The sequence below is a fragment of the Rhinatrema bivittatum genome, chromosome 1 (genome assembly GCF_901001135.1).
Source record: "Rhinatrema bivittatum chromosome 1, aRhiBiv1.1, whole genome shotgun sequence".
NCBI lineage: Eukaryota > Metazoa > Chordata > Amphibia > Gymnophiona > Rhinatrematidae > Rhinatrema > Rhinatrema bivittatum.
In genome coordinates, this window is record NC_042615.1 from 277,094,548 (window position 1) to 277,154,395 (window position 59,848).

A 59,848-nucleotide genomic window follows, 5' to 3' on the forward strand; every position below is an offset into this window, starting at 1 on the left:
ACTGAATGATTCATTGTCAGCTGTAGTAAATACAACTAAAGTAAAGGTAGAAGAACAAATGAAGGAAGTTGCTACTTTGAAAGAGGAGGTGGGAAAAATAACATCGAAAATTAAGTTACTTGAAAATATTGACTCTGCTCATATAAGAGATAGTCTCTCAGTACATAGAGAGTTAGAAAATATAGAGAATCTAATGCGTTATAAAAATCTGCGAGTGATTAATTTCCCGCAGACTAGACTTTTGTAACCCATTGAAATGTTTAAAAAATATTTAATGGAGATTATGCAATATGAGGAGAAGGAGATACCAGCAGTTTCAAAAATCTTTTATTTTTCTAAGAAATTGAGAGAAAGGGAAGAGGGAAACTCTATATCTTCAAGTGTGGGAGTCTCGACCTTTTTGGAAGAGTCCATAGATATTATTCAAAAGAGAGCCACTTTATTTGTTTCTTTTCAGTTAGAAGCTGATAAAGAAAAGGACAAAGAACTAAATTTCTGTGGTCAGAGGATTTTGATTTTTCCTGATGTCTCACGAGCCACACAGGCAAAAAGGAGACATTTCCTCACCTTGAAGGTTAAATTAATCGCTTTAGGAGCAACTTTCTTTTTAAAATATCCTTGTTTATGTTTAGTAACCTTTCAAGGTAACAAGTATAGTTTCTCAGATCCATCACAGTTGGAGACATTTTTGTTGGATAAAAGTGTAACAAGAGGTAGTTCTGATGATCAACAGTAATTCCATATTTTCTCTCTCCTTCAAAAAATGTTAAAGTTTATTTGATAATTATGAAAAGCTTCCCCAAATTATAGGTTGTGTAAAAGAGATGTTGATGATTATGGTAATTTATGTTATGTAATTACATCTGTATTACCTTCAGATATTTTTGTTTGATAATTTTAAATGAAAATTCAATAAAGAAAATAAAAAATAAAAAAAAATTATGCAGTTGAGAATTTGCAATTTACAAATGAAAAAATGTTTCAGATTTCTAATTCTTATTATTTACCTAGTAAGAAAAAAGGTGATAAATAGAGAGGAGGGGGTCTTTTGATGTTCTGACTCCTATTGATAGCCCAAATATTTCTTCTTTTTTAGAAGCTGAAGAAATACGAACTAGGGCTACTCTTGTGGTCACGTTCATATTAGAATCAGATAATTTATTTTTTCATCAATTCTTTAAATTTAAGGAGTTAAGTTTTGTGGTCAGAAGATCCAGATATGTCTGGATGTTTCGAGGGAAACCCAAATGAGAAAAAGTCTGGTGTGCTAGGTATAGCAGCAACCTTTTATTTGAAATTTCCCTGTAAATGTATTATTTCATTTCAGAATAAGTTCATTTTTCTAAACCCTGCAGATCGAGAGGTTTCTTAATGACAAGAGGAACCCAGATTGAAGATTGTGGTATGGGTGTCCCGGTAATTTTCTGATAATTCTCTGATATTCTTAGATAGATGTTTCCTGAGCATTCCCCCTGGATGTGGGCTAGTGTATGATTATTAATATTATTATTACTATTATTTTCCTTTGTTTGCTAGATGATACTTTACCTGTCATTACTGATATATGTAATGATGTGAAAAGTTTAATAAAGTGTAAATAAAAAAAAATAAGCAAGTAAATTTAGAACAATCCAGGAACATATGACATTTGAAGTTAAAATGGTCAAACAGTTTGGAACTCTTAAAAGGACTTAACAGAAAGTTGGGTTTATGAACTCACTCCTAGAAATAATTGTACTGCCTCTTTGCCACTATCTTAATCACTCTAATACATCCACACACACTTCCCTTCCTTCTATTATTGTAATGTACTTTACTATTCACTTGCATTTTCTGGCAATGTCATCTTTTGCTTTGACCTGCTCATTCTATTTGGGACTTGAGGAAGGGAGAGTAAACTCTAGAAAGCTGGTCAAGAAATCTATTAAGTTAGCCCATTAAAAAGGTATCACTGTATATAATTGTTTATTAACCTTTATTTCTGTGAGTACATACAATAATCAAATCTGAAAACTATAGCTAACAAAGTTGTTGAAGATAGTATATAAAAGTGAATGTTATGTTATATCATGCCTTTCTCATCCAGAGCCCTAAGGTGGTTTACAACAAGAATACAAGAACCATAACAATAACATATTTAAAAATACATCAGCATAACAAATTTAACATCCCACCCTTAACCCAAAAACTCATCCACCCTCTACTCTCACTAAGGGCTGGACAAGACCACATTACACCAAGTTTCATACCCAGTAACAAAGGCTCTACCGAAACTCAGAATAAAAAATGACCCAAGGAGGTTTAACACAAGAATGTAACAAGAATAAAATATCTAAAAAAACACAAACAAAATAATGTAATCATATCTTACCAGTAATCCAATAGCCCATCCATCCCTACTTTCACTAAGGAATAGTTAGGATTACAACTCACCCAAATTACATATAGAGTAGGACAGATCTAAAGAAGAGACCTAAGTGGTCTCAAAAGCTCAAATAAACATATTTAGATCATTTTTATGTTGGTTTTATAGAAGGTATCACAACATGCAAAGAAACCAGTAGGATAGAGAGGCATGCTTGGCAAATTATTCATTAAAACTTTAAGTACTGAAGTGTTATAATTATTTTACTTAACTGTAGAACTCTACTACTTGCATTTTACTTCCTAATCAGCATGTTATTTGCCATTTAATAAGTTGTGGCCATTTTTATATAGAACCCTTAACTCAAAGCAATCCAGCTTGTAACCTGATTCCAGATAAAATATCTGGTTTTTTCTTTTACCTCAGTGACTTCTTTCATTTGAGCCTCACCTGAATTCAATTTTGGCTTTTTGTTTGCGACACTGGATATTATTATAGCCTTCTCTCTTACTGCCAATAGTGACTGGATCCTTGCCATGTAGCCTGGTTTGGCCTCCTCCTTCTCAGATTCAATAAGAAGGTCGATGTAGTCTGGAGTGGAGAGCGGGTTTGGTCGCAGGGCAATTTCTTCCAGCCGCTGAACACACACTGATAGCTCATTTATGAGCTCGAGCACCTTTAGTTCAACTCCTGAGAGTTCTAATTTAAGCTGCAGAAAGACCTGCGTAGCTGTCAAGACTTCACCGTAAGCCTTCTCATAATTCTCTTTCAGTTCTTTATATGTTCCCTTTACTACTATAATTTCATAAATCCACCTGTATTTTTGATTGAAATGAACACTCCAGACACAATGAGCTGGACAAATTCGACAGTTCTTTTGGTTATCCATGGCCCAACAATTAAACTTCTGATTATCATCAGGAATTCCACAAGGATAGTGGCAAGTAAAGTGACACTTCTGGCAGTTGGTTATGAAGTTGGTCACTAGTTCTTGTTTTGCCACAGTTTTTGGCACCTCATACTCAAAATCTTTATTTGCTTTCACCTTATCCTTGTTCTGTTCTAGAACTGCAGTTATTTGTCTGATTTCTTCTTGTTTTGATAATCCAGCTTTGATTTGGGGCTGCAGTCCCTCCACTAGGGCTTCAAGTAGCCTACGCTCTTCAAGGACTTCTTTAGTTAGCCATAAGCTCTTGGTTTGCAGCTTATTCAATGCAATAAAGAACTTCTTTAGATTTTTTGTCCCCATCTTCCAGAACATTTCTTCAAAGTTCTCATCTTCTTCTTCTTCACTGTTTAAGGGATTGTCAACAACGTTGTGTGCAAATAAGGCAGAATTATTAAATTTGAAATGAACCGGGGAGCCAGTTTTATCCTTGGAACAAGGAATCTGGGAAGCAGTTATGGCTTCTAACAATGGGGGTTTCTGCCCATCTGCAAAAGTAACAAGTATCAGTATATTGTCAGCAATATCATTTCCAAAAATGGAGAGAATAGAGTCAAATATATATTTCTGTGTATAGGTCAGGCGAGCCAGGGATGATTGCGCTACAAAACACACAGCATCAATGTGATCAATACCATTAGGTATGGAAAAGAATCTCCTAATCTCCTCAATAAGTAATCTGTCTTGGTCTATCCCCCTGGTGTCTCCAAATCCTGGAGTGTCTATAATGGTTAGGCCATAAGGTACTTGGAAGCCCTCTTGGTAGGGGAGTTGATATGCGATAACTGAAGTAGTCTGGCTTTCTGCTTGGCTTCGGTTGGTTTGTTCATCTATCAGTTTAAATCGAAATTTGTCTTCCCATGTCACTCCCAGGATGTAGTTGATCATTCCATTGATGAGGGTGGTTTTGCCTGATCCGGTAGCTCCAAGAACCATGATTACTTTATCATTGTTTGTTTTTTTTTTTTTTTTTACAGTCCCAAAGGTATGTTTCTCACATGAACCTGTGTTAACTAACTTTTCTATCTTTAGCTGAAGTTTATGAATTGAAGGGTTATTCTTTTCCTTTTCTATATGAAAACATCTCTTCAGGAAATCTTCAGCCATCTTGGGCATACTTTCTGTAGACACATTGAGGAAGAATATACATTACTATGAGTATAATAGAGTGCAAAAATAATAAAAATACAATTTTATTATATACAGCATGTTACACACAGATAATGGAGAAATTACTTACTTGATAATTTCGTTTTTCTTAGTGTAGACAGATGGACTCAGGACCAATGGGGTATAGTGTACTCCTGATAGCAGCTGGAGACGAATCAGATTTCAATTTGACGTCTGCCCCTAGTACATATACCCCTGCAGGAAGTGCAGCTCTTCAGTATTCTCCTCAAAAAGCATTGTGGATATGTGTGATTGACTAATTCGGTTAACTTGAATAATTTCATAACTGGGTTAAACTTATAACTTGGATAACTTGATTAACTTGATCTGGTCGAATTGGCTGTAGCTGAAGACCGCCAGTGCCTTCAACCGGAAAGCATCGACACTCGGCAGGGTGGGTGTCCTAAGTGAAGGAAGCATGGCTTACCCTTGAATCATTCGAAAATTCCATGAGTAACGGCAGCCAAGGGTGGGATGCTGAGTCCATCTGTCTACACTAAGGAAAACGAAATTATCAGGTAAGTAATTTCTCCATTTCCTAGCATGTAGCAGATGGACTCAGGACCAAAGGGATGTATAAAAGCTACTCCCGAACTGGGTGGGAGGCTGCCCGTGACCCACTTAGAATAGTCCTTGCAAATGCCGTGTCCTCCCTAGCCTGAACATCCAGGCGGTAGACCCTGGAGAAGGTGTGGATGGAGGACCATGTCGCCGCCCTGTAAATCTCGGCGGGTGACAACATTCTGGTTTCTGCCCATGACACTGGCTGGGCTCTAGAAGAATGGGCCTTGACTTGTAGAGGCGGCGATTTGCCTGCTTCTACGCAGGCCGCCTTGATGGCTTTTTTGATCCTGCGGGCTATGGTTGCCCGCGAGGCTGCTTCCCTTTGCCTCTTCCCGCTGTAAAGAACGAATAGGTGGTCCGTTTTTCGTACGGGTTCTGACACTTCCAGGTATCTGGATAGACGTCTGTTGATGTTGAGGTGACGTAGACTTCGAGCTTCTTCCGAATTCTTAAACTCGTCCGGCGATGGTAGCGAGATGGTTTGGTTGAGATGGAAGTGTGACACCACTTTGGGAAGGAACCGTGCATAGCTGGATGGTTCCTGGGGTGAGTCTGAGGAATGGCACACGGCAGACAGTGCTTGTAGTTCTGAAATGCGGCGGGCTGAATAAACTGCCAGCAGGAATGCTGTCTTCAAAATCAATAGTCGGAGAGACAGTCCGCGGAGGGGCCTGAAAGAGGATCCTGCTAGAATGTCCAGGACCAGGTTGAGGTTCCAAGAGGTACCGGCCACTTTAGGGGTGGGCGGATGTGTGACTCCCCTCAGGAAGCGTGAAACGTCCGGGTGAGAGGCTATGCTGTCGCTCTCTCTCTTGGTGCCGTAGCATGACAATGCGGTCACCTGTACCTTGATGGAGTTGAGGGACAATCCCTTCTGTAGTCCGTTTTGTAGGAATTCCAATATCGCGGGAATTTTGACTGAGCGTGATATGATGTCGTGGTCTTCGCACCAGGTTTCGAATACTCTCCAAATCCTTACGGCCAGGCCGTAAGAGAGAATCGAGCTGGGTCCACGTGGAGGATCGGCCCTTGTTGGAGCAGATCTGTGTGTGGAGGCAGCGGCAGGGGTGGGTCTCTGTCAGTAGTCTCCTCATGTCTGCGTACCACGGTCTTCTTGGCCAGTCCGGGGCCACCAGAAATACTAGTCCTCTGTGTAGCTGTATCTTGTGAATGATTGCGCCCAATAGGGGCCATGGCGGGAAGGCATATAAGAGTCCTCTGTGGCCAAGTCATCGATCCCTTGGGACTGAGGTTCCCGTCTGCGGCTGAAGTACCTGGGTAATTGGGCATTGGACCAGTTTGCCAGGAGGTCCATGTCTGGTGTTTCCCACGGCTCACTATCATTTGGAAAGCTGCGATCGACAGCTTCCATTCTCCTGGGTCTAGCCTTTCCCTGCTGAGGTAGGCCACCATGATGTTGTCGGCAGAGATCTCCTGGAGATTTACTTCCACCCACGACATTAGGGGGTCTATTTCCAGAGACACCTGTTGGCTTGTTTCCCCCCTGACGGTTGATGTAGGCCACTATTGTGGCGTTGTCTGACATTACTCTGACCGCTTTGTCTCTGAGTCAGTGACTGAACCGTAGGCAGGCTAGTCGGACTGCCTGTGCTTCTAGGCGGCTGATGTTCCATCCTGATTCTTCTGTGTTCCACTGTCCTTGGGCGGTTAGCTCCTCATCCTCGTAGACTGGCATCCGTGGTGAGCAAGATCCAGGTCGGTGAGGATAGCCTTGTTCCCTGGCTTAAGTGGCCGTCTTGTAGCCACCAGCGTAGTTGGGTCCGAACTCTGCCGAGGAGCTGAAGACGTACGGTGTAGTTCTGGGACAGTGGATTCCAGCGCGATAGAAGTGAGTGCTGTAGGGGTCTCATGTGAGCTTGTGCCCATGGCATTACTTCCAGTGTGGATGCCATCAGACCGAGGACTTGCAGGTAATCCCATGCTGTGGGGCAAGGTTTGCTCAGCAGGATTTGTAACAGGTTCCTCAGTTTTGATCTCCTTGTGGGAGTCAGGCTGACTGTCTTCTTTGGTGTAGAGTCAGATTCTTAGGTACTCCAGAGACTGTGAGGGCTGTAGACAATTCTTGTTTGTGTTGACCACCCATCCAAGGCTCTCCAGTAGAGTTTTGACTCTGTTGGTTGCCTGGTGACTTTCCTCTGGGGATTTTGCCCTGATTAGCCAATCGTCTAGGTAAGGGTGTAAGAGAATTCCTTCCTTCCTCAGTGTTGTCGCCAACACCACTATGATCTTGGTGAATGTCCGGGGTGCTGTGGCTAACCCAAAAGGTAGTGCCCGGAACTGGTAGTGACGGTCCATGATTTTGAAGCGTAGGAAGTGCTGATGTTCCTGATGGATCGGGATGCGTAGATAGGCTTCCGAAAGATCCACGGATGTGAGCAACTTTCCCGGTTGTATCGTCTTTATTACAGAGCACAGGGTTTCCATGCGGAAGCGGGGAATCCTCAGGTGGCGATTGACCGACTTGAGGTCCAGAATGGGCCTGAACGTCCCCTCTTTCATGGGAACGATAAAAATGGAATAATGCCCAGTATTTATTTCTTGTGGAGGTACTGGGGTTATGGCCTCGAGGGCCAGTAGCCTGGTCAGTGTAGCTTCCACTGCCACCCTCTTGGAGAGGTCGTGGCAGGGGGATTCCACGAACTTGTCCGGAGGGGTTCGTAGGAAATCCAGTACCCCTCTCGAATGATGGTGAGGACCCATCTGTGGTAGACAAGGGCTAGTCTGCTCCCTATGGCTTCTTCCCTTGGACGGGTCGGCTGAATCTCATTGTGGGGTGCGGCTGGGGCCTGGACCTGAGCTGGTTCCCCTTTTGTTGTGTTTGTTCCAAAAGGGCTGGTTCCTGCCTGAAGGGCGGGGTGCTTGATAATTATTTCTGTATGGATTGAAGGCACTGTGAACCTCTGCCCCTTGAGGGTCGGGGGAAGGGTCGCTGGTTTCTCTTGCTTTTGTCCTCCGGTAGCCGCAGTAGTGGGGACTCGCCCCATTTGTCAGCCAGTTTCTCTAGTTCAGGGGTCCCCAACCACCGGTCCGCGGACCGGGACCGGGCCGTTGGGGATTTTTGCCGGTCCGCAGCGCCGCCGCCAAGCACCGACAGTGTGTCGCGTGCTCCCGGTCTCTCCTGCTGCTCTTCCTTCCCCGCTGCCGTTGCCGCCGGGCTATCAGCGCGTTCAAGCCCAGTGGGAACGGCAGCGGGGCTAGAGGAAACTGTGGCACTCGTGGCTGGGCCTTTTCTTCTTCCCGCGCCCCCCCCCCCCCGTGACCCGGAACAGGAAGTGATGCGCGGTGCGCGGGAAGAAGAAAGAGCAGTGCCGCGTGAAAGTAGCAGCGGCGGCTGCAGCATCGGCCCCCGAGCAATTGAAGCAGCTGGTAATCGAGAAAGGAGTCAGCAGCATGAGCCTCCCGCGGCCGATGGGATGCTTCTTTCTTAGCCTGCGGGGGCTGCTGCAGCTCCCATTTGTGCTCCGGGGGAGGGGAGAGGAAGTGAGTGAGAGAGAGAGAAGCAGCCAGCCAGCCTGTGTGTGATTGACTGGTCAGAGAGTTGATGTGTGTGTGTGTATGTGAGAGACAATGAAAGTGATTGCTCAGGGAGATGACTGATGTGTATGTGAGAGTGTGAGACATTAGTCAGGGAGGTGACTGATGTGTGTGTGAGAGAGAGAGAAAAAGCATGGAAGTGAGAAGTCTGGGTATGTGGGAAAGCATGGGCGTAAGAAGCCTGGTGTTGGGGGGAGGGGGTGAAAGAAAGCATGGGAGTGAGAAACCTGGGTGAGTGTGCATGCATGAGAGAGAGAGACTGGTTGGTAAGGTGACGGGGTGTGTGAGAGAAAAAGACTGGTGTGTGTGAATGTGAGAGAATGCGATTCAGGGAATGAGAAGCCTGTGCACGTGGAGAGTGAGCATGGAAATGAGAGAGACTGGTGTGTGTGTAACAGAGAGAAAGTGATTATGGGAATGAGAAGCCTGTGCATGTGAAGAGAGTGAGCATGGGAGTGAGAAACCTGGGTGTGTGTGAGACACAGCATGTGAGGGAGAAGCCTGTATATGTAAGACAGAACATGGAAGTGGGAAGCCTGTGTGTGTATGCATGAGAGAGATCAGGTGACTGGTGTGTGTGTGTGTGTGAGAAACAAAGTGATTATGGGAATGAGAAACCTGTGCATGTGAAGAGTGAACATGGGAGTGAGAAACCTGGGTGTGTGTGAGACACAGCATGGGAGTGAGAAGCCTGTATATCTGAAAGAGAACATGGGAGTGAGAGACTGATGTGTGTGTGTGTGTGTGAGAGAGAGAGAAAGAAAGTGATTATGGGAATGAGAAGCCTGTGCATGTGGAGAGAACAAGCATGGGAGTGAGAGACTGGTGTGTGTGTGAGAGAGAGACAGAGAAAGTGATTATGAGAGTGAGAAGCCCATATATGTAAGTAGAACACGGGAGTGGGAAGCCTGTGTGTGTGTGTATGGCATGAGAGAAACTGTTCAGGAAGGTGACTAGTGTGCGTGTGCCAAAGACTGGAGATGATTGGTGTGTGAGAGACAGAAACTGGTCATGGGGGCATGACTGGTATGGTGTGTGTGTGAGAGACATGGGCACTAAGGAAGAGGACCATGAGTATAGAGCTTAGCTTCTACTGCTGCTTCTGGTGTGTGCCACGGCCTGCAGGGAAGGGGAGAAGGAGAGCTGCTGGAGGAGGTAAGTAAAGTGGCTTTTTTAAGTTTATTTTTCTTGACTGCCATTTTAATTGTGTGATGTCTGCTTTTTTGAAATATTTTATTGGTGTTTGGAGAATGTTTAATAGTTTTTATGAGTTTTTAATTGTTGGATGTTATTCTGTTCATAGCTGTTTTGAAACATTTATTCTGCTTATTGGTATAGTTTTACAATTATTTCTCTGTGGGGATCTATACCTGCTTGCTAGTTCTGTTTTCCTAATAAGAGGTGTATTGGTTTTTAGGGCCTGATTTAATATTTGTAGTGTTGCCTTTTCATAGATAGGGTTGCTCCTGTTTGAGTGTATTCCATAATACAGGTGTAACTGTGTGCGGATTAGTTTGTGCATTACTACAGATCCTGGGAGTATGTTAGGTCGGGTTCTGTGTCTGTTACCGAGATGAAATATTTTGTTAGCATGTAAGTGTTTGTATCGGTCTTATTTGTTGTGTTTTCTCAAGAGGACATGCATTGGTGGTAAACTGCTGTCTTTTCATAAGTAGGGCTATTGAGCCTGGAAGTAGGAGTTTGAGTTGCTGTTACTGAGATGTCACCAGAACCAGAATATCTTTTTTGTAGGGTGAGTTGTATGGGGAATGTCATAATTCTGCTTTACATCCATTATTGTGGGTCAGGGGGGTTCCCGTGGATACAAACTGTACTTTTACATCTAGCCCCGTGATGATCATGGGTCAGTGTGCCATGCATGTGAGAACCTATGGTGAGTTGAGTCACATTCACATTATAAATGTCATAATTAAATGATAAGTGTGCACTAAAATCCAACCCCCTCCATAACCCCGCCCCCATATGACCAAAGCCCCGCCCCGCCGGGCCATGGAAAAATGGTCTTGCTTGAAGCCGGTCCCTGATGCAAAAAAGGTTGGGGACCACTGCTCTAGTTCACTGCCGAGCAGGGGAATGTCATAATTCTGCTTTACATCCATTATTGTGGGTCAGGGGGGTTCCCGTGGATACAAACTGTACTTTTACATCTAGCCCCGTGATGATCATGGGTCAGTGTGCCATGCATGTGAGAACCTATGGTGAGTTGAGTCACATTCACATTATAAATGTCATAATTAAATGATAAGTGTGCACTAAAATCCAACCCCCCTCCATAACCCCGCCCCCATAGGACCAAAGCCCCGCCCCGCCGGGCCATGGAAAAATGGTCTTGCTTGAAGCCGGTCCCTGATGCAAAAAAGGTTGGGGACCACTGCTCTAGTTCACTGCCGAGCAGGAGGGATCCCTTGAAGGGCATCTTTGTGAGTCTCGATTTGGAAGATGCGTCAGCCGACCAGCTTCGGAGCCAGAGTTGTCTCCTGGCTGCCACAGCTGACGACACTCCTCTAGCTGTGGTGCGTACTAGGTCGGAAGCAGCGTCCGCGAGGAATGATACTGCTGGTTCCATGGCTTCCCCAGGGGTGTTGCTCCTGGTCTGTGATAGGCAGGCAAGTGTCACAACAGTGCAGCAGGCTGCTATTTGTAGGGACATAGCGGCGACGTCAAAGGACTGTTTAAGGATGGATTACAGACATCTGTCTTGCGCATCTTTGAGTGCTGCACCTCCCTCCACTGGGATAGTAGTGCACTTCGAGACCGTGTAGACCATCGCATCCACTTTCGGGCATGTCAGCAGGTCTTTGGCTGCCGGGTCCAGAAGGTACATGGCTGCCATAGCCCATCCCCCTTTGAATGTGGACTCTGGAGCACTCCATTCCAGGTCAATTAGCTGTTGAACAGCTTGTAACAGAGGGAAATGGCGGGAAGTCTGGCAGAGTACCTCTAGCAGAGGGTTTGTCTTAGGTTCCCCCGAGGCACTTGGGTCCGGTATCGCAAGTTCCTTCAGGCTGCTGGTGACCAGGTCTGGAAGCTCGTCCTTGGTGAAGAAGCGTCTCATGGTCCGGTGAGGCTCTGTCCCCGGGAGTTCCCCTTCCTCCAGGGGCTCTGATTCCTCATCCGAAATGTCCGTGTCTCCGTAAGTGGGGCTTCCGGATGGTGGATTCACTACCCTGGGCCTAGCTGGGCCCGGAGCGTAGCGGTCCTCTGGTAAGGGCTGTGGACATATTACCGGAGGCTCCGTTTGCATGTGAATGAAGGTGTGTAGGCCTTTGAAAAATTCCACTTAGGAGATAGACACTGGGTCCAAGCTAAGAGGCGCTGTGTCCCTGGGGGGCCCCGTTTGAGGGGGATCCCGTTGGGATTTGCTAGGTCCGGGGTACTTATTGAGGAACTAGCACTCAGGCCCGGGTGGGGCTGGCCCTAGGCTTGATCCCCCAGGGCCTCCTCGCACTGGATACACAGGGCGTTGGCCTCATCGTGTTGTGCGGCTCTGATGTGGCATAAGAAAGAACATAAGAAAATGCCATACTGGGTCAGACCAAGGGTCCATCAAGCCCAGCATCCTGTTTCCAACAGTGGCCAATTCAGGCCATAAGAACTTGGCAAGTACCCAAAAACTAAGTCTATTCCATGTAACCATTGCTAATGACAGTGGCTATTCTCTAAGTGAACTTAATAGCAGGTAATGGACTTCTCCTCCAAGAACTTATCCAATCCTTTTTTAAACACAGCTATACTAACTGCACTAACCACATCCTCTGGCAACAATTGTGCGTTGAGTAAAAAAGAACTTTCTCCGAGGCCCTCAGCTAGTGTTCTTTTTCTGGTGGTGCCATCGATATAGACACGTAAAATGTCTTGTGCGTCGGATATGCGCATGTGGACGGATGAGCGTGCAGATGTGCGCGCCAAGTCGCAGTTATGCACCTGGCCTAGTAAGCGCGAGTTGTGCGCGTAACTTGTGCGTGCAGCACTTGAGCGTATACGTGGTGCGCACAAGTAATGTTGTGCGCACGACTCGCCCTATGCGGACGGATCGAGACGGCGGTCAGGGCGGCGAACAGGGCCAAAATGGCGACAGCGACCACGCGGGCAATATGGCGACCACCTCAGAGGGTTCCCACGTGGGAGAGCCCTTGGCTTTAACAGGGGTCGAGCCCTGCTAGGGCGGATCAACCCGGAGACACTGGTCCCGGCTGGTGACCTGTGCGACTCCTCGAGCTTCGGAGACCGGAGTCTTTAAAACAAGATTTCTACCTTACCTGGTCTTCGGCGCTTCCCGGATTCGTTCTGGGCGGTCTCCGGCTGCGGGGGGAGAGGGCAAATACCTTCACCGCCGCGCTCGTGGATGCACCCGCTGCCTCTCAGCTGCGCCTGAGATCGGGGGCTAGGTCCCCGCCGATGGACGGCCGCCGGACTGAGGCTCACCTCCGAGGGACCACAGAAATCACCTCGGGAATTCTCAACTGGGGATGGACCCAATGGTGTCACCGCAGGAGAGCGGGGCTCGTCGTTGAGGTAAATTTTCTTCTTAATTTGGGTTTTCTCCGTTAAATTCTGCTCTAACGCTGGAGAGCATGCAGATAGTCCCTAACTGCTATGGAGACGGAAAATACTGAAGAGCTGCACTTCCTGCAGGGGTATATGTACTAGGGGCTGACGTCAGATTGAAATCTGATCCGTCTCCAACTACTATCAGGAGTACACTATACCCCAATTGTCCTGAGTCCATCTGCTTCACGCTAGGAAAATTACTTTATAAATCCATATGGTATGTAAACACTACATCTTGATACTACTAGATGTGTCCGCAGCATTTGACACAGTTAACCATAACATACTATTAAAAAGACTGGAAGAAATTGGATTACAAATGAAAACAATTAAATGGTTCACATCCTATCAGGTACAGATAAATAAAATTATATCAGACAAGATCGACCTAAAAACAGGAGTCCCCCAGGGATCGGCACTCTCAGCAACTCTATAACATTTACATGCTCCCCCTCTGCCACCTACTGGCAGGGCTAGGTGTCATACACTTCATATATGCTGACGACATTCAACTAATTCTACCAGCTGAAGAATCAATTGAGAAACACTGAATTTGGCAATGTTGTACCTTGACATAATAAAACTATTAAACCAATTGGAACTAGTAATTAACATAGAAAAAATAGAATTCATACACCTTCAACGAAAAAACATTGTAAGAATTCAAAATCCCATCAAACTTAAAATGATAAATCAGTGGAGTTAACTGATAAGGCTAGAAACCTAGGAGTAATTATAGACACAGAACTCAGCCTTAAGCAACACATATCAGTAGAAGTAAGAGAAGGCTACGGCAAACTAATGGTCCTTAGAAAACTAAAACCCTTATTAACTCAAGAACACTTTCGTACATTACTACAAGCACTAATATTTGCTAGCACGGACTACTGTAACACACTTTTTCTTGGATTATCATATACCAAATCAGGCCACTGCAAATACTACAAAACTCAGCTGCCAGAATACTTACTGGGAAAGGCAGAAGAGATCATATCACCCCAAACACTGGCGGATTTACATTGGCTCCCAATAGAACAAAGAGTGCAATTCAAAACACTATGCACAATACATAAACTAATAAATGACGAAAATACCGACTGGCTAAACACCGCACTACGATTGCATGTCCCTCAAAGGAATCTCAGGTCCGCCAATAAAGCACTGCTAACCATACCCTCAGTCAAAACAGCAAAGTTAACCATTATTATGGAACACATTAGCACTTGAGCCAAGACTAATGAAAGATTTAAAACTCTTCAAAAAAAGCTTAAAAATTTGGCTCTTCAGGGGGGCGCTGTTCGCCGCGCCGGGAAATGGCTGCTCGAGTCTGAGGCTCCTCACCACCTATAATAGACACTTTAAATATATACAGAACAGAAATCTATAAGTGGTGTTTTCATCGCAGCAACAGACTGAGCAAGTGCTGCGGAGCTTTTTCGCCCATAAAAAAGATCAGATCGCGTCGAGACGAAGTAACTAGTAGGGAGGGAAGCTTACATCTTTCAGTTCTCCCGCCCGTCATCTTGCTGCGAGTGCGGTGGCTAGATTACAGACGCAGGCCAGCTATGGCGGCATGCCTGACTGAGCGCTTTAAGTAAAAACACTACCAGGTAAAACAGGGAACAAGCACGATTTTAACCGGCAGGTAAAAACAAAAAACTTACTCAAACTCCCATTCACGCTGTGTAAAGAACCGCTGTTTGAGCAGGCTGAGTAGTGCTGAAACCCTCCCCCTCCTGCTCCACGCTGGAATCGATCGTTAACAGTGCCGGGAGATACGTCTTCAAAGCGGTCCTTTGATTTACAATTGACTCCTCTAAATCTACTATTCTTAGACAGCGTTCCCCCCTGGGGGTGAGGTCGGGTGGGGTTGGAGAGGGAGAACTGGATTTCGGCCGCCATAGCCATGTGGCTTGGGGGATGGTGAGGAGAGCGGCAAGAGGAAACCAGCTTTGAATCTGTCTTCAGAGGTAAATTGTTGTGGAAAATAAAAGATCCAAAATCACCTTGACGAAATTACTGTTCCATACTTACTGTTGCAGAGGCATACATTGTGGGAAGAACAGGTGATTTGGTGTTGGAGCACCGCTCTCTCCTTACTCCCCCCCTCCCTTTCAGTGCTGCAACGCAATTGCATGCAAAAAGCCCAAAAGTTAATTAAATAAAATAGTCTATAGTTCCATCAGCACTGAGAGGCTCCATAGTTTTTGTGAGAGCTAAGTGGACAACGGGGCTGGAGAGGAACAGGAGGGAGAACCAATTAACGGTTGCCGCAGCCACGGGAGCTGGCGGCCTGAGCAGGGGAAATTCAGGAGCCAGTCAGTCCTGCCTCCATTGCCATTTAAAGGTGGCTATCGTCGTAAGGTGGAATCTGTAGCAGTCCCAGTTGAGCACCAGTCACTGACACACTGCACTCAGATTGCTTTTATGGGACAGAAGAGCCAGCATAAGAGATTACCCGTTATCCATAATAAGAGCTATCTAAACATAATTGAGGAGGGGAGTGACAGCGAGGAGCAGCCAGGCGGCGCAACCAGAGAGCTCCTAATCACCATGAGCTTCTAAAGGCAGACAGACAATGGGGGGGGACGGGACGCTAGTGGACATCGCTGCAGGATGATCGCTTGAACTTCAGTTTGTATCTGTCTCCCCCCCCCCCATTGTAAGGTTCATTAGATCACTTCCAGACAACTTGCAGATCTACCAACTTTTAATCAACAACTTCTACAGCCATTTTGGGGCCAGGATGACCGCACGTCGAAAAGTGGCAGACTTAAAGCAATTTGCTTTTAGCAAATTAGCGGACGAAAACTTGTCCGAGGCGGCGATGCCCCCGACTACCTCTCAAGGACTGCGGAATACTGGAGGTGATGCAGGTGATGTGAGAACAGAGGGTCCGGAGGCTACCTTGGGCGACACAGAACCGGACTTCCCCACGCGAGACGAAATGTGGGGATGGTTTATTGAACTCCGGTCGGATCTGCGAACTCACAAAGCAGAAATTCTAGCATGCATTGAGAATATGAAGCAGGATCTTGCTGCCCTGGGTTCTCGTGTGGATGAATTGGATGGAAGAGCAGATGGGCACAGTGTACAGATGGATACCCTTTCAGCACAAACAAAGCAGTTCACGACGGACTTGGAAACTTTGGGGGACAAAGTCGAAGATCTCGAAAACCGATCCCACAGATCCAACATACGCATTAGGGGGGGTACCAGAGGAGGAGCAATACACAGACAGTATGCAGACGGCGAAGGCGATTTGCCGAGATCTTTGGGACTGCTTCGGGAACCCCTCAGAAAAATGCGACCACGACTTCCAGGTGGACCTGGAAAGGGCACATCGAGCGCTAGGGCCCAAACGCAACAACCAGCCCAGGGACATCATCATTAAATTTCTTCACTATAAACAAAAAGAAGATATCACTAAGTTGGCTCGGGCTCATCCCCAATGGCAATGGCACATTGCTGTCTACAACAACTTGGCGCCCTCGACGTTGCAAAAGAGGTTTCTGCTGCGCGAGGCGACATCAGTCCTACGGTGTGCAGAAATTCGCTACAGATGGGCCTTTCCGTTTGCTCTGATTTTTCAACATCAAGGTACCACTTACCGGATGAAATCACTAGCGGAGGCGGCAAAATGCTTCACACAAGCTGGTATCAGTTTCAATTTTACTCCAGCTCCTAGGCCGGCACCCCCTGCAGCTACGGATGGAGACCTACGATGGAGGCGACAGGGGTCGGCTTCGCAGACAACCAGTTGGCTCCGGGAACCTTATTATAGATAAGGGCTGAGAGTGAAGGATTTCTACATGCTTTAATCCAGAAAACAGGAGACAGTATTGGGCAATGTGGAGTTTACTCCACGGTCTGAACTTAACAGTTTGCTTTGTAAAATGTTGTTCCACATTTGATGGTTGTCATGCGTCAAAGTCTTATTAGTATTCATGGTAAGCAAGTAGAAAGCACTGAACCAAATTTTTAGATACATCAGCTTGGCGGGTGGGCGTTTGAGGAGGGAGGAGAGACGGAGGTTGGGATGGCGGCGGTGTTCCGCAGGTATCCCCCCAGGGGGTAGATTCGCAGAAGATGGTGCGCGAATCCTTACTTATCATGGCGGCTAAGGCAGTGGAGCCAGTATATACGGTAAACTATTACAATTCAGGAAGATTTAGACTGTTACTCTTTAATGCTACTGCGGTTATGATACATTACCACTCTCGAACTATTAACCAAGGTCCATTTGAGTATATGCAGGAATTTTCCCTTATGTCTAAAGCGATGCTATCTTTATATATTGATAATGGTAAAGATAGTCTCTCTCAATGTTAAAGGCCTCAATACCCATAGAAAGCGCTTCCTTCTCCAAAAAGAGTTGATGCATCAAAAAGCAGATATCGCATTCATTCAGGAAACCCACCTGAAACGCAAACATGAGCATTTATTACCGTGCAGAGAATTCCCCTATGTATTTTTGGCTGCCAGAGGGAAAGAGGCTAAATATTCAGGGACAGGGATCTTGATTACAAAGCATTTGGTATTTGAATATATATCTCAAGTTACTGATCCAAATGGGAGATATTTTATCTTAATGTTGAGATTACTTACCTGATAATCTCATTTTCCTTAGTGTAGACAGATGGACTCAGAACAAATGGGTATAGTATGCTCGTGCTAGCAGTTGGAGACGAATCTGACGTCAGTACGGGGGCGTATATAGCCCCACAGGAAGCGCAGCGACTCAGTAATCTTCCTTGCAAAAGCTGTTTATGGATGTGTGTACTAACGCTCAGTGAAAAGTGAAAACAGGATTCCCCTGACCGATTGACAGTGGCTGGAGACTGCCAGCATTCCCAACCGGAAGGCGTTGACACCTGGTAGAGTGTACGCTCTTATGTAACCAAAGGCATGGCTTACCTGGAATCGGTGAAACTCATGCACACAGGCAGCGGGGCGGGATGCTGAGTCCATCTGTCTACACTAAGGAAAAGAAGATTACCAGGTAAGTAATCTAAACATTTCCTGGCGTGTAGCCAGATGGACTCAGTACGAATGGGATGTACAAAAGCTTTACTTCCCACCTGGGCAGGAGGCTGCCTGAGGACCATGCAAAACCGCCCTCGCAAAAGCTGAGTCCTCCCTGGCCTGGACATCCAGATGGTAGAACCTGGAAAAGGTATGGAGGGAGGACCATGTCGCTGCTTTACAGATGTCTGCCGGAGACAGCATCCTTGATTCAGCCCAAGACACTGCTTGGGCTCTGGTAGAATGAGCCTTGAGCTGTAGAGGCGGAGCCTTCCCGGCCTCCACGTAGGTGGCTCTGACGACTTTTTTTTTTAATCCAGCGGGCGATGGTGGGCCGCGAGGCCGCTTCACCTAGCTTCTCCCCGCTGTACAGGACGAACAGATGGTCCGTCTGTCGTAGGTCTTGTGTAAGTTCCAAATATCTGGGCAGCAATCTGCCAATATCGAGATGGCGGAAGAAACGCCCTTCTTCAGACCCACCGTGGTAGGCAAGGATATGGTTTGAGAAACTGTGAAACCACCTTTAGGCAAAAAGGAGGGAACCGTACGAAGATGGATAGCCTCTGGAGTGATCCGGAGAAAGGGATCACGGCAGGACAGTGCCTGCAACCCTGAGATGCGGCGTGCCGAACACACCGCCAGCAAGAACACCATCTTCAAGATTAAAGAACGGAGAGACAGGCCCCGAAGGGGTCTGAAGGTGGATCCCGCGAGGAAATCCAAAACAAGGTTGAGGTTCCACAAAGGCACAGGCCACTTCAGTGGCGGACGAATATGCTTGACACCTTGCAGGAAACTAGAAACATCTGGGTGCTTGGCGATGGTCTTGCCATCCCTCCTGGGACCATAGCACTACAGCGCAACCACCTGAACTTTGAGGGAGCTGAGGGACAGACCCTTCTGAAGTCCATCCTGCAGGAAATCCAACACAATAGGGATTGCGGTGGCATTTGGATTGGTGCCGCGAGTGTCGCACCATGCTTCAAATACTGTCCAGATCCGGATGTATGTGAGGGATGTGGAAAACTTGCGAACTCGGAGGAGGGTATTAATCACGGGCTCCGAGTAACCCCTCTTCTTCAATCGAGCCCTCTCAAGGGCCATACCATAAGAGAGAATTGAGCTGGATCCTCGTGGAGGATGGGACCTTGACTTAGAAGGTCCCGGAGAGGAGGCAGGGGAAGAGGCTCCCCTGCCAGTAGTCTTCTCATGTCTGCGTACTAGGGTCTTCTTGGCCAGTCTGGCGCAACTAGAAGAACTAGGCCCCGGTGTTTCTGAATCTTGTGGATGATGGTGCCCAGCAGCGGCCACGGAGAAAAAGGCGTATAGCAGAGTCCCTGGAGGCCACGGCTGGACCAGGGCATCGATTCCGTGTGAGAACGGGTCGTGCTTGTGGCTGAAGTATCTGGGTACTTGAGCATTGGACTTGTCTGCCAGTAGATCCATAGCCGGAATCCCCCAATGATCCACGATCATCTGGAAGGCTGTGAGTGAGAGCTGCCACTCTCCCGGATTTAGGCTTTCTCTGCTGAGGAAGTCTGCCGTGATGTTGTCCCTTCCGGCAATGTGGACGGCGGAGATGTCCCGAAGATTCGCCTCCGCCCAAGTCATCAGAGGGGCGACCTCCAGAGATACCTGACGGCTTCTGGTTCCGCCCTGACGGTTGATGTATGCCACCGTGGTGGCGTTGTCGGACATCATTCTGACAGCTCTGTTCTTCAGTCTGTGAGCAAATCGAAGGCACGCCAAGCAGACTGCCCGGACCTCCAGGCGATGGATGTTCCACGTGGACTCCGCCCTGTTCCACCGCCCTTGCGCGGTGAGCACTTCGCAATGTGCTGCCCAGCCGCTCAGGCTGGCATCAGAGGTGAGCAAGGTCCACGTGGGCGAGGACATCTTCGACCCCCTGCTCAGGTGGGCGGACTGCAACCCCCACCTCAGCTGGGTCCGAACTCCGGCCGGCAGAGGAAGGTGCGTGGAAAAGTCCCGTCGACGGGGGCTCCAGCGAGAGAGCAGGGAATGCTGTAGAGGTCTCATATGGGCCCGCGCCCAAGGCACCACTTCCAGGGTGGATGCCATGAGACCCAGAACCTGCATGTAATCCCAGGTTATGGGCCGACTGGCTCCCATCAGATACTGGAGACGCTGCCGAAGCTTCAACTGTCTCTTGGTCGTAAGACGGACCGTGTCCGCCCGGGTGTCGAACAGCACTCCCAGATACTCTATGGACTGGGAGGGCTGTAAGCAGCTCTTGCTGAGGGTGATTACCCAGCCCAAGCTTTCCAGAAGGGCGATCACTCTGTCGGATGTTCGAAGGCTCTCCTCTCGCGATGTCGCCCTGAGCAGCCAGTCGTCTAGGTAGGGAAGGACCAGAATTCCTTCCCGCCTGAGTGCCGCCGCTACCACTACTACCACCGTGATCGAAGGGCAGAGCCCGAAACTGGAAGTGGCGGCCCCAGAACCTTGAAGCAGAGGTAGCGCTGATGATCCGGATGGATCGGGATGTGCAGGTATGCCTCCGACAGGTCTAATGCCCTAAGGAATTCTCCGGGCTGGACTGCGGCCTTGACGGAGCGCAGAGTTTCCATGCGAAACCGCGGTATATGCCAGTATCGATTGACGGACTTGAGGTCCAGGACAGGTCGAAAGGTACCCCCTTTCTTGGGTACCATGAAAGAAATGGAATAATGTCCAGAATCCACTTCCCAGGCAGGTACTGGGATGATGGCGCTCAAGGACCTGTAATATCCAATTCCGCCAGGCACTGAGACACCAAGTCGGAGAGATCCTCTTTAGGGAAGAACCGTCTCATGGTTCTATATGGCTCAGTCCCTGGAGGAAGGTCCCCCTCGTCCGGGAGCTCGGATTCGTCCCGTGAGACCTCCTGGTCCGACTGAGCCGGACTGTCCATCGGCGGGAAGTCCTGCTCGCGATAAGGGCGATAGGGCCCAGGAACCAGATCAGCAGGAGCCACCACCGCAGCAGCAGGTGCAGCAGTCGCCGCAGGCGCAGCCCCACCGGAACCACAGGAACAGCAGGAACCGCCGGGCCAGGACGGGAAGCGGTTAGCAGCTGTACGAAGGCATGAATCCCCTCAAGAGAGCCACCCAGGAAATGGAAGCAGCCTCTAATCGCCGGGGTATAAGCTTCCCCGGGATTCCAGATTGGTCGAGACTGCCCCCTAACTCCGGGGTAGCCCCTGGGGAACTGTCCACAAACCGTGGCTGGTCCTGACCTGAGGGTCGCACGGCCACCTCACATTGGGCACATAGCGAGTCTGGCTCATCACTACGAGCGGCCCGAAGCTGGCATGCAGAGCAGAGGTCAAGGGCTGTAATGCCTGAAGCAGGCGGCGCCGTCGCCGAAGACTCCGCTGTGTCCTGATCCATCGAGCAATATGCGCTGAATGCGACAGACGCCCAATAATAGGATGCGGCAGCAACCGGCGCTTAATACAACAGGCGCTCAATAATAATATGCGGCAGCAACCGGCGCTTAATACAACAGGCGCTCAATAATAATATGCGGCAGCAAGAGGCGCTTAATACAACAGGCGCACAATAAGCAAAATATGCGGCAGCAGGAAGTGCATAACACATCAGGCGCATAATAAGAATATGCGGCAGCAATAGGCGCTTAATACAACAGGCGCTCAATAATAAGAATATGCGGCCGCACTAGGTGCGGAATACAAGAGGCGCTCAAGAAAAAGAATATGCGGCAGCAAATATGCGCGAAGTACAACAGACGCACAATATGTTCTCAGCAATAGGCGGCCATGAACACAGCTCCATTATATGCAATATGCAGCTAGCAAGACACGCCTTGTAGTGTACCATAGGCCCTCATCTATAAGCAGTGAGCGATACACGCTCAATGTCATTCAATAGGCACTTAGTAATATGCGGTCAGCAACACACGCTTAATGGCATTGAATAGGCCCTTAGTAATATGCAATTAGCAACATACGCTTAATGGCATTCCATAGGCTCTCAATAATAGGCAGTTAGCAACACCCGCTGAATAACATTCAACAGGCTGACAGTAATATGCGAGTAGCAAGACACGCATAATGGACATCAATACGCACCCAAGAATATGTGGTAAGGAACATACGCACAATGGCATTCAATAGGCAGTTAGCAATATGCAAGCAGCAATATACGCTCAATAGCTCTCAATAGGCAGTCAGCAATATACGCTCAATAGCTGTTAATAGGCATTCAGCAATATGCAATCAGCAATATACGCTCAGTAGCTTTTAATAGGCAGTCAGCAATATGCAATCAGCAATATACGCTCAATAGCGTTCAACAGGCAACAGGCTTTCAGCACTAAGCGGTTAGCAATACATGATTAATTTGCATTCAAGAGGCCTTCAGCAATAAGCGGGCAGCACTATGTGCTCAATTGACATGCAAGAGGCCTTCAGGTCAGCAATATACGCCCAATTCGCCTGCCATAGGCTGCCGGCAAAAAGCGGCATCAATTGGTATGCAATAGGCTGGCAGCAATAAGCGGTCAGTGGCATTCAATAGGCGCTCAACAAGTCACCGAAACAAAGCCAAGGAGGAAGAAAGCCGCGCCTATTACGGGCGCGAAGTACCTGAACAAGGCCCAAGATGGCGTCCTCCACGGCGTGCCACGCCGCTGATCCTCTGTGCTTCGGAGACCCGTAGGAAGAGCGGTACACCTCACCAGCATCGGCGCTTCTGGTCTGGAACTCAAACGGTCTCCGGCTGCGGGGGAAGTGATCACCTCGCCACCGCTATTGAGGATATGCACCCGCTACCTCGTCCACGCCGGGACCGAGGTCCTCGTAGGCTACACCCGAACGTCGTCCGGGGGCTATGTCACTGCCGCGCTTCGGCAGGACCGAGGACTTCCACCGCCGGGGGAGCACGGCAAGCTCCCCCGGGAGCTCACTGGGGGAGGAACGTTTGGGTATCTACCGCAGGAGCGCGGGGCTCTAAGCCGAATAGGCAGGAAAAACAAAGTAGAATCTGAAACGATAAGAAAGAGAAAAAATCAAAGTAGTCTTGGAAAGCACGCTCAACTAGCGTGCAGGCACTCCAAACTGCTTTGGAGACGGAAATTACTGAGTCGCTGCGCTTCCTGTGGGGCTATATACGCCCCCGTACTGACGTAAGATCCGTCTCCAACTGCTAGCACGCGGATACTATCCCATTCGTACTGAGTCCATCTGGCTACACGCCAGGAAATAGGCGCTTAATGCAACAGGCGCTCAATAATAATATGCGGCAGCAATAGGCGCTTAATACAACAGGCGCTCTATAATAATATGCGGCAGCAATAGGCGCTCAATAATAATATGCGGCAGCAATAGGCGCTGAATACAACAGGCGCTCAACGTGTGTACCGCAACAGGCGGCCCAGACACCAGCGCAATGGTATGCAATAAGCACACAGCAATATGCAGGTAACAATAGACCCTCAATGGCCTTCAATAGGTATTCAGCAAGAAGCGGTTGGTCATATACGCTCAATTTGCATTCAATAGGTATTCAGTAATAAGCGCTCAGCAATATGCTCTCAATGTGCATTCAATAAGCTTTCAGCAATAAGCGGTCAGCAATATGCTCTCAATGTGCAGTCAATAAGCTTTCAGCAATAAGCAGTCAGCAATATGCTCTCAATGTGCATGTAATAGGCTTTCAGCAATAGGCGGTCAGCAATATATATTCAATTTGTATGCAATAGGCTTCCCGCAAGAAGCGGGCGACAACATATGCTCAATGTGCAGGCAATAGGCTTTCATCCATAAGCGGTCAGCAAGATACGCTCAATGTGCATTCAATAAGCATTTAGCAATAGGCGGCCAGCAATATGCGCTCAACAATACCCCGAAACCAAGCCAAGGAGGAGGGAAGCCGCGCCTATTACGGGCACGGAGTACCTGAGCAAGGCCCCACAATGGCGTCCTCCACGGCGTGCCACGCCACCGATCCTCTGTGCTTCGGAGATCCGTAGGAAGAGAGGTACACCTTACCAGCTTCGGCGCTTCCCGGCTGGAACACAAGCGGTCTCCGGCTGCGGGGGAAGGGATCACCTCACCACTGCAATTGAGGATATGCACCCGCTACCTCGTCCACGCCGGGAGCGAGGGCCTCGTAGGCTACACCCGAACGTCGTCCGGGGGCTATGTCACTGCCGCGCGTCGGCAGGACCGAGGACTTTCACCGCCGGGGGAGCACGGTAATCACCTCGGGAGCTCGCTGCGGGAGGAACCCTTGGGTATCTACCGCAGGAGCGCGGGGCTCTAAGTCGAAATAGACAGGAAACACAAAGTAGAATCTAGAATGATAAAAGAGAAAAAATTAAAGTAGTCTTGGAAAGCACGCTCAACTAGCGTGCAGGCACTCCAAACTGCTTTGGAGACGGAAATTACTGAATAGCTGCGCTTCCTGTGGGGATATATACGCCCCCGTGCTGACGTCAGATCCGTCTCCAACTGCTAGCACGCGGATACTATCCCATTTGTTCTGAGTCCATCTGGCTACACGCCAAGAAATCTTTTTTTCTTTAAAGGAGCATCATCACAAAGAAAACCCCAATGCAAAAAGGGTGTACCTAACTGCTCCTGGCCAACAGCAGAAGAAAAGTCCTTAGAGAAACTGAAGGAGCCAGGACCCCTGGCTTTCAGTCCCTCCGGAAGTTACAGGCTGAGAGATCAGCGATTACCAACCCCCAGCTTGCCCGGCTTCACCTGAGGGATGGCCCACAGAGGTACCTAACACCTCAGGGAGCTCTTCAAATCTCTTCTCGTCTGATTCACTTTTTTTAAATACTCTCTCTCAGATTGCAGATCTGCACCTCTACCATCTGCTGGAGAAGAAATGTTGAAGGACAGCAGGTGGCACTCTCGATTATATAGCAGTGCCTGGAAAGGTTTTATTCTCTGCCTCCATCTGCTGGTAGGGATGCAAAACCCACTTCTCTGGACTGATCTGGGATATGAATCGGAACAGGCCGATCGTGTTTTGAACGTAAAGGCAGGATGGGACTCAGTTTACAGTACCAGGCTAATTACTACTACTTTAAAAGGTTTAGGAGGTGTGTTGGGAGGGGGTGGAATTGGGCAGCTTATGGTTTACTTTAGATACTGATGACAGCGCTACATAGCTGGATACCTTTTCAAGATATCCGGTAAAGCAGCATTTTATCCAACCACAAAAGGCCACATAACTTCGGACCTGCTCTGAAGCAGGATTAAAGTTATCTGGCTAACCTAGCTGAATATACCTGATATTCAGCTATGTTAGTCTGATATCTCAGCCCCTCCTCAGAATGCCCCTGAAATGTCCCTTTTTTATACATTTAGATGAATAACTTGAATTATTCGTCTAACGGTTTTGAATATTGACCTCATAGGGATCCATATTCAGCCGCTGAGTGGCTAGTTAAGTTAGTTGTATCTGGCTATCTGATTAACTTAACTAGGATATACCCATATATCTTAAAGTTAGCCGGATAGTTGTATCCGGCTAACTTTAAACCAGCCCTAATCAAGCCTATTGCCCGCCCCCGGGATGTCCCAACTCAACCGGCTATATTAGAGTCAGATAACTGTTATCCAGCTAGACTTTAACCGGTTAAGCTTTTTAAAATAGCTTAGCAATTTAGGCATAACTTTTTAATTATCCGTCTAAATTGCTTTTGAATATCTATCCCATAATGTTTAAATACAATTGCCTTTAGTATGCAATCTTATTAAAATTTATGCAAATAGACTACAAAAATCTACTCCTGAGCTGCTATAGGAAACTGAAGACTGAGGAAAATATTAGCACTGGGAACTTATTTCCAATCTTGGAGAGGAGTGATCTAGTACAGTGGTTTTCAAACTCAGGGTTATAATCCAGTGCCGGGTCACAGCACACCAGTGAGTGGGTCACAGCAAAGTTCCTGTTCTGGATCTTCTGTTGGGTTTCCAAGAAGTGTAGCACATGGCAGTCTTGTGCTGCTGACTGTGGAATCTGCACAGCTCACAGGAAAATTTCAGCCATGTGGTTCTCATATGATATGTTCTCCAGTTTCTGTTCTCATGATGATTGCTGAGAAGCACAGAAGTACCATGTGGATCAAAGTGACTTGAAAGCCACAAAGAACCAGCTAGGAAATGGCAGGAGCTTCTGAGATTAAAAAAAAAAAAAAGAGAAATAGTGAGTAATAGGGGGCAAGAGAAACTACAGTGGAGGTAGAGGAGTTGAGAGTTTTCTTCCACTGGATCCCGAAAAATAAAAGTTTGAAAACCACTGGCCCAGTGGCAATGGCATACCGAGGGGTGAGGGTGGGCCAAAGCCCCTGGATGTCGGGCAGTAGGGAGTGCCGAACAACCAAACTCAGAAGCAGATTCAAAGAGCAAACAGGAGGAGGAGCAGCAGGTGAGCAAGAGCCTACCCCTTCGCTCCCCACTGCTGTGGCTTCTCTAGTACAGTGCCTGCGTGGCAAGAAAATTCAAAACCATAGGCAGCACTTCCTTACTAGACTCATCAGATCAGCAAGAGAAAGTGCTGCCATGAGTGCTGGAAGTGCTCGCAATGAAGGCAATTTAAAGAAAAGCCACATAGGAGTGGGAAGAGGAGGGGGGGGGGGAGGGGGATAAGCTCCCACTGCTTTTTTTAATCTGAAGGTGAAATTACTACTTACCTCAATTTCCTTTCCTCTAGGACAGTCTACACAAGTTATACACTCCAACCAACAGATGGAGATGAACTAACTCGCTGTTGTCTCTCCCGTATAGCACAGTGCGGACATCATCCTGCCAATATTCCTGGAAAAGCCAACTGAACGTTTGAACTTTAAAACTTCCACATTTTACATTTCCTCCCCCCTCCAGTTTTTTGTTTTTTACTTCCAGTGAGCAAAAGCACTAGACTCAGAAGAGGACATGAAATAACCATAACAGGTAAAGAAGGCACACATTTACTAGGTCCCTCTGCGACCAGGAGATCCACGTTAGCCTTTGATTTTGGCCTCTGAGAAGGACAAAGACAATACATTCAGCACAGAACAGTGCAGGCAGCCCAGGGCAGGAGTGTGGACTGGCCTTTCCTACAGAAAAGGAAATTCAGGTAAGTAATAATTTCACCTTCCTCTGCATTCAGGTAGGCCAGTCCACACAAGTGGGTTGTGCCAAAGCTACTTCTTTGTCTGGTAGGAAGACTGTCTGCATTCCCTGCAACATCGCTCTAGCAAAAAGACATCTTTTCGAACCTAACATCCAAATGAGAAGGTATGCAATGAAGACCACATCACTACTCTATAGATCTGGCAGATAGTGTAGGTAACTTCACCCAAGACAGCGCCTGCGCTCTGGTCAAATGAGCTCTAATTTGTCTGAGCAATGGTTTATCCGCATCTACATAGGCTACCTTAGCCACATCTTTAATTCAACTTACCACAGTGGAATGAGAAGCTGCTCCTTTTTTTTTACTCCCCAGTGAAGATCAAAGAGAGAATCTGGTTTCTGAAAGGTCTTGGTAACCTTAAGATAATGAAACAGATGTCTCCTCACATCCAAAGGACGCGACCTCTAAAATTCAGCCTCATCCACTGCTCTATCCAACAATGGTGATGACACAGACTGATTCAAATGAAAATCCAATACAACTTTGAGCAAGATGGATGGTACAGTCCTAATTTGCACTGTCTGGCGTAAACACTAGAAAGGGCTCTCAAGAGTGAGTTTCCAATTCTGAAATGCAACATACTGAATCTATAGCAACTAAGAACACAGCGTTCATGGTTAACAAATACAAAGAGGGCTGCTGAAGAGGACGGAAAGTGGGACCTGCCAAAAATGTCAGCACCTGATTTAGGTCCCAAAGCAGTACAGGTATTCGTAGTGGCAGTCGAATATGCTTAACACCCCTCAGAAATCTGGACATATCCGGTGTGAAGAGAGAGGTTTTCCTTTAACTTAACAGTAACAGGCCAAAGCTGCAGCTGCACTTGTTGCATACTAAGGCCCTTACTAAACCTTCCTGCAAAAATTTCAGAATCAATGGAATCACCGCTCTGGCGGGGATATACTGCCGCTCCAGACATGCATGTTCTTCAAAGACGTAGAAAATTTTCGAGCTCGCAATATAGTGCTCATCGCCATGGAATAATCTTACTTCAACAGCCTAACCCTTATAAGACAAAAACGATCTGGATTCTTGTGAAGAACCAGCTTCTGCCGCAGAAGGTCCCTGCAAAAACGGTAGCCACAACAACCTGCCATCAACCAGATGCTGGAGTTCAGCATACTAAGCCCTATCTTCTGCAGCAATCTGCCAATCATAGGCCATGGAAGAAACACCTATAAGTTCTGGTCTCACAGACAAGAACAAAACAGTCCAAGCGCCTGAGGGTCCCGCCTGCAACTGTAAAATCGGTGCACCTTCACATTCTTGTGGCCTGCTATCAGATCCAAACAGGGCTAACAATGAGCTGAAAGGCCTAGTTTGCCAGCTCCCATTCCCCCTGGTCTAGGACCAGATGGCTGACAATTTGCTTGAATGTTGGTGTCTCCCGCAATGTAAGATGCTAACAACGTCCAGAGATGCTGTTCAGCGCACAGCAAATCCATCTCCTGGAAAACCTAGTGATTCCAGGTTCCCCCTTGATTTATGTAGGCCACCACCATGGTGTCAGATATCACCTTCAGATATCACCATCACAGCTCTCCCAGTCCGCAAACCTCAGCAAGCTAGCCAAATCACTCAAACCTCCAACCAACCAACTGATGGATCAACAATTTCCTTGGGAAACCACTACCCCTGTGCCATCAGTTCCTGACAGTAAGCTCAACAGCCTTGGAGACTTGCATCCATGAACACCACTATCCAAATCAGGGATGACCAAATCTATTCTCTTGGTTAGATGTTCCCTCTTCAGCCACAAGAGCAGAACAAATTCCCAAGAGGCAGAAAGCAAAGAGGACCATTGCACAACAGGAGTTATAGATCTGCATACCAAGGCTACTGGGGGCCAATCCGGATCCACCAGGAGGACTCTGCCCCAGTGTCCAGCAATCCTGCCAATCATGGGCCAAGGTGAAAACACATACAAGGTTTCTACTCTCGGTCAATCCTATATTAGGACATCGATCTCGGAGGACTTCAGATCTCATCTGAGACTGAAGAACTGGTGAACCTTTGCATTCTCACTCATCACCATTAAACCACCATTTTTTTGACCAACAGCATTCTCATTTTCTAGGTCTGGCCGAAAGCTGCTATAGACAATGCGCGGGAAGGGATGGAAGCCGGTACTGCCGAAAAAGCTGATAAGGCCATCTGTAAAATCAGGGTCATTTGTAAGGACAGAATGGATATCGCAATAGAGCAGGCTGTTCTGGCCCTAGAGAGAGAGAGAGTGTACTACCACATTCTGTTCTTCTATTTGGTGGATTGTTTCTCAGAGAGTCTCCTTGAAGAAATTGTCTGCCAATATAGACATCCTCATGGATGGAACTAGCTCTTAGCTATGCCATACACCGTGCTCCAAATAAAAGGTGCAGAGGTATGAGAAGCAGAATCAAACAAATCATATATTGAATTAAAGATGTATCAAACAGCTTCTTCTGCATCCCAGAATGGTTCAGGGAAGGTATTCTGATCTGAGGAAGTAAGTATGGCTTCGGCTTCTGAAGACAATCATAGCAAATCTGCACTATATAGAACTGATGGCTAGCGAAGCAAACAGAAAGCATTAAGCTCTGGAATATCATTTGCCAAAATTATCCAGATGTTTGTGATCTTTGCTTGTTGGGAAATTGGAATGAATGAGTTTTCTTTGCTATTTCATAGTGGATTCCACTATGACGAACTGATGCAGCAGGTGAACCATGTCGAAGCCTGGTGACTACTGGACCCTATATTTGAGGTCTAATTTTCAAGCCCTAGGTGGAACATGAAATCAATGTTTCCCATATCATCATTAGCAGACCTTAAAAATGTCTTGAATTGGTAATGCAGCATGTTCAGCCAGTGTATCCAAACTGAGTATTCCAAGGAGCTCTGTATATGATCTTTATCCTTACGTATGTGAACCCTCAGTGCTGCTCCTAATTTCTCAACAAATTTTGAATAGGTAAGATCTTCCAGAGAGGTGGTGTGCTCCGGGGGATCAGATGGTATTCCAGTAGAGTCCTCATCTGAGCCCAGGGGTACAGGCTCACTTATCCAAGACTCCAGTGATGATGAAGATGAGTTGAAGGGATTCCTCCAGCTGAGGTCTCAGAGGAGCTGCCTGGTCCATTACCTTTGACTGATTAGACTTCACTGCAATCGAGTATGTCAATGAAGAGCCCCTAATGATAAAAACACCTATAGGTGAGTTTGGGACTCTTGTCTGTATTATTGCTAAAGTGAGACTTGAGAAGAGAAGCTGGAACATTCTATCTACTTCTTTGGAGAGGTGAAGGAACTCCTCACAGGACCCGCAAATTGGTCAAACAACTGTTGTGTCCTCTAGTCTAATGTATGTGGAGGTATATGCTCTTCCAACACTAAGACAGGGTCTTCCATTGTAACAGTCCAGGCCTTAACAAGTGGATTGTTTCCCCCTATCAGCAGATGGAGGCAGACTATACTACTTTCTCACTGTCACATCACAGCCACTACTAAGGGATGGTGCCAAGCAGCAGGAATCCAGAATCTTTCTAACAAAGCTTTGGATCAGACCCCCTCAATTAATTCTACAACCACCACATGTAGAACAGATGAAAACCTGAGAATTAGCGTCCCTGAAGCGTATACAAAGAATAGGAAACACCAACCATAACAACGGGCAATAAGCATGGTACCAGTGTGACTGCTGTTGAAGCTTCTGTAAAGAGACAGTTTTGCTTCCCAGCTGGGTCCTGGCCTGGTATAACAAGACTAATGGAAAGGAAATAGAACAGGTAAGAAAGACTTCTCCTTCCGTTTCATCTAGCTACACCAGTGCAGGCCTTAATGAGTGGGAAGTACTAAAGTTCTACCTTCATTGGTGGGTGGAAGTGAGAGTAGCACAAAGAACCTGGACCCCATAGGCCAATTCCTCTTTCGCCAAAATTTCCAGCTGATAGTGCCACATGAAAGTATGACATGAGGACCAAGTCCACCAGCAATATAGCCTGAACTTTTGCCCAAGGTGCTGACAGAGCTCTCGTAGAGTATGCTTCTATCAACTCTGGGGCCTTTCTGCCCTTTAGTACATAAGCTGAGATAATATCCTCCTTTATCCAGCAAGCCAGGGTGGCTTTGGAAGCCGCTTCCCCTTTGCACAGCCCAAACAGAACAATCTGTCAGACTTGCGGAATGTGTTAGTCACCTCCAAATATCAGATAAGCAGCCTTTGAACATCCAAATATCGAAGGGAACAATACTCAGTCCCACACATTTCAGGAGAAGGCCAAAAGAGACACTGGATGGTAAATGTGAAACAGTGGGGGGTGGGGGTGGGGGGGGAAGGGCACTGGATGAAAAACCACAATATCCATCTTGATCACAAAAAAAAAAAAAAACAGGCCACAACAAAATAAAGCCTGAAGCTCCGAAATCCACCTCACACAGCAAATTGCCACCAGAAAAACTGCTTTCAGAGATGGATCCTTTAGGGAGATCTGCCTTACAGGCTCAAAGGTGGGTCCTAAGAACCAATTCAAGGTCCTACTCTGTAACAATGGACTGAAAGGGGGGGGGATGCAGCCTCTTAATACCCCCCAGAAACCAAGAAACATCTGGGTGAGCTAAAGGCATCCCACCGAGCTATCCTCAGTAACATGAGATAGCCGCTACCTGCATCTTCAAGAAATTCTTTATCCAGACCTTCCTGAAGAAAGGCCAAAATAGATGGATTAGTGACCAGACAGGAGAGCTCCCTTTTTGACTCACAGAATCCCTCAAACAATTGTAACATACAAATGTAGACCAATGAGGTGGACCGTTTTTGTGCTTTCAGTAAAAGTAGAAATTGAAGGGGAATAAACCTTCCTGCAGAGCTGTCGTCACTCAAGAGCCAGGCCATAAGACAAAAAACAGAGCCAGATCATCCATTATAACCGGGCCCTGGCTTAGCAGCCCTGGTGATCCTGGAAGATGTAATGGCCTGTTCCATGTAGTTGCATGATATCTGTGTACCAGGGCTTGTGCAGCCAATCTGGCATCACCAATATGGACCAGTTGGCTTCCATCTCTATCCTCTGAAGCACCCTGTCTATGAGCGCCCATGGGAGAAAAAGACAGAGCAATTCCTCTGCCGGCCAGGGATGCACCAGGGCATCTCTTCCCGATCGACCCCTGTTTTCTCCACCGACTGAAGAAGCAACTTAGCTTCGCATTCTGTTGGGTCGCCATCACCTGCAGGCGAACCACTGCTGACAGATGAGGTTGAATGCTTCCGGACTCAGATCCTATTCCCTGGGATCCAACCAAGTGTGACAAAGTCCGCCTGCACATTCTCCTGTCCGGCAATATGAGCCACCGAGTAGATTCTGCTCTGCCCAAGGAAAAAGGAAAGACATCTTTGCCAAGAAACCAATCGGCTTCTGGTTCTTCCCTGATGAGTCACATACAATACTGCAGTTGCTTTGAGCGAGAGGATTCAGACTGCTCACCCTTGCATTACTGGGAGGAAATGAAACAGAGCCAAATGATTGGCCTTGGTCTCCAGTTGACTGATGGACCACTGTATATTTTGCCCCTTTAGTAACCAACACTAAGGACACAAGGTAACCAATAGGTAGAAACTTTACTGAAATCCTTGTTCAGAGCACAGAGTATTGGGAAGGAGAGAGAATTGATCTGATCATCACTGTCAAAACTCCTTCAGTAAACTTTTTGTTCTATTATGATTTATATACAGTTATCTTGCCTTTCCATTTAGCAATTTTGGTCCTTCCAGTATGCATCATTAGACTGTAGCCAATTATCTCTTATACCCCCTAACTTCCCAGTATTGCTCATCTTTCTTAGTAATTCCGTATAGGTGCCAAACTCCATGTCTGATCTTGTCTAGTCACGGGCCTTGCGACCAAACTGTCACACATCATGCCATTATTCTACTGCTGTGTAACTCTCTCTCTCTCGCAAGCTAGGCTGTTTCCATCTGCTGCCCACTCGTAACCACAAGCGTCTAGCTGCTTCCTCTTACAGCAGTTTCAGCAGTGCAGTTTCTGGGCAGATTTTTCTCTAAAGTATACACCACAAAGCTTCCTCCTGATTCTAGCAGGTCTGGAGTCTGGCAATGAACTTTCCAACCAGAGACGCTCGCATCTGTTAGGATGGGGCGACTAGACTGATCCCCTTTCACCAGATGTGTGGACTGTGTCCAATGCTGGAGCAACTCGCATACTGATTGAGACAAGGGAAGCCACATTCCATAGTCCTGACACTGTGGGGACCGCCGAGACAGAAGGGATGCCTAAAGCAGGTGCATGTGAGCTCTGGCCCATGACATCAAATCCAGAGCTGCTGCCATGAGCCCTAGTATCTGCAGATAACCCCAAGCTGAAGGGCTCTGAAAAGTCAGTGTCTCTGAACTTGTTGAACTATCTTGGTCACCCTCTCATCCATTAAGAAAAGCCTGCTCACTCTGAATGTTGAATCACACCCCTAAGTACTCCAGGGACTGGGTAGACTGAAGCTTGCTTTTGTTGAAATAGTAACCCAGCCTAAACCTAACACCTGAATCACCTGGCATAATACACGCACCGCTTCCTGATGAGAAGTTGTTGTTGGGATTTTGCCTGCGGGCCTATCCACAGGCAATCCCTTACCTCAGGCAGCAGGCTGCCGCCAACACAGTCTTCGCGCGGCCCAGAGGCCACTCCTGTGCCGGTGCCTCTGCAGTTCTAGGGCCGCTGCCAGGAGTCCCTTCATCATGGCATGAAGCTGCAGCCACAGTCTGCTCTCTTCTTCACGGCAGGGGTGCTACCGCCAACGCCGCTGTCCTCCTGGCCTTCCACACGGCAGGGATGCCACTGATGTCTTCTGCCTCCCGGCTCTTCTTAGGCGCGGGCGCGCACCTCTTCTTAAAGGGCCAGCGGTGGGAAAAGCCCCATGGGCCCTCAGGAGCGGTTAGTCTTTGCCGGATCAGCCCTATATAAAGGGCCCAGCCTCAGTTCCTCAAGGCCTTTGGATCAGGTCTTCGCAGCGTCTGTGGTCTTCTTCCTGATCCAGGTCCTCTGTGGTCTATCTTTGTTCCATGTTCTTCGTGTTCCTGAACCTCTTCACCTTGATGTTCCTGGTCTCGTCCCTCATCTGAGCTCCCTCGTCGCCTGTTTAGTATTCCTGATGTTCTGTGTCCTGAGATGCCATATTCCACATTCCTGATGTCAGATGTTCCTGTCCTGACACTGTCCATCTCATCTTCAGCACTTCGTCCAGTTCCCAGGTCTGTTCACCCTTCCTGGAGTGCCACTGTCGTGGACCGTGACCAGCTCATGGGGGCTGTGTAGGGAGCCTCATGGTACAAGGCCTTCTTCTCATCTGTAGCGCAAGCCTCCGGAAGACTCCTGTTTTTAATGCCTTGCTTCTGAGAATCCTGAATCCTGTCCCGGTCTTCAGAGTTCCTTGTGCCTGCTTCAGTCCATGCCCAAGATGCTGCCAGAACCTGCTTCGCTCCAACGTGGTCCACGACCAGCCACCGGCAGCTGTATAGGGCACGCTGCGTTGCAATTCTCACCCAGTACTTTCACTCGAGTCCTGAATCCTTGTCAGAGTCCTCAGAGTATCCTGAGTCTTCGTCTGAGTTTTCTTGTTCCTGCCCTCAGCCACGGTCTGGCCTCACGCATTCGTCGTTCCCAAGCAGCGGGTCCGGAAGGGCTATCGAGTGGCTGGAGGGCTAGTCTCAAGACCAGCATTGCATTGCTCAGTCTCATTGATGCGTGTAGGTCCAGTGGAGGGCTGAGCCTGCCTTGTTCCTATTCCAGATATTCCTAGTCTTGTCTTCAGTCCAGCCTTGTTCCTGCTCTACCCGTGCTTATACTTGCTAACCTCTTGTGGTGAGTCTTGGGGCTCCTCCCTGAGCCGCACCGTGATCCAAGGGCTCACATCCTCCCTTGAAATAGGACTGCCCCTCTGCGCTCCTAACAGTTGCCCGGATCAACCAATCGTCAAGGTACGAATGGATCATGATGAAATTCACACCTGAGGTTGCAGCCACCACAACCATTACCTTGGTGAACACTCTACAAAGTCACCGAAAGCCACCCAATGGATATCAAAGGAACACACACTATCAATTGCCGGTCCCACCCTATGGAACAAACTCCCCACAGACCTAAGAACAGATCCATCCACTCAATCTTTCAAGAAAAATCTTAAGCCATGGCTATTCCGCAAGGCCTTCCCTACTACAAACACAAATGAACCCCAAGCCAGGCCCTAACCCCTGCAGACAAGGAAATCACCACCTTCAACCACCCACCTGTAATCTAATATGCTACATGATCCATGCTGAATATCACTAATGCTACTAATTCCAATACTCTCTATAGCCCTGTTTATTACTACCTATGTTATTACTTTGTTTAATACTACTACTGTTATTTTTTTAATCATGTTACTGTTCATAATCGTTCCATGTACTATACAAAAGGAAATGCTTGACTTCCTGCACCATTAAGTTATAATTAAACTGATGTGATATGTAAACCGAACACTGGTAAATAAAAAAAATAAAAATAAATACATATCTAGAACTCACTATTTAACCCCACGTAGTCCATGCCTCGGTGCTTCGGCATAGAGTTCCTTTGGGCTCCCTGCTTTAGTCACCTATTCCTTGCTTTGCGTGCCTTCTGGCATCCTGCCTTGCTCTTTGGTCTATAGGCCTCCTGTTTCTTTGCTGTTCTTGCTCTGTGGTCTACAGGCATTCTAGTTCTCGTTTACCTTCTTGTCCCCACTCTCTCTCTCTAAACCCCCTTGTAGCTGTGCTATTACTCTCCTGCCTCCCCTTGGACTTCTTGGCCTTGCTGCCTTTGGGCATTCTGTGTTTCATGTTCAGTTTAGTCCTTGTCCTGGTTTGTCCAGTCCTGTCATTGTTTGTTTGTCTTCCTTGCTCTGGTACCCCTCCTCCACCCATACTAGCACTCAGTTCCAGTGTAACAATTCACACTTACCTGCGTTCACACATTCTGTTCCAGTTTCATGAAGTTCACCCTTACCACCACACACCCAGCCTCAGCCCCCTACAATTGTTCCCATTTTCCTGTCATGTGTCTCTTCTGAAGATGGTGTTTATCACACTAGGCTGCAGCCCAAAATCGTAACAGAGGTGGAGACCAGGGGAGTTTCCTCAGTTTACTTTTCTTTTTTTTTTTTTATGGGCCTCACCCCCTGCTAGGCTCAACCAGGACCTCAGTGGGATCAGGAGTGGCTGTGTGGGCTCACACTGTTGGTCAGAACCAGAGGTTTGGCCCGGGATGTGATCTCAAATCCTCCGACAAGCTGCATATCATCCTCTGGAGGCAGAAAATACTGGATTCCTGCTGCTTGGCATCCACCCAAGTAGTGGCTGTAATATTGTCTGCCTCCATCTGCTGGTTGGGGGAAACAACTTACTCATTAAGGCCTGGACTGGTGTAGCTGAACAAGATGAAATATGCGTTGAGTGCATTGTAACTTGCATCGAGTGCACGGGTACATCATACCAGGAAAGCATCACTGTGTTGTCAAACGTGGTATGCACTGAGTGTGTTGGTGCAGCATGCGTTGATACATCAAGCCTTGGGCTCTTGGATGTACCGTGCATCAGGCATTGTGTGTCGTTGGGCATGTTGATGCACTATGTGGCACTCTGTGCACTGTCGGCACCAAAGAGGGATGTTCTGATGGTGCCGGTGCACTGTACTTTAAGTGCTTGTGTTTTTTCACAACAAGCTGGGCAAGCTGGCTGCAGTGAATAATGATATTTTTGCTTCAATGCAGATCCTGCAGTCTCAGCCTGCTTAGACATGGGAGATTTTGAAGAACTTTGGTTCAAGCCTTTTCCCAAAGAGAAACACTGCACTAGGGGAGGAAAAATCTCTCCGGAGTCGCTGTAGGTTATGTAGTTCTTCCATATGCAAGGCCTTGGAGCACTTTGAGTATAGCTTCAAAGTTTTTCTGGTCATGATCCAGCAGTAATACAAATCGTGGCTGTGGGTGAGAAATTTTTTCATATTGGCAATTCTTAAAACTATTCACAGTAATAGATTTTTCTTCTTATGGCCCAACATTCGTTTGTGAGGAAAACTCTTGGGTGGGTTTTTGTAGCACTTGAAAGTGCTATTTTGTGGTACTAGAAGCAGTGAAGCAAGGCAGAAAAAAAAAGTTTCTGACCAAAACTACTATGAAGGAAAAAATAAGCGTACAGACTAAGTACATGTTCGTGCTTTCAGCTCTGACAAAAAATGACTGAAGCTCATGAAGCAACGTCTGCACAGGAAGTCCCGCACATGCTTAGTAGAGCTCAAAAGCTCTATAGCTTGGAGAGATAAGTCTGTTCAGTGCTGCCAGATGATGTCACCTACATGTAATAGCTAATTCAGCTTACTTAAGACAGAAAAAAAATTGTTGCATATATCAAAAGTCTGGTGCTTGGAACAGTTTTATGGTACGTGACCCTCCAACCTACCCCAAATGGAATAACTTATTTTATCTTTGTCTCAGCTTCTCCTCTCAATCTTCGATGGTCACACTGACTGTGGGTTTTCCCCATTACACAAGTATACACGGTAGACAGGTAGGGTGGCAGGGGTCAGGTAGGGGCCTTGCCATGCAAATCTCTGGAAAGGCAGATTCCATCTAGTACAGTATCATCAGAAACCCCATAGTGTCACGTGACACAGATTACATGCGGGATGGACCCAGAGTAGTGTAGGCTCGCCCTCAGCCAGTTTACATTAACTCCACAGAGAATATCTTCTTTTAAGTGCTCCCCATGGCAGTGCTTTTCAGTGAGTGGAATCAAGAGCTACCAATGGGTTAAAATTTACCCCAGAAAACTGCTGATATGCATTTTCTGGCCACCCTTTTTTTTCCCTGAAAGTTTAAGTGTTCTGCATCATGGCCAAGTCCATTTTATCATCACTGCTATTGGGGGCCAAACCAGATTCACAAAAGCTGTAGTGACAAGACAAGCTATCAGCTGGGTCTTACCTGGGTCAACTGTACAATCCACACTGCTGCTAGAACCAGGGCATGGATTGCTTATACTCTGTTCACTGCCCAAGCTTGCATCCTGGATGGCAGCCTGCCCATCATTGCCAATCATGTGCTGCTGTAGCCTCTCTGTGACATGCATCTGGGCCTGCTGGCACAATTCTGGCACTAGGTTCTCCAGTTCACTGCCCAAGCTTGCATCCTGGATGGCAGCCTGCCCATCATTGCCAATCATGTGCTGCTGTAGCTTCTCTGTGTCATGCATCTGGGCCTGCTGGCACAATTCTGGCACTAGGTTCTCCAGTTCCAGTTGCTCTTTTTCTGCATTACGTATAAAGCGGCGAGCTGCTAGGCTGGATGAAGCAATAGCACGTCGAGAGCCACCTCCTCCTGCTGCCCTGGGGTTTGCTGTGCCAGACTTAGTGGGTTTTTTCTTTTGTGCTCTCATTCTCTTGCGTTTGCGATTGGCAACCTTGGGTTGCTTCTTTGGTACCATAGCAGCAAAGATATTTTACAACTGGAGAGAAATGCTGAGGAAAAAAAAAAAAAAAAAGACAGACTTGTTACATGAAGCAGACTTTAGATGGCATAAGCACACCATAAAATGTAGTTTTTTGGGGGGTTTTTTTATTTGCAGCTCCAACCACTTTGCCCTATTATGCAGCTAATCCATATTTATAAATAAATGCTTGGCTCCCTATATCAAAAACTCTGCCCTGTACAACATTTCCACTTGTCTGCCAATCCTCACCCTGTTCATTAATAGTGCCTGGCCTTGCTGTGCTGAGCATGGCCACCCAACCCGAAGATAGCTGCATGGTTCCCTGTAACATGGAAGATGCCACTGGCTCTTCTGCCCTACACAAAATGGCCATCTACCCCTTGCCCACACAAGATGGCAGACCAAACCTGGCAGCCACATACATTTGCTAGGCATCAGATGGCTGCATAATCCCGTGTCGTGTGCAAAATGGCTGCCGGCCCCTCTGCTCCACACAAAATGGCCACCTCATTGTCTCACACACATGATGACCGTTCATACTCTGTGGCTGCCTGGTCCCAAGCCACACAGAATGTATCCACTTTCACATGGTCTATCTAAAATAAGATTTCCTCCCTTCCCATTTCTTCTTTAATTATGTTGCTCATTACTTCCTATAATATAGCTATCCAATCCCTTTAATGTGTGACTGACCCAGAATTTTGCATGTGTGACACCAAATAACCCATCTACTCAGGCTGTCACCTGCAGTCCCGTGCTCACCAAGATATTTAGGGGCAGCGGTCATGCAAGATTAGTAGTCCGAACAAGCTGGTCCCCCCACCAGTATGTCAAACACATGCCAGAACCAAAGCTAACACATGTAACCTGCATATGCCCAATCTGACTCAGGGGCCACAAAGTTGCCTACATGAGACTACAAGCACCCTCCTGCCATCCAAACTCCTCTGTAGAGCAACAAGTGAAGTTTTGTAAAACTCTTCATTTACAGAATTCTAATAGTTATAGCAATCACACAATTGAAGTACAAGAAATGTTAGCTTATGAACAGAAAATAAAATAAATAAATAACATAGGAAATATATTGTCACAAGATAAAGTAATTATATACTTGGACTTTGTTATTACTCAGACCATCACTATCAAATTAAGGTCTAGATGCTTAAGGTCCATGACACTGCCTTATCAAGGAATCTCTAACTGCTATTTTAGATCTAATTCTTAGTGGAATGCAGGATTTGTGAGAAAAGTAATGGTGGTGGGGCCATTTGGCAACAGTGATCATAAACACGATCAAATTTGAATTAATAGAAAAAAAACTGAAAGGTGCAGCTGCAAAGGTAGAGTGTACAACAAGCGTGGACATTGTTTAAAAATATCTTACCAGCGCAGTCCAGATGCATTTCACGCATTAAGAAATGTGGAAGGAAAGCCAAATGATTACTGGCATGGTTAAAAGAAGTTGATGACTGACTCCAGAATGGAAAACCAAAGCACTGCAATTCACATTCTTGAAGAGCGCAATAAATCTCTAAAGGAGGATTTAATGAGAACTGAGGAGAAATTTGAAGACCTAGAAAACTGTTCTAGGAGAGCTAACATCCACATTAAAAGAGTTCCAGAAACAGAGGATTATGAGAACTGTCCTGGAGTTGCTGCCGAAATCTGTGTATACCTTCCGGGCCAAGGGGAAACAGATGAATACTACTACGCAGACTTCAGAATTTAAAGTTAAAATTGAAAGAGCTCACAGATCCCTTGGACCCTGGAGGGAAAATATACCCAGGACATAGTAGTAAATTTCCACAGAAAGACGACATAATGGCTAAGGTTTGCACAATACCTGAATGCGTTTGGAAAGGTAACGAGATCTCAATTTACCAAGACTTGGTGGCAAGCACCTTGAGGAAAAGTTTTGAACTTAGGGAAATTACCCAAACCCTCTGAAAGGAAAAGGTGTATTATAGGTGGGCGTTTCCATTTGCCCTCCCTTGCCAGCATAATGGCATTTCTTACCGCATTAAAACTGTAGGCCGAGGCAATTGAGGCCTTTAGAAAAGCTGATTATAGTAGCCAACATCTCTGCGCTACCTCCCACTTCATCCGCTTGAAGCTACATCAAGATGGTGCTGGGCTGGACAGAGTACATGTTAAGGGAGACGCCATCATAATCTTCTGGACCCGCTCTCCGATCAAGGCTGAACATCTTCAGAAGCCTGCAACCTGCTTCAGATGCCCTTTGTCAGTGGATACCATCGCAATCTCAAGATGGACGTTGCTTTTTGCTTAATGTCTGTTCCTTCTATGGCACTGAGTTGAATGTGTTAATTGTATACTATGCCTTAACATACTTTATTTGGCAATTTCTCTAAATTCGGGTGGGGGGTATTCGGTGGTTTTGTTCTTTGGTGGTGGCACTCCCCCTCATGAAAGGGGATCTGGGAGGAGGATGTATGGATCGTTATTGGGGAATTTTAAGGAGGATCAAGACAGTTTCTACCTGTTATACTATATGGAGTTTGGTTGAAAGAACAGTTTTCCATATCACCACTGGCTTTTTAATTTTTATGCCATTCTGCCCTCATTTAAATATTGGTAGCAATGTCTCGCATTTTCTCTCTTAATGTAAAAGGTTTAAATTGCCACACAAAGATGCTTATTGCACAGTGAGTTTCTCTTTTAGCGCATTTCTACAGTTCTCATAAAAGAAACCCATTTGCGCCAAAGACACAAAGACCTATGTCTACTGGAAATTTCCCTATAAATTTATGGCATTAAGTGGCAGTAAAAACCTTTACTCTGGGACCGCTATTCTCATTTCTGCTAATGTTATTTATGAGGTATTAACTTGTATTTGTGGCAATGAGGGTCAATTTGTTTTCCTTAAAATTAAGCTAGGCAGATACATTTATTCCTTCATTTCATTATATGATCCCAAAGTTGCCCAAGCCACCTTTTTTAATTCTATCAGTAAAGTTCTAGATGGCTATGCTAAGGGGTACACAATACTTGGGGGGGGGGGGGACTTTAATCTTATGTTATCCAAATTGGATAACTCCCTACTTAAGTCCACCTATAATCTGCATGCCTCCAGAAGTCCTAGGCATTTATTATCCTCTATAATATCTGATTGGGGTCTTGTGGATATTTGGAGACAATATTACCCTACATTTAGGGTATAAACCTTCTAATTCCCCACCTCATAATACTTATTCATATATACACCTACTCCTGGTAAATAAAACCTTACTCCCAGATATTTCAGCCACGGATATTGGCCCAATTTCATGGTCAGATCATGGACCAGTTTGGATGGATATAAGTTCACCTGAGAGGGAGGCTGGAAAGTCCTATTGGCGACTGAATGAATCTTTTAGATGAGGAGAAAATTTGTCCACTCCTTAAGCAAAGAAATGCAGGAATATTTTACACAGAATCAATTGCCTTCTCTTCCTACACTGATCAAAGAATGTGGGCATCCAAGGTTTTGGCTGGTTGCACACACTATTTTGCATTTTTGGAGATGAGAAGTGGATCCTTCTTTTGAAGAAATGCTATCCATCGCCTGTTAATTATGGAACTGATGGTAGGTTAAAAAAAAAAAAAATCACCCTAAGAAGTGAAGAATTCTGAATATATGGCTTATCTGGACACTATCTACATGGGCTAGAAGCTTGCTTTTGAACACCTACTGATGGTTGATTCTGGACTCACATCCAGTTTTTTTGGAGGGTGGAGAATTGGGGACTTCTATGTTTCTCATGTCTGTTTTTTTGTTAGAACGTATTATGTTCCGGTTGTGTTCAGAGCCAAAACCAACAGGTAGCACACTTGATCCTTCACAACTTGCTCTATTGGAATTCATTGTATATTGCTTGTTAGTGATAATAAAATGTAAATATAAAAGCAAACAAAAAACTAAAAGTTCAATATAGTAAACCTATCATATCAAAATTGAGTACTGGCAGTTAGCTCGAACAGTAACAACCCTACTTATGAAAAGACATCACTGCAAATATTACACCAGACCCTACAACTCCAATACACCTATCATGAAAATATAACAAGCCAAAGTGCTATATACCCCTACACAGAAACTACATGCTAGCAGAATACCTATCCTCGGTCACACATGCAGTACACTGACAAATCCTCAAACACAGAATAAAGAGAGACCATAAAGTATACATAGTAAAAGTGAAGACAAAGCTGAACTAGAAACCACAACAATCCAGACTCTGTATGCAGTGCAACAATGGAAAACCAGAAACATCACCATTCCACGTAACTATAAAATCAAGAAACAAACATGATAGTAAAATCACTTAAATTTATAAGTATTTCAAAACAGCTGATGAAAATATCATCCAATAATTAAAATCTCATTCAAACATTTTAAAATTTCCCAAACACCAATAAAATATTTCAAAATGGAGAAATTACCTGATAATTTCATTTTCCTTAGTGTAGACAGATGGACTCAGGACCAATGGGTATAGTGTACTCCTGACAGCAGTTGGAGACGGATTAGATTTCAATCTGATGTCAGCCCTAGTACATATACTTCTGCAGGAAGTGCAGCTCTTCAGTATTCTCCTCGAAAAGCATTGTGGATATATGTATGACTGAATAATTTGAATAACTTGATTAATTTGAACTGGTTGAATTGGCTATAGCTGGAGACCGCCAGTGCCCTCAACCGAGAAACGTTGACACCCGGTAGGATAGGTGTCCTAGATGAAGGAAAGCATGGCTTACCTTTGAATCCCTCGCTCCTGGGGATGTCCCCCCGAGAATTCCATGAGTAACGGCAGCCGTGGGTGGGATGCCGAGTCCATCTGTCTACACTAAGGAAAACGAAATCATCAGGTAAGTAATTTCTCCATTTCCTAGCATATAGCAGATGGACTCAGGACCAATGGCATGTATAAACGCTACTCCCGAACCGGGTGGGAAGCTACCCGTGACCAACTTAGTACTGCCCTTGCAAATGCTGTGTCCTCCCGAGCCTGAATATCCAGGCGGTAAAACCTGGAGAAGGTGTGGATGGAGGACCATGTCGCCGCCCAGCAGATTTCGGCGGGTGACAGCATCTTGGTTTCCGCCCAGGACACTGCCTGGGCTCTAGTAGAATGGGCCTTGACTTGCAAAGGCGGTGGCTTGCCTTCACGTAGGCCGCCTTGATGACTTCTTTGATCCAGCAGGCTATGGTTGCTCGCAAGGCCGCTTCCCCCTGCTTCTTCCCGCTGTGAAGGACAAATAGATGGTCCATCTTTCGTACGGATTCCGACCTTTCCAGGTATCGGGCTAGGAGTCTGCAGACGTTGAGAGGCATAGACAGAGCCTCTTCCGAATTCTTATGCTCATCTGGCGATGGTAGCGAGATGGTTTGGCTGAGATGGAAGAGAGACACCACTTTGGGGAGGAACGACGGAACTGTGCGTAACTGGATGGTTCCCGGGGTGAGTCTGAGGAACGGCTCTCGGCAGGACAGTGCTTGTAGCTCAGATATAAGACGGGCTGAACAGACTGCCAGCAGGAAGGCTGTCTTCAATGTTAATAGTCTGAGAGACAGGCCACGGAGAAGTCTGAATGAGTTTCCTGCTAGGAAATCTAGGACCAGGTTAAGGTTCCAAAGAGGCACCGGCCACTTTAGGGATGGTCGGATGTGCTCGACTCCTTTCAGGAAGCGGGAGACATCCAGGTGAGAGGCTATGCTGCCGCTCTCGCTCTTGGTTCTGTAGCATGACAAGGCAGCCACCTGTACCTTGGAGTTGAGGGACAATCCCTTCTGTAGCAATTCCAAGATCGCAGGAATTTTGACTGAGCATGGTATGATGTTGCGGTCCTCGCACCAGGCTTCGAATACTCTCCAAATCCTTATGTATGTTAGGGATGTGGAGAACTTGCGTGCTCGGAGTAGGGTGTCAATTACTGCCCCCGAATATCCTCTCCTCCTTAGGCGAGCCCTCTCAATGGCCAGACCGTAAGAGAGAATAGAGCTGGATCCTCATGGAGGATCGGCCCCTGTTGGAGCAGGTCTCTGTGTGGAGGTAGCGGCAGGGGGTTCCCTGCCAGTAGTCTTCGCATGTCTGCGTACCACGGTCTTCTTGGCCAGTCCGGGGCCACTAGAAGTACTGGCCCCCTCGGGTGTTCTCTCTTGTGGATGATCACGCCCAATAGGGGCCACGGCAGAAAGGGGTATAACAGAGTCTCTTGTGGCCAGGTCTGTACCAGGGCCATCGATTCCCTGGGACTGGGGTTCCCGCCTGCGGCTGAAGAAACTGGGTACCTGGGCGTTGGGCAGGTTTGCCAGGAGGGTCCATGGTTGGGGTTTCCCCAACGGTTTACTATCAATTGGAATGCTGTGGTTGACAGTTTCCATTCTCCTGGATCTAGACTCTCTCTGCTGAGGTAGTCCACTGCGACATTGTCTTTGCCAGCAATGTGGATGGCCGAGATCTCTTGAAGATTCCCTTCTGCCCATGATATTAGGGGGTCTATTTCCAGAGACACCTGCTGGCTTCTGGTTCCTCCCTGACGGTTGATGTAGGCCACTGTTGTGGCGTTGTCAGACATTACTCGGACCGCTGTGCCTCGGAGTCTGTGACCAAACCTTAGGCAGGCTAGTCCGAATGCCCGGGCTTCTAGGTGATTGATATTCCATTCAGACTCTTCTTCGTTCCATTGCCCTTGGGCGGTTAGCTCCTGGCAGTGTGCTCCCCATCCTTGTAGGCTGGCATCCGTGGTGAGTAGGATCCAGGTTGGGGAGGATAGACTCATTCCCTGGCTCAGATGGGCTTATTGTAGCCACCGTCGTAGTTGGGGCCCGAACTCTGTTCGGGAGCTGAAGCCATACGGTGTAGTTCTGGGACAGTGGATTCCATCGTGATAGTGAGCATTGTAGCAGTCTCATGTGAGCTCGTGCCCATGGGACTACTTCCAGTGTGGATGCCACGAGGCCAAGAACTTGTAGGTAAATCCCATGCTGTGGGGCGAAGTTTGCTCAACAGGGTTCGTAACTGGGTCATCAGTTTTGGTCGGTGTCAGGGTGACCTTTGTCTTGTTTGGTGTCGAACCGGACTCCTAAGTATTCTAGAATCTGAGAGGGCTGCAGACAGCTCTTGTTTGCATTGACCACCCATTCGAGGCTCTCCAGTAGTCTTGACTCTGATGGTTGCCTGGCGACTTTCCTCTGGGGATTTCGCCCTGATCAACCAATTTTCTAGGTAAGGGTGTACGAGGATTCCTTTCTTCCTCAGTGTTGCCGCTGCCACCACCACTACGATCTTGGTGAACGTCCGGGGTGCTGTGGCTAACCCAAAGGGTAATGCCCGGAACTGATAGTGATGGTCCAGGATCTTGAAGCGAAGGAAGCGCTGATGTTCCTGATGGATCGAAATGTATAGGTAGGCTTCCGACAGATCTAGGGATGTGAGGAACTCTCCCGGTTGTATCGTCCTTATTACCAAGCGTAGGGTTTCCATGAGGAAGCGGGAAATCCTCAGGTGGCGGTTGACAGACTTTTGAGGTCCAGGATGGGCCTGAACATTCCCTCTTTCTTGGGGATGATAAAATAAATGGAATAGTGTCCAGTATTTACTTGTTGCGGAGGCACTGGGGTTATGGCCTCTAGGGCCAGTAATCTGGTCAGAGTAGCCTCCACTGCCATCCTCTTGGAGGGGTCGTGGCAGGGGGATTCCACGAACTTGTCCTGAGGGGTTCAGAGGAAGTCCAGGTAGTATCCCTCTCAAATGATGGTTACGATCCACTTGTCCGAAGTTCTCTCGACCCATCTTTGGTAGAATAGGGCAAGTCTGCCCTCTATGGCTTCTTCCCTTGGACGGGTTGGCCGAATCTCATTGTGGGGTGCGGTTGGGGCCCGAGCTGGTTCCCTTTTGTTGTGCTTGTTCCGAAAGGACTGGTTCCTGCCTGTAGGGCAAGGTGCTTGATAAGTATTTCTGTATGGATTGAAGCGCTGTGAACTTTTGCCCCTGGAAGATCGGGGGAAGGGTCGCTGGTTTTTCTTACTCCTGTCCTCCGGTAGTCGCGGCAATGGGGACTTGCCCCATTTGTTAGCCAGTTTCTCTAGTTCGCTGCCGAACAGGAGGGATCCTTTGAAGGGCATCCTTGTGAGTCATGTTTCGGAAGATGCACTGGCCGACCAGCTTCGAAGCCTGAGTTGCCTCCTGGCTGCCACAGCTGATGACACTCCTCTGGCCGATGTGCGCACCAGATCGGAAGCAGCATTCGCAAGGAATGATACTGCTGGTTCTATGGCTTCCCCTGGGGTATTGCTCCTGGACTGTGATAGGCAGGCCCGTGTCACCACAGTGCAGCAGGCCGCTATTTGTAGGGACATAACGGTGACGTCAAAGGACCGTTTAAGGATGGATTCCAGACGGTCATGAGCATCTTTCAGTGCTGCACCTCCCTCCACTGGGATAGCAGTGCGCTTCGAGACCACGCAGACCATGGCATCCACTTTTGGGCATGTCAGAAGGTCTTTGGCCGCCGGGTCCAGACAGTATATGGCTGCCATAGACCGTCCCCCTTTGAATGTGGACTCTGGGGCACTCCATTCCAGGTCAATTAGCTGCTGGACGGCTTGTAACAGGGGGAAATGGCGGGAGGTCTGGCGGAGTCCCTCTACCCTCTAGCAGGGGATTCATCTTAGGTTCCCCCGAAGTACTTGTGCCCGGGATAGCGAGCTCCTTCAGGCTGTGGGTGACCAGGTCTGGGAGCTCGTCCTTGGTGAAGAAGCGTCTCATGGTTCGGTGAGGCTCTGTGCCGGGGGGGGGGGGGGGTTCTCCCTCTTCTAGGGGATCTGATTCCTCCACAGAGTTGTCCATGTCCCCGTAGGTGGTACTTCTGGGTGGTGGAAACATTTGTCTGGGACTAGAGGGGCCTGGGGTATAAAGGTCTTCTGGTGGAGGCTGTGGCTGTTTTGCCAGAGGATCCATCTGCATGTGAACGGAGGTGTGTAGGCCTTTGAACATAAGAACATAAAAAGATGCCATACTGGGTCAGACCAAGGGTCCATCAAGCCCAGCATCCTGTTTCCAACAGTGGCCAATCCAGGCCATAAGAACCTGGCAAGTACCCAAAAACTAAGTCTATTCCATGTAACCATTGCTAATGGCAGTGGCTATTCTCTAACTGAACTTAATAGCAGGTAATGGACTTCTCCTCCAAGAACTTATCCAATCCTTTTTTAAACACAGCTATACTAACTGCACGAACCACATTCTCTGGCAACAAATTCCAGAGTTTACTTGTGCGTTGAGTAAAAAAGAACTTTCTCCGATTAGTTTTAAATGTGCCCCATGCTAACTTCATGGAGTGTCCCCTAGTCTTTCTACTATCCGAAAGAGTAAATAACCGATTCACATCTACCCGTTCTAGACCTCTCATGATTTTAAACACCTCTATCATATCCCCCCTCAGTCGTCTCTTCTCCAAGCTGAAAAGTCCTAACCTCTTTAGTCTTTCCTCATAGGGGAGTTGTTCCATTCCCCTTATCATTTTGGTAGCCCTTCTCTGTACATTCTCCATCGCAATTATATCTTTTTTGAGATGCGGCGACCAGAATTGAACACAGTATTCAAGGTGCGGTCTCACCATGGAGCGATACAGAGGCATTATGACATTTTCCGTTTTATTCATCATTCCTTTTCTAATAATTCCCAACATTCTGTTTGCTTTTTTGACTGCCGCAGCACACTGAACCGATGATTTCAATGTGTTATCCACAATGACACCTAGATCTCTTTCTTGGGTTGTAGCACCTAATATGGAACCCAACATCGTGTAATTATAGCATGGGTTATTTTTCCCTATATGCATCACCTTGCACTTATCCACATTAAATTTCATCTGCCATTTGGATGCCCAATTTTCCAGTCTCACAAGGTCTTCCTGCAATTTATCACAATCTGCTTGTGATTTAACTACTCTGAACAATTTTGTGTCATCTGCAAATTTGATTATCTCACTCGTCGTATTTCTTTCCAGATCATTTATAAATATACTGAACAGTAAGGGTCCCAATACAGATCCCTGAGGCACTCCACTGTCCACTCCCTTCCACTGAGAAAATTGCCCATTCAATCCTACTCTCTGTTTCCTGTCTTTTAGCCAGTTTGCAATCCACGAAAGGACATCGCCACCTATCCCATGACTTTTTACTTTTCCTAGAAGCCTCTCATGAGGAACTTTGTCAAACGCCTTCTGAAAATCCAAGTATACTATATCTACCGGTTCACCTTTATCCACATGTTTATTAACTCCTTCAAAAAAGTGAAGCAGATTTGTGAGGCAAGATTTGCCCTGGGTAAAGCCATGCTGACTTTGTTCCATTAAACCATGTCTTTCTATATGTTCTGTGATTTTGATGTTTAGAACACTTTCCACTATTTTTCCTGGCACTGAAGTCAGGCTAACCGGTCTGTAGTTTCCCGGATCGCCCCTGGAGCCCTTTTTAAATATTGGGGTTACATTTGCTATCATCCAGTCTTCAGGTACAATGGATGATTTTAATGATAAGTTACAAATTTTTACTAATAGGTCTGAAATTTCATTTTTTAGTTCCTTCAGAACTCTGGGGTGTATACCATCCGGTCCAGGTGATTTACTACTCTTCAGTTTGTCAATCAGGCCTACCACATCTTCTAGGTTCACCGTGATTTGATTCAGTCCATCTGAATCATTACCCATGAAAACCTTCTCCATTACGGGTACCTCCCCAACATCCTCTTCAGTAAACACCGAAGCAAAGAAATCATTTAATCTTTCCGCGATGGCCTTATCTTCTCTAAGTGCCCCTTTAACCCCTCGATCATCTAACGGTCCAACTGACTCCCTCACAGGCTTTCTGCTTCGGATATATTTAAAAAAGATTTTACTGTGAGTTTTTGCCTCTCCAGCCAACTTCTTTTCAAATTCTCTCTTAGCCTGTCTTATCAATGTCTTACATTTAACTTGCCAATGTTAATGCTTTATCCTATTTTCTTCTTTGAAGAATTCCACCCATGAGATAGACGCTGGGTCCAAGCTAGGGGGTGCTGTGTCCTTGGGGGTCCCCGTTTGAGGGGGTGTCCTGCTGGAATTTGCTAGGTCTGGGGTACTCATTGAGGAGCTAGTACTTGGCCCTGGGTGGGGCTGGCCCTGGACTGGATCTCCCAGGGCCTCCTCGTTTTGTGCGGCTCTGATCATGGCATGCTGGACAGAGGACTTGAGCCTTGATCTCAGTTTCCGGTGGTGCCATGGATTTAGGCGCATAAGTCCTTATGCGCTCCGGTGTGTCTAAGATGTGCGCGCGGGTTGTGTGTGCGCAGATATGCACCCAAGTCGCAGTTATGCGCCCGGCCTTGTAAGCGCGCGGCACTTGTGCGTGTAACTTTATGCGCACATGTACTTTGTGCGCCTAGCTAGCCTTGTGTACCCAGTTCGAGATGGCGGACAGAGCGGGGAATAGGGCCAAAATGGCGACGGCGACCACGTAGGCAATATGGCGACCACCTCGGAGGGTCTCCACGTGGAGGACCCTTAAATGTAACTGGGGCCTAGCCTTGCTAGAGCAGATCAACCCGGTGGCACTGGTCCTGGCCGGCGACCTGTGCAACTCCTTGAACCTCAGAGACCGGAGTCTTTGAAGAAGATTTCTACCTTACCTTGTCTTCGATGCTTCCCGGTTTCGTTCCAGGCGGTCTCCGGCTGCGGGGGGAGAGGGCAAATACCTTCACCGCCGCGCTCGAGGATGCACCCGCTGCCTCTCAGCCGCGCCTGAAATCGGGGGCTAGGTCCCCGCCAAGAATTGGCCGCCAAACCGAGGCTTACCTCCGAGGGACCATGGAAATCATCTCGGGAATTCTCAACTGGGGGAGGGGCCAGAGGGTATCACCGCAGGAGAGCGGGGCTCGTCTGTAGAAGTAAGTTTTCTTCCGAATTTGGGGTTTTCTCCGTTGAATTTGTTCTAACGCTGTGAAAGCGTGCAGGTAGTCCCTAACTGTTATGGTGACGGAAAATACTGAAGAGCTGCACTTCCTGCAGGTGTATATGTACTAGGGCTGACGTCAGATTGAAATCTGATCCGTCTCCAACTGCTATCAGGAGTACACTAATATACCCACTGATCCTGAGTCCATCTGCTACACTCTAGGAAACCTGCAAATATTACACCCCCTATTAGGAAAACAGAACAATCCAAGCTGCTATAGATCCTTACATACAAACGGAATACCTCACTTCAGTCACACATGCAAAACACAGAGACCCTCAAATACAGAATAAAGAGACCATAAAATATTAATAGAAATGTACAGACAAAAACTGAACAAGAAACCACAACATGCCAAATTCTATATGAACTACAATGATGGAAAAGACAGAAGCATTACCATTCCTCATAAAACAACATTAGTAAAACCATACCAATAAAAACAATAATTCTAAACTAACGAATAGAATAGCATTCAAAAATTAAAAACGTATACAAGTTTTCCAAGCATCAATAAAATTTTTATTTATTTATTTATTTGTGTTTTTCTATACCGGCATTCACGGGAGTACGTATCATGTCGGTTTACATAAAACAAGGGGTGATCAATACATTATAACATACATAACTAAAACATAAGAGTATACATTACAGGAGTATAAACAAGTGCACGGAAGAGAAAGTTACAATAAAACAGGGGTTATTCTAACTGGGATTAGAGTTAAAGGAAAGATAAACAAGTTTAACAAGAAGTAAAACATTGTAGTGATTGGTTTGTAGTGTCTGATTCAGTTTAGAAGAGAATGTTCAATTAAATAATTGTTCTTTTAAATAAATATTTTATTTGATAGAAAATGTTCAGTATTGCTGTATTTGATTTTGCTGCAATTGATGGAAGTGAATCCTTAAGGGTCTGGAAATGCTTTCATGAACAGCCATGTTTTCAGTCTCTTTCTGAAGGTTAGGAGACAATATTTCAAACACATCAAATAACACCCAATAATTAAAATAAGGATTTAAAAAAAACCTCGTTATCCATCTCTAGAACTGTTGATTTCTGGAAAGCCCTAAAATCGTCATGGATTAGCAAACAGAGAGGAAGTAGGGTCAGTCTCCCAGTCTTACATGCACGCTCTCTCTCCTTACGTTCTCCTTCTCTTTCCCCTTCCCAGCACTGTTGGTCCCAACCCCCCTCTCCCCTTTTAGACCCATCAATGCCCCAGCAGTTTTGCCCCCTCTCCTTTCTCAGACACCCCACTCTTCAGGAGTCTTACTCCCCTCTCCCCCTTCCTGATCCCACTCCCCAGTAGTATTGCTCTCTAGACCCCTCTCCCATCCCAGAAATCCCACTCCCCTGAAGTCTTACTCCACAAGCCCCCTCTCCTCACCAGTCTTGCTCCCCAGCTTTTTTTTTTCTCTCCCAGCCCCCCTACTGCCCAGAAGCCTTATCCCTCCCACACCTTCTTACCCACAATCCCTTCACTCACCGCAGGTGGCCAGTGCATGATGTCCTTAACGCTGCGCACCCCCACGGTGCTATCGTAATCCCCCTCATCCATCCTCCCTGCTCCTGAAGAATCAGCCCTTGCAGCGCGGGCTGCTTCTGCCCTCTCAGCTGCCCGGGCCTGAATTGACGTCATCAGGTGCCAACAGCAGCCCGCGCTTACAGGCCCGATCATTCCATTCTTCAGGGGCATGGAGGGCGAGGGAGGGGATCGCGGTAGCGTTCATAGAATCATGCGCCGTCCCACTGCCACGAATGAGGCTTTCCCGTTGGTTGGCGCTCCTCCGATCCGACGCCTACGAGTGGAAAAGCAGCGCGGCCCGCCGGCTACGCTGATGATTCCGGCAGAGGCGTGCTGCTTTTCCACTCACTGAGGCCCCACGAGGGCGGCGCTCTGGCGCCTTCTGGTAGCGGCGCCCATGACCCTGGCCATACTGGCTATAGGCACGCCATGGTTCTGCTGTATTCCATCCGTCCAGAGACTCTACGGCAGTAGGACGTCCTGTTGACATCTTTTTTTTAAGAATTATGCAATGGTGTTGAATAATGAAAATAATCAGAACTGATTAGGAAAAGGCAGTGCGCATGAAAAAAATGCCCCAGGGTTCATCAAGAAGATTCAATGACAAACTAAACAAACAAAATGTTCTCATTTGCATATGGATTACTTGAGACGAGATTCTGTCACATATGTTCTGTTACATATTGCATCTCAGTAGGGAAAAGGAAGGTCCCGACCCCCGCGCTCGTGCGATGGCGTGAAATTGAATCTTGCTTAAATTGCGCGGGGAACAGACCGCCCTCTTGGAAGAGAAGCATGGGTAGCAGTACATGGCCAGCAAGCGGTCCCGCTCCCTCAACGGAGGAAAAACATTCAGCCCGATACAGTAAAGTGTGAAACCGCGCAATCTTTCACGTCCAGCTCCATTCCTTCACTCACCCGCTGCTACTGTTAAACCGGAGGACAAGACCTTGCAACCGTTCTAGGACTTCCTCCCGCCTTAGGTACACTGGCCTGAAGGGCGCGCTTTAAAGCACGTGGTTCATCCGGGCAAGGTAGGGAGGAGGGGTGGTAAAACTCCGGTTCGCGCCTCCTGATTTATGATAGGAATGAATGAGTGAGGAGATGGGGGGGGGGGGGGGTGGCAGAGAGCGAATGAACAGGGGATAGCTAAAGGGGAGGGGGGAGGTCGTGAATGAACCAGGATTTGCCATGGGGCAGTGGCATGGGGCAGTGGCATAGCCTGCCATGGGGCAGTGGCATAGCCTGAATTGACTTTTTGGGTGGGCACAAGGTTAACATGGGTGGGCTGTAGGCATGCAGGTCTGAGACCGATTTGTTTTCTTATTGATAAATAATGCCATATACTGCACCCTAGAATGGCTTTCTAAGTAATTTGCAACAGCCATTATGCATCATGCGTGAAACTTTAAAACATTTTACCTCAATTATTTCAAGCACTTACCAGCATTAAAAAATTCCTGTAGGGGTACTTGGGGGGGGAGGGGGAGTGTTGCTGCTATGCACAGAGCCGGTGCAAGGGTATTAGGCACCCTAGGCAAACCTTACAGCCTGGTGCCCTCCTCCACCTCCCCATACACAATTTAAAATTACCTCCTCTCCTCCAGATGGAGAAGGTACAGAGAAGGGCAACCAAAATGATAAAGGGGATGGAACAGCTCCCCTATGAGGAAAGGCTGAAGAGGTTAGGGCTGTTCAGCTTGGAGAAGAGATGGCTGAGGGGGGTATGATAGAGGTCTTTAAGATCATGAGAGGTCTTGAACAAGTAGATGTGAATCGGTTATTTACACTTTCGAATAATAGAAGGACTAGGGGGCATTCCATGAAGTTAGCAAGTAGCACATTTAAGACTAATTGGAGAAAATTCTTTTTCACTCAACACACAATAAAGCTCTGGAATTTATTGCCAGAGGATGTGGTTAGTGCAATTAGTAGGGCTGGATTCAAAAAAGGTTTGGATAAGTTCTTGGAGGAGAACTCCATTAACTGCTATTAATCAAGTTGACTTAGGGAATAGACACTGCTATTAATTGCAATAGTGTTTGGGTAATTGCCAGATTCTTGTGTGATGAAGAGCTTGGCAAGCTCCATGGTGATGGGTAAGCCAGAAAGAGCCACAAAGTGAGCCATCTTTGAGAACCGATCAACAGTTACCCAAATCGTGTTGTTTCCTCCAGAAAGTGGTAAGTCTACCACGAAGTCTGTGGCGATGTGAGTCCGTGGTTCGTCTGGTACTGGTAAGGGTTGCAGCAAACCCCAAGGACTACCAGGTGGCGTCTTCTGTCTGGCACAATTTGCACAGGAAGCAACGTAGGAGAATGTGTCTTCCTTCATGGTGGACCACCAATAAAAAGTTTGTAGCTTAGACAGACTTCTGCGTTGACCAGGGTGTCCTGCCAGTTTAGAGTCGGGAGCCCATGCTAACAACTTCTTTCTGAGCTTTTTCGGTACGATAGTTTTTCCTGCAGGTACTAAGTGAGTAGCTGCCAAAATAACCCTTTCTGGGTCAATGATGTGTTGCGGTTCCTTTGGAATGTCCTCTGAGAGGAATGAGCGAGACAAGGCATCTGCTCTGATATTCTTATCTCCAGGGCGGTATTTTAGCACAAAGTTGAATCTGTTCAAAAACAGAGACCATCTCGCTTGTCTATGATTTAGGCGCTGTGCGTGGCGGAGGTACTCCAGATTCTTATGGTTTGTAAAGACAGTGACTTGATGTCGCACTCCTTTGAGCCAATGGTGTCATTCTTCGAATGGTCCCAAAAAACACGAAGGTAGGTGATCTAAAAAAGCCGTCAGGAATGCAATAAAAATTAGATGCCATAGTCTTTTTCAAAAATGTTATTGAAGTGGAGACGTCTCTAAAATATCACAACCTGACTCTGGCCGAGTTTTGCCGGTATCGGAACGGCTGCCTCGGGCGCTACAAGTGAATCGTACAAAACAATAAATAACAAATAAATAAGAAAACGTAAAACTCATAAATATCAAATTGCAAAACAATTGTTTTTGATTGTTACAAGTGAATAAATCCGTGCTCAATTAAGGGTAACACCATCACTTTTTAATTATGCTTTACTACCTATAGTCTAAACGAAATTTCAACCATTGGGTTGATTGATAAAAAACAGTTCAAGATACGGGACAAGTTCAATAGTAAAATTATATTATTCCACTGTGCTTTGATATAACATTGGCACAGCTTTCGGAGTGTAATTCTTCACACGTATACACCATGCAAGTTTTGATAAGAGTTAGTAAATAAGTGAAATATGAGCCTATTTTATTGTCTCAACCATTCACATCATTCCGATTTTATCTCTCTATTTTATATTAATGACATAGCTGTTTTGGCCACAGTGCATATCCAATGTGCTGTCTGATTGACGAATCGCATTAACGAGATTATGAATTGCAATTAAAACAAAAAGGTCAGTACACTTATGAGATTAGATATACTTTTATTTAAGTAATATTTCATACACACGGTTCATAATTATTTTGCTTACATTTTTTAGAATCGATATCACAGCGGATTGTACTTACAAAGAAAGAATTGTCATACAAGCTTACAGTTGTTTCAGCCAACCTGAGTCCATCGTATCGAAGGTAAAAATGAATAGATCAGTATACAGATTAATATAAAAGTATCAAATTTCTATCCATTTTTTAATTGGGATAGGGCTTCTAATAGAGACTGTTTTCCAATATGGGCAAATTGTAAACATGATTTAAGTAAACCGATCGTTATTTTAATGAGATGTTTTTAATTGTTTTAATTGTTTTGCAATTTAATATTTATGAGTTTTACGTTTACTTATTTATTGGTTATTTATTGTTTTGTACGATTCACTTGTAGCCCCTGAGGCAGCCGTTCCGATAACGGCGAAACTCGGCCAGAGTCGGGCTGTGATATTTTAGACACGTCTCCACTTCAATAAAGTTTTGAAAAAGACCGTGGCATCTAGTCATCTTCGAATGCCATCTTTATAGCTAAGAGCTCTTTATCTCCTATTCCGTAATTTATCTCTGCTGGAGAGAAGCAACGGGAGAAGAATGAGCATGGTTGTGGAACCTTCAAATCACCAGCCTGGCTTAATATGGCCCCTACGCCAACGTCTGAGGCATCGACCTCAACGATGAAGGGCTTGGTGGGATCCGGATGTCGGAGATACAGCTTGCTCGAAAAGGCATCTTTTAATTTCTGGAATGCAGCTATTGCCTCCGGAGACCAATTTGCAACATTGGCACCTTTCTTCATCATAGCTGTAAGCAGAACTGTAAGTGAGGAGTAGTTCTTGATGAAAGTCTTTCCAGACAATAACTGAACCTTAATTCACCTTAATTAACTCAGACCACCCAACAGAGTAATCAACATCTTTGCCAATTCCTTAATTTTACAATCTCTTTTAAATTGGCAGGTTTTTATTTTTCACTGTTAAATTACTATTGCCTACTTCACCGTTCCAAGTTGTATTATGTCCCTGTTTTAATGTAACTGCTATTTTTTCTTTTAGCACCTGTTAATGTTCTTATTAATTTTCCTTTTGTCACACCTTGTTAATTGTAAACCGGCATGATGCGATTCCCATCGCGAATGCCGGTATAGAAAAAAACTCAAATAAATAAATAAATAATGGTTGGTGAAACCTAAGAAACGTCTGAGGCTCTTTAGACCAGTGGGTTGTGCCCATTTCTTGATGCTCTCCAGCTTCTGTGGATCCATTTGAAAACCTTGGTTGGAAACAATGTAGCCCAAGAAAGGCACTGATTCCTTGTGGAATTCACATTTGGATAGCTTGGCGTAGAGATGGTTCTCACGGAGTCTTTGCAGTACTCTTTTGACATCCTCCAGATGAGTGGTCATGTCTTGAGAGAATATCAAGATGTCGTATAGATATATAACGACACACTTATAGAGGAGATCCCGGAAAATGTTGTTCATTAAATTTTGAAAGGTCCGCAGATCAAGGATACAGGAAGAGAGAGCGGAGGAGAAGGAGTAGTAAGACCTAAGAAGAGTCCTCCCGCACGACTTAGGTCTGCCAGTTTCCCGGACATATAGGGCATGTTTGAACAGCATGGCCAGCTTCTCCACAGTACATGCACAGCCCCACTTTCTTCCGTGTTCTTCTCTCTTTGGATGTCAGATGGCTGTGGCCTAATTGCATAGGTTCTTCTTCGCCAGCAACTGGGACTGAGGGAACAGGCCTGGGTATGGACTTAACTCGTGCTTCACCCTGAAAGGGTTTTCTTGGAGTCTTGGTTTCTTGAACCTTGTCACGAAGTCAGCGATCAATCCTTGTTGCCAACTTCACTAGTTCAGCCAAGGTCTCAGGCATCTCACGAGCGGCGAGCTTGTCCTTCAGACGAGAGTTCAGTCCTTCAAAGAAGAGGGTCTTCAGGCATTTCGTGTCCCAGAATAATTCAGACGCCAGTGTCTTGAATTCGATAGCGAAATCAGCTAGTGGTTTATTACCTTGCTTCAGGTGAACCAAAGAAGATCCTGCAGTGGTATACTGGGCAGGATCATCGAAAACTGATTTAAACAGTTCGAGGATCCTTCAAGGTCATGAAGAAATCAGATCCTCACGCTCCCACAGCAAAAGGCCCAAGACAATGCTCGTCCATCTAGATACGACAAGATATAGATGGTCTTGGCATAAGCTGTGGGAAAATGGCTGGGTTGCAGGGAAAAGTGCATGCAGCACTGGTTAATGAAAAATCTGCATCTCCAAACTTCCCCCGATAAGCGGGTAGGAGCAGATAGAGCTACAATAGTCTTGACCGTCACTTCAGACGGTGTAGCTTCTTTACCTGTGGTGGTAGGTAAGTTCATCTGTGTGTGCAGTATGTTGAATGAAGCGGTCAAACCCTCCAGCACATTCTGCTGTTCAGAGATTCACTGGGCCAGGCCTGGAATGGCCTGCAATGCAGTGAGCTGAGCCAGATCCTTGGAGTTAGCAATCAGTTATGGTTGAGCGGCGTTTGGGTGGATCCTTGGGTACTGTGGCAGATGACCACGCCCATGGGGAGGAGCCCCGTGAGGAGCCACAGTACTAGGCTAGACTCAGAACGCACAAACACAGTTACTTCTTTATTATACAGCTTGAAGAGTACCACCAGAGGTGGCAGTAGTGAGGCAGTCTGGTAGTTGCAGTCTCAGGGTCCTCGGCAGAGGGAGCCCTTCTCACCTCATAGATATTGAAGGTTCCGAAGCAGGTTTCCCAGCAATGAAGTACTGTGGATGAGATAGACTGAGAGTTAGAGTACTCACTAGGTGTTTGCTGTAGATATGCGATTCCACCAGTGTTCTGAATCAGGTAAACATCCGTGCTTTTTCCTATTCAGGCAGCTAAACTTTCTCTCCATTCAGTCCTCAAGACAAAGATTCTTTAAGTTTGAAATTATTTATTGTACAGGTAAATTCTACTTACAATTGTTGCACTTCAAACGTGAGCTCCTAGGCAAAGATCTTTGGTAACTGGCGACAAGGCAGGAGAAGGGGGAGGGAGTCTCTTGTGTTGCAGGAGTTGGTTTATGGTAGAGGTAGGAAGCATGAGGAATATGAGGCTGATTTAGTCCTTAGAAGAAGGCAGTAGGAGAGAAGGTAAAAAACCCGATCGGTTCAGCGAGTATTACAGAGCACTGCTGGCTCAGAAGCAGGCGTGGAGCATGACTGAACTCTCGTCGAGAGCTGCTAAAGGAAACGCCTCCACAAGCTGGGGGCAGGGGGCAAGGTCCAAATGGCAGAACCATGTAACACAGGGGGGAGCATGAAGGGCAGTCCCTTGAGCCTATAAGGCACCTAGGAAAACTCAAGTTAGATTGAGGGGGATTCAAGCTCTTCCGATGGTGGAAGGGAGAATGAGCTTCTCTTAAGGGCAAAAGCTTCTCTTAAAGGCAAAGGCTCACAGATTTTTATCATGGGTTACAAAAAGTGTTTCATTATTAAGAATCCTCAGAAGGGAGGACTGCACTAAACACAGTTAAACTACAATATATACAGATACAAACATGTATCCACTGCTGGGGACAGAACAACCAGGTTGTAGAAGGAAGTGCAGGCACCGAAGCAGGGAGAGCAGGCCCTTGAGGAGCGAGTACCTATTCCCTGTAGGGCACCTGAAATAAAACATCCGACAAACATCCAATAATTTAAAAAATTGTGATAAATTTCCCAAAATACTGATAAAATATTTCAAAACAGCAGAAACAAACACCACACAATAATTAACGTAAAAAGGATTTTAAAAATTCCTGCTCTCCATACCTGGGATCTTTTGATTTCCAGTCATCCTGAGATTTCGTGGATTGGAGGAAGGAGGGTCACACAAACTTTATCTTCTCTCTCTCTCACTCACACACACACATACACACAATAATACATTAATTCTCTCACATACTCCCTCTCTCATATATCCGTAGTGATGCCTATGGGTTGGAGATTAACTGAATCCCTTGAAGGACCTGAACGCATGCCA

The 59,848-nt window shown here is 46.6% G+C and overlaps 1 protein-coding gene across 3 annotated transcripts; it reads right to left on the reverse strand.

Annotated features, from left to right (window-relative positions):
- Positions 1–1,958: 1,958 nt before the first annotated feature.
- On the reverse strand, positions 1,959–53,388 carry LOC115087740. Of its 3 annotated transcripts, none has more exons than XM_029595269.1 (3): positions 53,283–53,388; positions 38,336–38,868; positions 1,959–4,432 (listed from the first exon to the last, which is right to left on the reverse strand). In XM_029595269.1, the coding sequence occupies exons 2-3, from the start codon at positions 38,832–38,834 to the stop codon at positions 2,724–2,726; spliced, it is 2,208 nt and encodes a 735-aa protein (XP_029451129.1). In that variant the 5' UTR covers positions 38,835–38,868; positions 53,283–53,388; the 3' UTR covers positions 1,959–2,723. The 3 variants fall into 3 exon arrangements, with proteins under 3 accessions (XP_029451129.1, XP_029451138.1, XP_029451146.1); XM_029595278.1 differs by lacking the exon at positions 53,283–53,388 and adding an exon at positions 52,326–52,591; XM_029595286.1 differs by lacking the exon at positions 53,283–53,388 and adding an exon at positions 52,227–52,249.
- Between the last annotated feature and the right edge of the window lie 6,460 nt (positions 53,389–59,848).

Excerpts from the sequence above, each read along its gene's own strand:
- LOC115087740 (XM_029595269.1), bottom strand. The coding sequence starts at position 38,834 with ATGGTACCAAAGAAGCAACCCAAGGTTGCCAATCGCAAACGCAAGAGA. Across the intron at positions 4,433-38,335 it reads GGATTGTACAGTTGACCCAG|AAAGTATGCCCAAGATGGCT; the intron begins GTAAGACCCAGC and ends ATGTGTCTACAG.